The sequence below is a fragment of the Malus domestica genome, chromosome 14 (assembly GCF_042453785.1).
Source record: "Malus domestica chromosome 14, GDT2T_hap1".
Lineage (NCBI taxonomy): Eukaryota > Viridiplantae > Streptophyta > Magnoliopsida > Rosales > Rosaceae > Malus > Malus domestica.
In genome coordinates, this window is record NC_091674.1 from 15283223 (window position 1) to 15355311 (window position 72089).

Consider the following 72089-nt stretch of genomic DNA (forward strand, 5'->3'; position numbering starts at 1 on the left):
ACGCCCGTAGGATCTGCATACAATATTTTCTTCTTAAATTAAAAATTTCCTTACCAGGTATTTTTCTACTAAACCCCACTTTGTATGTAAAGTTCTCTTCTTTTGTCCAAGAAGTAAAAACATTGAACTCATCTTTGTAGGCGTCGTTGTTAACTCGAACTAGCTAACTACATTCCCTGTCCATGTACCTCTTAATTCTTAACTAATTTGAATCTGAGTTATTTGTGACCTTAAATTTTCAGGTTTTGATGTATGTTTCTTTGGTTTGTAGATCCTGGAATGCAGCTTGCTGCAATCCAATCCATTGGAAAAAGCTTAACCTGACTGCTCAAGTTTAACTTCTTTAACGCTCCTCAAAGATTACCTATTTGGTTGCATGATGAATTGAGCAAGACTGAGGAATATTGAAGAGTGCTTTACGTTTCAGTTGTGGAAATTTATCTTCCTTGGTTTTCCATTTCTCTTTATTCATAAACTATGACCACTTGATAATGCTGAGAACCCCGGGCCTCAAACAACTTGTTCTACCAACCTGGAACCTGGGCAGGACTTGAGTCGATGGCCATGTCTTGATTTTCCTTTTCCAATCATGCCTCAGCTTAAAGTTATGCTCCTTTAAGTTTAACGCAGTACGCGCAAGGGGCGTTGTTGCCTACACCCCAAAGCTTAAGGTGCGCATCAAAGCTTTGATCTGTATATTGAGCGAAATGCAATATTTGGAAGTTGTAAATGTGTCCCACTGCACCTTTCTAGAGGATTCTGAGTATTCCGGCTACTCTTATATATGCGAACAACTTGGGGAGTCAATCATTGCGCAAGCCTCACAGCTCAAGGAGTTTCTTGTGTGTCCGGGGCAGCTCTGTGATAAGTGTTAGTGTTTTAAGTGTTTTTAGCTGAAATAAATCAATTCATTTTACTTGTTTTAATTAGAGCCCTTGGATTACATTCCAAATGGATGCTCTAGATTAAGTGAGAGTTAATGATGTAGAGTGACAACTGTAGCTATCTCATAGGATAGATGAAATGAATGGTTGTGATGTATTCTTTCTGTTATGAGAGAGAAAGTGTGATAATGCTTTGTACTAGTGTGCAATCGGTTACATTCCGATGAGCAAAAAAAAAAAAAAGAAGAAATGAAATCAGTTATTTACTCATCTCTGTGAATACTCTCTGCAAACTTTCGGTTTTCCTTTCCTCCAGAAATTTCATAAAACTTACTGAATCACAGCATAAAACCCATAATCTAACATGGCCTCAGAGCCAAGTTGCATCATCTGTAACTGGGCGTGAATTTGTGAAGCTCGCAATGAAGAACTCGAACTGACCGTCGAGCTTCCTCACTGAAGAAAACTCGGAGAAGAAATCGCAGTGATCTTGGATCTAGTCTCATATGGCTGGATCGAGTGGTGCCGATCTTCGTGCGCCGGTATTCAATGGTGACAATTTTGATTTCTGGCAAATTTGGATGAAATCAATATTTCGATCGCACGAGCACTGGGATATCGTCGAAAAGGGTCTCGATACTCCGACAAAGGAGGATGAAGAACTTACTGTAGCTGAGAGCAAGCTATTGAAAGAGAATATAATCAGAGATGCAAAGGCACTTAGAATCATCAAGGGGCCGTTTTTGATCAGATCTTTCCGAGAATCGCCATCCAAGAGACTGCAAATGCTGCTTGGAATGTGCTGAAACAAGAATTTGTGGGAGATAAACATGTACAAGCTGTGAAACTCCAAGGCTTACGCCATGATTTTGAATATACTAGAATGAGTGAAAATGAAGCTTTCTCTGCATATCTAGTTAGATTATTTGATTTGATTAGTCAAATGAGAAGCTATGGTGATGATATAAGTAATCAGAGAATCGTTCAAAAGTTGCTGATAAGTTTACCTAGGTCCTATGATAATATTGCTTCTGTGATTGAAAATACTAAGGATCTAGATACTGTAGATGTTCAAGATGTGGTAGCTATTCTCAAGGGTTATGAGCAAAGAATTGACAGGCGTGATGAATCTCACATTGAGAAAGCATTTGTTAGTCTCAATATTGCTTCAAAACAAAATAAGTACAATGGGAATCAAGGGTTCAAACCACAGAAGAATTGGAAGTCCAAATGGAAGAAAGGAGATAATAGACCTGCAAATCAAACTGGAAAAGTTGCAGGTACTTGTGAAGGAGCTAAGAATCCTTGTATACATTGTGATAAACTGCATTTTGGTGAATGTTGGTTCAAAGATAAACCAAGGTGCCATATTTGTCATAAGTTGGGGCATATTGCAAGAGATTGCCGAGTCAAGAAGGAGAAGGCTAACCAACATGTGAATTTTGTTAATCAAGTCAATGATACTCCTACCATGTTCCATGTCTGCAACAATGTCACTGTGAAGAAAAGTGAAGATATATGGTATGTAGACAGTGGTTGCAGTAACCATATGACTGGAAGGGAGGATTTGCTGATTGACATTAATAGAAATATAAATGCCAAGGTAGAAATGGGTACTGGACAGCGCATTGAAGTCACAAGGAAAGGAAGTTTAGTAGTTGATACCAAAATGGAAAGGAGATCTATCAAGGAAGTGATGTTAATTCCAGGTTTAAAAGAAAATTTGCTCAATGTAGGGCAAATGATGGAACACGGTTACTTTCTTGTGTTTGGAGGTACAACTGCAGAAATATATGATGATGGTTCCATGTCTAATCTGATAGCTAGAGTACCACTGAAGGGCAATAGAAGTTTTCCCTTGAGACTTAAACCTGAGATGCAGGTTGCTCTAAAGGCTAGTGTGTATCAGTCTTCTACAATCTGGCATAGGAGGTTAGGACATTTGAATTTAGGCAGTTTGAAGCAACTCAAAGAACATGATATGGTGTTGGGTTTGCCTGATCTTGAAATGACAAATGAGATATGTGAAGGATGTGCTTTTGGGAAGCATTGCAGAGATGCATTTCCAAATGAAGCATCTTGGAGGGCCTCACTACCTCTTAAACTCATTCACTCTGACATCTATGGACCTATGCAGACTTCTACAAATGCTAGAAATAGGTATATTCTTACCTTTATAGATGACTGCACTCGAATGTGTTGGGTTTACTTCTTAAGGAACAAGTCAGAGGTGTTTAGTATATTCAAGAAATTTAAGCTCACAATTGAATTGCAAAGTGGATATAAAATGAAGAAGTTGAGAAGTGACAGAGGAGGAGAATATGTATTTGTTGAATTTAGGGAATTTTGTGAAGAAATGGGCATGGAAAGACAACTTACAGTGGGATACACACCTTAGCAGAATGGTGTAGCTGAGAGGAAGAATAGAACCATAATTGAAATGGCAAAGTGTATGATGATCGAAAAGGGTGTTCCATTTGAATTCTGGGCAGAAGCTGTTAATACAGCAGTATATATTTTGAACAGATGTCCCACCAAGTCTCTTGATAAGAAGACTCCCTTCGAGGCATATAATGGAAGAAAACCAAGGATCAAACACTTAAAGATTTTTGGTTCTGTGTGTTATGCTTACATCCCAAGACAAATTAGACAAAAGTTAGATGAAACAAGTACTAAATGCATTTTCTTGGGATATGGCACATGTGAGAAAGGGTATAGACTCTATGATCCTATCTCAAAGAAAATAATTGTGTCAAGGGATGTAATAGTTGATGAAAATGCTTGCTGGGATTGGAAGTCTCAATCTGAGAAAACCATCAGTGTATCTATACCTGGAAAGAAAATGTGTGATCAAAATGTGGAAGGGAACTCAAGTGATCAAAATGATGTAAATAATGAATCCTTAGCATAATCATCTGAAACCAATGAGTCAATTGAAAATGGTTCAAGACTGGTGCAAATGCAGAGTAACACAGGTCTTCAAGACTATGATCATACTCCTTTGAAGTTCAAAAGCTTGACAGAAATATATGCAAAATGCAATTTGTGCATTATTGAGCCTGAGAACTTTGAGGAAGCAGCAAAAGATGAGTCATGGCAGAAGGCAATGGAAGCAGAAATAGGCATGATAAAGAAGAATTGCACCTGGGAACTTGTTGATAGACCATTTGATAAGCTAGTTGTGGGTGTCAAGTGGATCTATAAAACAAAATTGAACCTAGATGGGTATATACAGAAGAATAATGGTTAGTGGCTAAATGATACTCTCAAAAGCCTGGGATCGATTTTGTTTGTACCATACTTGACCAATCCCGAAACTATTGAGCACTGGTCAACGTTATACCGTCAAGGACCTAGAAGAGTTTCCTTACAACCAGGAGGCCAATCACAGCACAACACGTGTCGACATCAGAAGCCAATCATAGCGCGACACGTGTCAACATCAGAAGCCAATCACAACATGACACGTGTTAATGTCAGAATGAAACTAGAAACTCTCTTCTATAAATAGAGATCATTATCTCACAATATTTCCTAATGTCATTTATACTAAATCATTCACTAGTACTCACTAAAGGAGAGCTTGAACCTAAGTACTTATGTAAACCCTTCACAATTAATGAAAACTCCTCTACTCTATGGACGTAGCCAATCTGGGTGAACCATGTACATCTTGTGTTTGCTTCCCTGTGCCTATCCGTTTACTTACTTATCCACACTAATGATCGGAGCAATCTAGCGAAGGTCACAAACTTAACACTTTCTATTGTACCAAAGTCCTCGCTAATTTTGTGCATCAACATTTGGCGCCGTATGTGGGAACGACACTTATTCCCACTCTCTTCAACTTTGTCAAGCTAGTTTCCACCATTCGTACACTCTCTTTTGACCAGGCATCCATCTCCAACATGGGGAGCGAAGGAAGCCACAACACACAGAATGACACCCCTCTTGCACCTAGTGCGAAACAACGAAAGAATGAAGGAAAGAGGGTTGCTCTTCAAGCTAAAGTCGATGAGCTAGAAGCTCAAAACAACAAGATAGGAATGAAGAATGAGGTCCTTCAAGAGCAGTATGAGAAGCTCTTTGAGACGCTCCACAAAACTATGCGTACTCAAACACGGGAGCTTGTTGCCCCTGTAGACATCAACCATCATCTGGGTGCCCCCCAACACGGAAGGTCACTTTCCTTCGACATGGGTATCCCTGATGAGGAGTGAGCTAATCATCAAAACATTGATCAACACGAGACTTCTCTTAACCCAGCTGCTTCGACCCGGAGCAGGAGAAGTGGAGAAAGACACCTCCTTGCAGAAGGGTTGGAAGGATCGAAAGCCGTTTATCGTGACTGCCGAGACTTCCTAAAGCAACGTCGAGAGAATCCCCTCCACATATGCTCGAAGATCAATAACCTAAGGGTTTCTAAAAGACTCGGTCCCCTCCCACGACCCAGGCCAGCTGCCAATCTAGGGAAGGGACGACATGTCCTAGAGGAACATGAAGGTATATGAGACTCAGAGATGTTTCGATATACATACCTTGAAAGTCAGTACGGCGAGTCCAGGGAAAAATCACATGCTCTTGATCAAACCTTCCTACTTCCAAGAGGAGATGAAGATTTATGAAAGAAAGCTCCAGTGGTACATGACTTCATTAAGGACCCTCTTGTCCTACAGCTTCTTGAGGAAGTAAACAAGTTGAAGGCCGAACGTCAGGCCGAGATACCTGATTGGAACCAACCCAGGCTTGACCCTCTCACAAGGAGGATCCTTGACACCCCTCTTCAAGCGAAGACAAAACAAAAGCTTGGTTTACAACTCTATACTGGAAGGGAGGACCCAATTGAACACCTTAACCTCTTTGAGTCTACCATGGCATATCGGATGCACACCGACGAAAAGAGATGTTTTCTCTTCCCCTCCACCCTCTCTGGCGGAGCTCTAAACCGGTATTGTCGTCTTCCACCTGAGATAGTAGACTCATTTGAGGAACTGAGGAAAATGTTTATCTCTCAACACATCTTCCATACCGATCGCTTGCATTCTGCAGATGATTTGTACACTATTCGCCAGAAGCCAGACGAGTCACTACGAGAGTATGCTGGTCGTTTCAGCCATGAGTATTCTTGCTGCGCTGAGGCAGATGACAAGACCGCCCTCAAGGCCTTCACGGTAGGCCTACGTGATTGTTTCTTCAAGTACATGATCAATGCCAACACCTGGAAGACTTACTCTGAGGTGAGGGCACAGGCTTACAACCATGCCTCCGCCGAGGCAAGGACATATCAAGGGAAACCCCTCACAACCACCCTTTACCAGCAAGTAGGGAGTGGAAGCCAAATCCAACCAAATGAGAAGACCTCGACCTTCCAAACTGCAGCGGTGCCTCCCCCTGCCTTACTTAATACTTTGCCAAGTTAACAGACATATCAATCTCAAGGCAAAAGGAAAGATTTCAATCCTCACCAGTCTCATTTTAGTAAAAAGAGTAATGGACACTACCGCGGTAACCAAGGGTATCGCCATGATAATCCCCGACCCCAGGCAGTCAACACAGTGGGTCAAGCACGTGTTAGGACGGCCTCTACCCCGAGGTATGAGGCATACACACATTTGAATGCCACATGCGTGGTCATTTACCCCAGCATAGCACACCTGATACCGAAGCCAAAGTCGAGGCACCCGGATTACAAGCCCACGAAGAACACGGGCACGTTTTGCTACTACCACGAGCATAACGGCTATGACGGCGAGAAGTGTATCACCCTTCGTGATCATATTGAAGCTTTGGCACGTGAAGGAAAAATCGATCAATTCTTCCTTTACCCTCTAAGGGGTAACCATAACCAATGCCAGGTGAATGTGATATATTCCATAAGTGGTGGCACACCCATATCTAAATCTTCCAACAGGGCCATGAAAAATAGTGAACGAGCTTTAAGGTCTGGCCACCAAGTGTTTCACGTGGAAGACATCAGGGGAGGTAAGTATCAAAAGCCTAACTGGGATCCAATATGTTTCTACCCTAAGGAAGAAAGATGTATCATCTACCCTCACAATGACCCACTGATTGTGGAAGCTCACATAGCCAACTTTGAAGTACGACGAATCCTGGTAGACACGGCGGCTTCGGTCAATATCATGTTTGCTGAAGCTTTTAGGGCACTTAATGTAGCTAAACACTTACTCGGTTTCCCCTCTGATAAGCTTCTCCGGTAATATCGTGCAACATTTGGGGAGCATACACTTACCTTTCACCATTGGTACAGACCCTTACACAGCTACCATTACCACTAACTTCCTGGTGGTTGATTGCCCAACGGCATACAATGTCATCTTCGGACGCATAGGCATCAATGATCTCAAGGCCATGGTATCCACACATATCTTGTTGATGAAATTTCCAACCCCCTATGGCAATAGTTACATCAAAGCAGATCAACTTAGTGCACGATCATGTTACAACACTTCATTATAACACTTCATTAAGCTTGGAGTATTTACAGATCCCCATCTCTACAAAATGAACAACAATTTCCATCCTCCCCGCCATGGAAACGAATTCCCATTTCTAACTTCACAAAATTTCTAACGATACCCGTCATGAACGAAACTGCACTCGCTCTACCCAAATAGCAAGAAAGAACAGAACTAGCCTACTCTGCTTGTACATGTTAGAATCACATATTTCATCTCTTCTTTGTCCAATGATGTTTGAACTATTACCTGCAAAAAATAATGCAATCAGTAATCGATTGACTTTAACACAAGTCAGTGTCTGCTTCTAAGAAGTGCTTCTAATGTCTTAAACGCAGAGATAATTTGATTTGGTTAAGCAAATTATCTTTTCAAAGAGAAATAAAGGAAAACAGATAGTAATTGAAGCCTTGAAGGTAAACTGCTGTCAATTTCATAACTCACCTCCTGTACTTATTTTCTGATCGAGCAAGCAACTTGTATTGATTCTCAAACATGGATGCCATATAAACCTGCATTAAAAAGATAGGTCCACAGCAGATACTTGAGTTTGGAAAGAAAAGTTTAAACTATTTTGGACTAGTGGAAACAGATTTAGACAAATACTAAGATGCACTAGTTTTTCTAACGAAAACGTGACACTAAGAAGTCCAGGTCAAAAGATGATGCATTTTCCAGCTTATTACTTCAAATATGGCATTTGTTGATGCACAAAATCAGTGAGGACTTTGGTACAACAGAAAGTGTCAAGTTTGTGACCTTCGCTAGATTGCTCCGGTCATTAGTGTGGATAAGTATGTAAATGGAAAGGGACAGGAAAGCAAACACAAGATGTACGTGGTTCACCCAGATTGGCTATGTCCACGGAGTAGAGGAGTTCTCATTAATTGTGAAGGGTTTACACAAGTACATAGGTTCAAGCTCTCCTTTAGTGAGTACTAGTGAATGATTTAGTACAAATGACATTAGGAAATATTATGAGAGAATGATCTCTATTTATAGAAGAGAGTTTCTAGTTTCATTCTGACATTGACACGTGTCTTGTTGTGATTGGCTTCTGATGTTGACACGTGTCGCGCTATGATTGGCTTCTGATGTTGACACGTGTTGCGCTGTGATTGGCCTCCTGGTTGTAGGGAAACTCTTCTGGGTCCTTGACGATATAACGTTGACCGGTGCTCAGTAGTTTCGGGATTGGTCAAGTATGGTACAAACAACATTAAAAAGGGAGAGACTCTCAACAGAATGAGATTCTTTCAACATTAATGTATTGGCTAACACTTCTGGTTGAGCATTTGTGCAATCTGTTAAACAAACACATCAACCATGCAACATCGACATGTTACATTAGCCTTTCAAACGAGGAACTTAAATCTTTGTTATTCTGTAAATCCCTAAATAGGGTCCCACATGCAAATCTGGATTACTACACTGCACATAATAGTATGCAGCTTTCTACCAACCTTAACTTTTTTGTCCACTGATCTGAAATCAAGAAATGTTAGGTGTTCGTACCTGAAATGTGGGAGCTAACCCTGGGCTCAAGAAATAGCGACCTTTTGATACAGACTGGATTCCTTCGGTTTGTTGCAGCTCTTTGATAAGAGATTCGACATCAGCCCACTGTCAAAAATATTGAATCATATGGTGTTGATAAGCAAAAGAAACATCGTGTATGGAGTCTGTTCATGCAGATACCAGATAGTTTACATATGTATCATAATATCATTGAGGTTATATCTTCTATGTCAATCCATCGAAGAGATAAACATATGTCAATCCACTCTACAACAATAAAGACGCTTTTTTCACTGTATGCATTTGTTTTTTATTATTTATTATTTTACTTTTTGTAAAAGCATTTGGTTTCTTATACTCTTAATGTCACAAGTATGCGCTACGCAGTTCACAACTATGATGATGTAATTAGACTAATATATCCCACTGAAGGTCGATCTGTGGGGGGAAGAAAAAAACCTCAGTATCTGCTTGTGCTGCTTCTAATCTCCCATCCAGGCTATCACAATCTCCAACTACGGACTCCAAGGTCTCCATCAATGGATCTGGCTGCAACAAATACGAACGGATCTTTCTTATTAATTGCATATCTCATCAAACAAATTAGACATGTGTATCCAAGAAATCCATAAGATATACATTACCATAATCTCCTTTAATGATAAGAAGATGCGTTCAAGTGCAAAATCCAGTTGGTAAACTTTTGCCTCCACAATCTGAGATCAGAAAGAGAGAAAAAAGGCAGAACAATACATAAAGAAACACCGAAACTCTAAAAAATGCTAACAAACTAAGTACAAATCACAAACTTCAGTGGCATAGACCGAATATTAAACAGTATCTCCTACAATTAGATCATTAACCAAATTACCTGACCAATTTTAAAGTAGGAAGAAGGATCCACTGTGGCATCCCAAGATATTTCTGTCTGATGGATTAATGCAGGCACTCCTTCAACCTACATTAATGTAGAGAGGTTCATTTTTGTGAGGAAAACTAGGTATCCCAGTCTCGGCTCCATTTTCAGGACCCTAAAGTAATGAAAATATAGCACAAAGCATTGTGCCAAAACCAGATAGTAGCAAGGCCAATCCATCAATAGATTGTTTTGAATAACTTATACAACAACAACAAAGCCTTTTCCCACTATGTGGGGTCGGCTATATAAATCCTAGAACGCCATTGCGCTCGGTTTTGTGTCATGTCCTCCGTTAGATCCAAGTACTCTAAGTCTTTTCTTAGGGTCTCTTCCAAAGTTTTCCTAGGTCTTCCTCTACCCCTTCGGCCCTAAACCTCTGTCCCGTGGTCACATCTTCGAACCGGAGCGTCAGTAGGCCTTCTTTGCACATGTCCAAACCACCGTAACCGATTTTCTCTCCTCTTTCCTTCAATTTCGGCTACTCCTACTTTATCTCGGATATCCTCATTCCTAATCTTATCCTTTCTCATGTGCCCACACATCCAACGAAGCATCCTCATCTCCACTACACCTACGTGTTGATGCTTCACCGCCCAACATTCTATGCCATACAGCATTGCCGGCCTTATTGCCGTCCTATAAAATTTTCCCTTAAGCTTCAGTGGCCTATGACGGTCACACAACACGCCGGATGCACTCTTCCACTTCATCCATCCAGCTTGTATTCTATGGGTGAGATCTCCATCAAATTCTCCGTTCTTTTGCAAGATAGATCCTAGGTAGGGAAAACGGTCGCTCTTTGGTATTTCCTGATCTCCGATCCTCACCCCTAACTCATTTTGGCCTCCGTTTGCACTGAACTTGCACTCCATATATTCTGTCTTTGATCGGCTTAGGCGAGGACCTTTAGATTCCAACACTTCTCTCCAAAGGTTAAGCTTCGCGTTTACCCCTTCCTGCGTTTCATCTATCAACACTATATCGTTTGCGAAAAGCATACACCAAAGAATATCGTCTTAAATATTAAGTTTGTGATCTTCGCTAGCTTGCTCCAGTCATTAGTGTAGATAGAGACAGGAAGCAAACACAAGATGTACGTGGTTCACCTAGATTGGCTACGTCTACGGAGTAAAGGAGTTCTCATTAATTGTGAAGGGTTTACACAGTATATAGGTTTAAGCTCTCCTTTAGTGAGTACAAGTGAATGATTTAGTACAAATGACATTAGAAAATATTGTGGAAGAATGATCTCGTAATCACGAAACTTTTAAGTACCGAAGTGTGGTATCGTCTTCACTTGCCTTATCTGTCTCATAGGTAGATGTGGCATCTTCTTTGGAAGTACTCTTCCTCCCTCCAGGGGTGGTATCTTTAACTGGTGGAGATGCACAAGGTAATGTATCAATTTCACTTGACGCTTACTTGTAGTTTCAGGCTTGGTCAAGCGCGATACAAACCATGTAGTAGGAGTCCTCCAAGTCGCCGAGCTAGGGGATCTGCTGAAAGAGGTGACAGACAAGGTAAGCAATCAGAGCTCCAAGCAATCAGTCCCAGATCAGAAGTTTTGATTTCGAGTTCCGGCTGATTGTTATCCTTCTCCTTATCTTGCAGGTAGCATGAAGGATAAAGAGAAGAAAATGAGAAAATGTGATATGAGATACTTTTTCTTTTGAAGAAGTAACTTTCCACAGGCTTATTCTTGAACTGGGCTGGAGGGTTTTCTTGTTTCCACTAGAGTATAAGGCCGACTGAAGAATTTGAGGGTCAAAACAAGTCCATCAAATCTAGAATACGTTCGACCCTGCTGATATGAGATACTTTTGCTGTTGACAAAGTAGTGGATGTATCGGCACGTGTTCTGTTACGCTTGTCTCCACATGCTTCCTTGTATCCTTCTCACTTGCCCTATTTGTTCCTCAGGCAGATGTGGTATCTTCTCGGGAAGCATAAGATGTTGAAGATGAGTACTCGAGAGCAATGGGGTTCCAGGCAGTCAGTTCCGGACTGGAAGCTTGATTCCAAGTGCTGACTGATTGCTCTCTTTCTCCTTGTCTTGCAGGTAAGAACAAGGCCAAAGGAAAAGACAGGAAAAAAACATGATATGGGATACTCTTGCTTTTAACCCTGATGATATGAGATATTCTTGCTCTAGTGTAGCTCGTTTGCAGAGGTGTTCTCGGGGGGGAAAGAAAGCTGAGTATTTCGAGAGGCTTCGTTGGGAGTGCCCTATCAGATATGAGGAAGGGTTGAGCATTTTTGCAGGTCTGCCTGTCCGTTGAGGATAGAGGTCGACATATATAGGGGTCTCCTTAACAAGGAGTAATACTATTCTTTTACCCTGCTTGGTCATAGCACGGTAGTGGGAGCTGCCAGCTTCACGTGTTTTAACTCTGTCAGAGCATTTTGAAAAAGTGGTCTGTGGTATCTGGAAAACTGATGTTACGTGTGAAGATTACAGACAAGCTTTATCCAAGGAGATCTGGCTCTCAAAGTTGAGAAAGCGATGCCTCTTCGGTTTTTGAACAAGCAATCCTGTCGGGGATCTGTCTCTCGAGATTCGGAGAACGGTGCCTCTTCGATTTTTGAGAAAGCAATCCTGCTAGGAGTCTGGCTCTTGAGATTCGGAGAGCGGTGTCTCGTCGCTTTTTGAGAAAGTAATCGTGTTGGGAGTCTGGCTCTCGAGATTCGGAGGACGGTGCCTCTTCGATCTTGAAGCAAGCAATCTTGTTGGGAATGTTTTCTCGAATGTGAGTAAAGGTTAGGCCTGTTTGCTAGTCTACCTTGCCACGGAGCACAGAGGTTGACCCACATGGACTTTCCAATTATCCAGCAATGGTCCTGTTCCTTTACCCTTGTGGGTAATAATATGGTAGCTAGACCTTCAAAATTTATGTGTCTAAACTTTGTTAGTGCTGTTTCTTTGCTATTCTTTTACCCTTCTTGGTCATAGCGATGTAATGGGAGCTGCAAGCTTTACGTGTCTAAACTTTGTCAGAGATTTTTGGCAAAGTTATCTGTGGTACCCGTGAGTTGATGTTGCGTGTGGAAAGTGAATGATTGAACAGTAACATTCACGTGCTTTCTACTTCACTAGAAATCTTCGACAGAATGCCCGTAATTTTCGCAAAGTTAAGTGTGCATGTGACAGGTACTGACAAGGCTGAAAAAGCAAGTGCCTCTTCGATTTTTTAGATCGACCCTCGTGGTCTCCGAGCAGCCCAGCTTTTGAGAAAGCAAGCGCCTTTTCGATTTCTGCGATCGACCTTCGTGGTCTTTGAGCAGCCCAGTTTTTGAGAAAGCAAACGCCTCTTCGATTCCTAAGATCGGCCCTCATGGTCTCTTAGCAGCCCAGCTTTTGAGAAAGCAAACGCATTTTCGATTTCTGAGCAGGCGCCTCTTCGATTTCTGAAGCTCCATCGAGTGCGGATTTTTATAGAGGCTGGTATTAAGTTCCAAAGCACACTTGAATCTCCACCAGTAGAAGCTCCCTTCTTGCATTTCTAAGATCTTGATTTGTCCGACTTCTTTTCTCTTCAACACCTTTGAAAATGTCTGGCCCCTCCGACCGTCGTTTTGACTTGAACCTTGTTGAAGAGGCAGCCACGCCTTCTCTAGACAACATATGGCGCCCATCCTTCGTATCCCCTATTGGTCCTCTTATCATTGGGGATTCCGTGATGAAGAATGATATGACCACTACGGTGGTGGCCAGGAACCTTCTCACTCCCAAAGATAACAGACTACTTTCCAAACGGTCTGATGAGTTAGCTGTTAAGGATTCTCTGGCTCTCAGTGTTCAGTGCGCAGGTTCTGTGTCTAATATGGCCCAACGCCTATTTGCTCGAACCCGCCAAGTTGAATCATTGGCGGCTGAAGTGATGAGTCTCAAACAGGAGATTAGAGGGCTCAAGCATGAGAATAAACAGTTGCACCGGCTCGCTCATGACTATGCTACAAACATGAAGAGGAAGCTTGACCAGATGAAGGAATCTGATGGTCAGATTTTACATGATCATCAGAGGTTTGTGGGTTTGTTCCAAAGGCATTTATTGCCTTCGTCTTCTGGGGCTGTACCGCGTAATGAAGCTCCAAATGATCAACCTCCGATGCCTCCTCCTTCTAGGGTGCTGTCCAGTACTGAGGCTCCGAATGATCCCCCTCCGGTGCCTTCTCTTTCTGGGGCTCTGCCGACTGCTGAGACTTCTCCTAAGCAACCTTTGTGAAGGCTCCCTCTTGTTTGTTTATTTTGACTCGTGTATATGTACATATTTGTAACTTCTTAGAGATATCAATAAATAAGCTTTGTTTCATTTCAACGTATTGTGTTAAATACACCAAAGCTTTCTTCACTAAGTTCTTTGAATTTTTCTTTTGTTGAAGCTTGTATGTTGAAGCTTTGTGAGTGGAGCATGTAGGTTGAGGTAGTGTTCCCTTAATTTCCCGGGTGGGGAAAACTTCTCGATTGGAGACTTGAAAAATCCAAGTCACTGAGTCAGGTCGGCTATATGAATCTTAGAACGCCATTGTGCTCGATCCTGTGTCATGTCCTCCGTTAGATCCAAGTACTCTAAGTCTTTTCTTAGAGTCTCTTCCAAAGTTTTCCTAGGTCTTCCTCTACCCCTTCGGCCCTGAACCTTTGTCCCGTAGTCGCATCTTCTAACCGGAGCGTCAGTAGGCCTTCTTTGCACATGTCCAAACCACCGTAACCGATTTTCTCTCCTCTTTCCTTCAATTTCGGCTACTCCTACTTTACCTCGGATATCCTCATTCCTAATCTTATCCTTTCTCGTGTGCCCACACATCCAACGAAGCATCCTCATCTCCGCTACACCCATTTTGTGTACGTGTTGGTGCTTCACCGCCCAACATTCTGTGCCATACAGCATCGCCGGCCTTATTGCTGTCCTATAAAATTTTCCTTTAAGCTTCAGTGCCATACGATGATCACACAACACGCCGGATGCACTCTTCCACTTCATCCATCCAGCTTGTATTCTATGGTTGAGATCTCCATCTAATTCTCCGTTCTTTTGTAAGATAGATCCTAGGTAGTGAAAACGGTCGCTCTTTGGTATTTCTTGATCTCCGATCCTCACCCCTAACTCATTTTGGCCTCCATTTGCACTGAACTTGCACTCCATATATTCTGTCTTTGATCGGCTTAGGCGAAGACCTTTAGATTCCAACACTTCTCTCCAAAGGTTAAGCTTCGCATTTATACCTTCCTGAGTTTCATCTATCAACACTATATCGTCTGCGAAAAGCATACACCAAGGAATATCATCTTGAATATGTCCTGTTAACTCATCCATTACCAACGCAAAAAGGTAAGGACTTAAGGATGAGCCTTGATGTAATCCTACAGTTATGGGGAAGCTTTCGGTTTGTCCTTCATGAGTTCTTACGACAGTCTTTGCTCCTTCCTACATATCCTTTATAGCTTGGATATATGCTACTCGTACTCATTTCTTCTCTAAAATCCTCCAAAGAATGTCTCTTGGGACCCTATCATACGCTTTTTCCAAATCTATAAAGACCATGTGTAAATCCTTTTTCCCATCTCTATATCTTTCCATCAATCTTCGTAAGAGATAGATTGCCTCCATGGTTGAGCGCCCTGGCATGAACCCGAATTGGTTGTCCGAAACCCGTGTCTCTTGCCTCAATCTATGCTCAATGACTCTCTCCCAAAGCTTCATTGTATGACTCATTAGCTTAATACCCCTATAGTTCATGCAATTTTGTACGTCGCCTTTATTCTTGTAAATAGGCACCAAGGTGCTCTTTCGCCACTCGTTTGACATCTTCTTCGTTTTCAAAATCCTATTGAAAAGGTCAGTGAGCCATGCTATACCTGTCTCTCCTAAGGCTTTCCACACTTCAATCGGTATATCATCTGGGCCCACTGCTTTTCTATGCTTCATCTTCTTCAAAGCTACAACCAGTTCTTCCTTCCTGATTCGACGATAAAATGAGTAGTTTCTATACTCTTCTGAGTTACTCAACTCCCCTAAAGGAGTACTCCTTTCATGTCCTTCATTGAAAAGATTATGAAAATAACCTCTCCATCTGTCTTTGACCGCGTTCTCTGTAGCAAGAACCTTTCAATCCTCATCCTTGATGCACCTCACTTGGTTTAGGTCCATTGTCTTATTTTCCCTTGCTCTAGCTAGTTTATAGATATCCAACTCTCCTTCTTTGGTATCTAGTCGCTTATACATATCGTCATAAGCCGCTAACTTAGCTTCTCTCACAGCTTTCTTCGCCTTTTGCTTCGCTCTTCTATACCTTTCACCATTTTCATCGGTCCTATCCTTCTATAAGGCTTTACAACATTCCTTCTTAGCCTTCACCTTTGTTTGTACCTCCTTATTCCACCACCAAGATTCCTTTTGGTGTGGAGCAAAGCCCTTGGACTCTCCTAATACCTCTTTTGCTACTTTTCGGATACAGCTAGCTATGGAATCCCACATTTGGCTAGCTTCCCCCTCTCTATCCCACACACACTGGGTGATTACTTGCTCTTTGAAAATGACTTGTTTTTCTCCTTTTAGATTCCACCATCTAGTCTTTGGGCACTTCCAAGTCTTGTTCTTTTTTCTCACTCTTTTGATATGTACATCCATCACCAACAAGCGATGTTGATTAGCCAAGCTCTCCCCCGGTATAACTTTGCAATCCTTACAAGTTATACGATCCCCTTTCCTCATTAGAAGAAAATCTATTTGTGTTTTTGACGACCCACTCTTGTAGGTGATCACATGTTCTTCTCTCTTCTTAAAGAAGGTGTTAGCTAAGAAGAGATCATATGCCATTGCAAAATCCAAGATAGCTTCCCCATCCTTATTTCTCTCCCCAAAACCATGGCCACCATGAAAACCTCCATAGTTGCCTGTCTCCCTGCCCACGTGTCGATTTAAATCTCCTCCTATAAATAACTTCTTCGTCTGGGCAATTCCTTGCACCAAGTCTCCAAGGTCTTCCCAAAATTTCTCCTTCGAACTCGTATCCAACCCTACTTGAGGTGCGTACGCACTAATCACATTGATGAGTTCTTGTCCTATTACAATCTTGATTGCCATGATTCTATCTCCTACCCTCTTGACATCTACAACATCTTGTGTCAAGGTCTTGTCCACAATGATGCCAACACCGTTTCTCGTTCTATTTGTGCCCGAATACCAAAGCTTAAACCCTGAGTTTTCTAGATCCTTTGCCTTAAGACCAACCCACTTAGTTTCTTGTAGGCACATAATATTTATCCTTCTCCTCACCATAACTTCCACTACTTCCATAGACTTTCCCGTTAAGGTTCCTATATTCCACGTTCCTAAACGCATTCTACTCTCTTGAACTCTACCCTTCTGTCCTAGCTTCTTCACCATCCCCCGTCTAATAAGATCAAAGTACTTCTTTTGTGTGTCCTGTGTAAAGTTGATAGGAGCATATGCTCCCAAACAACTTTGAGTGGAGTCGTTCGAAAAGAAGTTTCTATGGCCCCCTTGCTCATTTAACACTGCATCCGGGTGCCGATGGAGATACAGCGAACCCTTGCTCACTTATCACTGTGCTCGGGCCACACAGCGCGCCACTTACGGGTGACGTCCTAGCTTTAGCGCGATTTCGTTCTGGATTCATTGTCATAAGGATTCGACGTAACTGTGGAGTGCCGGCTGTCGACTACCTGACGCCCTCCCCTTCCTCCTTTATCCGGGCTTGGGACCGGTAATGTAAGATAAACTTACATAGGCGGAGTTGTTTTGAATAACTTATAAATACAAAAAATTATCATCCGTGATATCAAAACACTAGAGTAAAGTTTTTTTTTCACTTCCAAGACAATGAGTGGCAAACCTTTCAGTTACCTCAACAAAAACACCAAAATAAGTGATTTTCTTGATGCAGCATTTCACAACATCTCCAACTTGAAGTTTTGCCTGCCATAAGAATCAATATAAGAGATTGAGACAACATATTGCATACTCGGAATTGCACAATAAGCTTTTGAAGAACATGGACTTCAGAGACTTAATATTTTAGGTATAAGATTGCTTCTCAGTTATTTGAGAACCACCCATGTAAAAGAGATTTTTCAGATCAACTTATACATATATTAGGATGAAATAATAAATCCCAATTTTAGGAGTAAAGGATAGGAATTCACATAGGAGAATTATAACATATAGCATACACCAGAAATCATTTTAATTAAACTCCATAGACCAACTCAAAATGATACTACAAAACACTGATTTCTTACAATCAGCTTTGGCAAGATTTTTATATTTATTAATATATTTCTAGTTTGCAGCTGTGACACTTATCCACCACCCTGAACAACCAAATATTGTAGTCTTCCAACTCTGGAAATAGAGGTTACCAAATACTGTAGCTTAAAAAGAATAATCAAAATGAAAGGAATAACAAACAGCACCATTCAAGATACATCACAAATGAAGGTGGCCTCTCACCATAAGACTTCTTTTTCTCTCAACCGACTCTTCCTTCTCTTTTGGCCTCACTGAAAATACAAGCTTCCCAAACTTTCTGTTGGTCAACACCAATTGTACTCTGATTTTCTACAAAATTCAGTTTCTAAAAATTAATTAAAAGGAATAAAAGATGAGAATAAAGTTTCCAAATGCAGCAGTCAATCTTCTCATTCAGGTTCTTCAAACCTGGCCAACAAATGATGATAAGAATTTGATTTTCTCTTGGTCATAAATTCTAAGAAGATCTTCCAATCTCATATCTGGTGAAACTATTGTCTCGTTTTTCGCGTCTGCATCAGGATCTTCTAGGCTTGGATTAGGAAGAGTATTCGTATCAATAATTCCTAGATTTCGTCTGTACAATGACGGGTCTAAGCCCTTCTGTCTCAACCATGACTCAAAAGCTAAGAACTTCCACTTGGAAGAAAGATTACGGTATGGCAGAAATCCAATTAACGAGCGGAAAGATACCTGTCATAAAGGTCAAATCAAACTCAGAAAGCTCAGATGGAAAGTATATATAGTTAACCACAAACACTAAAGAACAAATGAAAGCCTATGAAATGACTGTCCAAAGTGTACTTACAAAAAACCTCTGGTGCTAGCACTTATCAGTTCTACATCTCCCTTATCTCCTTTTTTTAACCAGATTTTCAGCCATAACCCAATCAGCATCTTCATAACCCTATAGATTTGTAGAGAATGAATTTTTTGTAACAGAACAACAACAACAACAACAAAGCTTTTTCCCACTAAGTGGGGTCGGCTATGTGAATCCTAGAATGCCATTGCGCTCGGTTTTGTGTCATGTCCTCCGTTAGATCCAAGTACTCTAAGTCTTTTCTTAGGGTCTCTTCCAAAGTTTTCCTAGGTCTTCCTCTACCCCTTGAGCCCTGAACCTCTGTCATGAGTCACATCTTCGAACTGGAGCGTCAGTAGGCCTTCTTTGCACATGTCCAACCCACTCATTCCTAATCTTATCATTTCTTGTGAGCCCACACCTCCAACGAAACATCCTCATCTCCACTACACCCATTTTGTGTACGTGTTGATGCTTCACCGCCCAACATTCTGTGCCATACAGCATGGCCGACCTTATTGCCGTCCTATAAAATTTTCCCTTGAGCTTCAGTGGCATATGACGGTCACACAACACGCCAGGTGCACTCTTCCACTTCATCCATCCCGCTTGTATTCCATATATTCTGTCTTTGATCGGCTTAGGCGAAGACCTTTAGATTCCAACACTTCTCTCCAAAGGTTAAGCTTCGCATTTACCCCTTCCTGAGTTTCATCTATCAACCCTATATCGTCTGCGAAAAGCATACACCAAAGAATAACATCTTGAATATGTCCTGTTAACTCATCCATTACCAATGCAAAAAGGTAAGGACTTAAGGATTGTTGATGCACAAAATCAGTGAGGACTTGGGTACAACATAAAGTATTAAGTTTGTGACCTTCGCTAGATTGCTCCGGTTATTAGTATGGATAAGTATGTAGAAAGATAGAGACAGGAGAGCAAACATAAGATGTACGTGGTTCACCCAGATTGGCTACGTCCACGGAGTAGAGGAGTTCTCATTAATTGTGGAGGGTTTACACAAGTACATAGGTTCAAGCTCTCCTTTAGTGGGTACAAGTGAATGATTTAGTACAAATGGCATTAGGAAATATTTTGGGAGAATGATCTCCTTTTATAGAAGAGAGTTTCTAGCCTTGTTCTGACATTGACACGTGTCGTGTTGTGATTGGCTTCCGATGTTGACACGTGTCGCGCTATGATTGGCTTCTGATGTCGACACGTGTCACTCTGTGATTGGCCTCCTAGTTGGAGGGAAAGCTTCTCGGTTGGGGACTTGCAAGATCCAAGCCACTAAGTAATCACGAAACTTCTAAGTACCGAAGTGTGGTATCGTCTTCACTTGCCTTATTTGTCTCATAGGTAGATGTGGCATCTTCTCTGGAAGTACTCTTCCTCTATCCAGGGGTGGTATCTTTAACTGGTGGAGATGCACAAGGTAATGTATCAATTTCACTTGAAGCTTACTTATAGTTTCAGGCTTGGTCAAGTGTGATACAAACCATGTAGTAGGAGTCCCCCAAGTCGCCGAGCTAGGGGATCTGCTGAGAGAGGTGACAGACAAGGTAAGCAATCAGAGCTCCAAGCAATCAGTCCCAGATCAGAAGTTTGATTTCGAGTTCCGGCTGATTGTTCTCATTCTCCTTATCTTGCAGGCAACATAAAGGATAAAGAGAAGAAAAGGAGAAGAGCTGATATGAGGTACTTTTGCTTTTGAAAAAGTAATTTTCCATAGGCTTATTCTTGAACTAGGCTGGAGAGTTTTCTGGTTACCTCCAAAGTATAAGGCCGACTGAAGAATTTGAGGGTCAAAACAAGTCCATCAAATATAGAGTACGTTCGACCCTGCTGATATGAGATACTTTTGCTGTTGACAAAGTAATGGAAGTATCGGCACGTGTTCTATTACGCTTGTCTCCATATGCTTCCTTGTATCCTTCTCACTTGCCCTATCTGTACCTCAGACAAATGTGGTATCTTCTCTGGAAGCATAAGATGTTGAAGATGAGTACTCGAGAGTTATGCCAGGTAAGTAATCAGGTAAGGGGTTCCAGGCAGTCAGTTCCTGACTGGAAGCTTGATTCCAAGTGTTGACTGATTACTCTCTTTCTCCTTATCTTGCAGGTAAGAACAAGGCCAAAGGAAAAGACAGGAAAAAAACATTATATGGGATACGCTTGCTTTTAACCCTGATGATATGAGATATTCTTGCTCTGGTGTAGCTTGTTTGCAGAGTATTTCGAGAGGCTTCGTTGGGAGTGCCCTCTTAGATATGAGGAAGGGTTGAGCATTTTTGCAGGTCTACCTGTCCGTTGAGGATGAAGGTCGACATATATAGGAGTCTCCCTAACAACAAGTAGTAATGCTATACCTTTACCCTTCTTAGTCATAGCACTGTAGTGGGAGCTGCCAGCTTCACGTGTTTTAACTCTGTCAGAGTACTTTGAAAAAGTGGTCTGTGGTATCTGGAAAGCTGATGTTGCGTGTGAAGATTACAGACAAGCTTTATCCAAGAAGATCTGACTCTTGAAGTTGAGAAAGCGATGCCTCTTCGGTTTTCGAACAAGCGATCTTGTCAGGGATCTGGCTCTCGAGATTCGGAGAACGGTGCCTTTTCAATTTTTGAGAAAGCAATCCTGCTGGGAGTCTGGCTCTTGAAATTTGGAGAGCGGTGTCTCTTCGATGTTTGAGAAAGTAGTCCTGTTGGAAGGCTGGCTCTCACGATTTGGAGGGCGGTGCCTCTTCGATTTTGGAGCAAGCAATCTTGTTAGGAGTGTTTTCTCGAATGTGAGTAAAGGTTGGGCATTTTTGCAAGTCTACCTTGCCACGGAGCACAGAGGTTGACACACAGGGACTTTCCAATTATCCTGCAGTGGTGCTGTTCCTTTACCCTTGCAGGTAATAATATGGTAGCTAAACCTTCAAAATTTATGTGTCTAAACTTTGTTAGTGCTGTTTCTTTGCTATTCTTTTACCCTTCTTGGTCATAGTGATGTAGTGGGAGCTGCAAGCTTCACGTGTCTAAACTTTGTCAGAGATCTTTGGCAAAGTTATCTGTGGTACCTATGAGCTGATGTTGCGTGTGGAAAGTGGATGATTGAACAGTAAGATTCACGTGCTTTCTACTTCACTAGAAATCTTCTACAGATTGCCCGTAATTTCCGCAAAGCTGAGTGTGCATGTGACAGGTGCTGACAAGGCTGAGAAAGCAGGTGCCTCTTCAATTTTTGAGATCGGCCCTCGTGGTCTCTGAGCAGCCAAGCTTTTGAGAAAGCAAACGCCTCTTCGATTTTTGAGATCGGCCCTCGTGGTCTTTGAGCAACCCAGCTTTTGAGAAAGCAAACGCTTCTTCGATCTTTAGGATCGGCCCTCGTGGTCTCTAAGCAGCCCAACTTTTGAGAAAGCAAACGCCTCTTCGATTTCTGAGCAGATGCCTTTTCGATTTCTGAAACTCCGTCGAGTGCAGATTTTTATAGAGGCTGGCATTAAGTTCCAAAGCACACTTGAATCTCCACCAGTAGAAGCTCCCTTCTTGCACTTCTAAGATCTTGATTTGTCCGACCTCTTCTCTCTTCAACACCTTTGAAAATGTCTAGCCCTTCCGACCGTCGTTTTAACTTGAACCTTGATGAAGAGGCAGCCACGCCTTCTTATCCCCTACTGGTCCTCTTACCGTTAGGGATTCCGTGATGAAGAATGATATAACAGCTGCGGTGGTGGCCAGGAACATTCTCACTCCCAAAGATAACAGACTTCTTTCCAAACGGTCTGATGAGTTGGCTTTAAGGATTCTCTGGCTCTCAGTGTTCAGTATGCAGGTTCTGTGTCGAATATGGCCCAACGCCTATTTGCTCGAACCTGCCAAGTTGAATCATTGGCGGCTGAAGTGATGAGTCTTAAGCAGGAGATTAGAGGACTCAAGCAAGAGAATAAACTGTTGCACAAGCTCGCACATGATTATGCTACAAACATGAAGAGGAAGCTTGACCAGATGAAGGAATCTGATGGTCAGATTTCTTGATCATCAGAGGTTTGTGGGTTTGTTCCAAAGGCATTTATTGCCTTCGTCTTCTGGGGCTGTACCAAGTAATGAAGCTCTAAATGATCAGCCTTCGATGTCTCTTTCTTCTTGGGTTCTGTCCAGTACTGAGGCTCCGAGTGATCACCCTCTGGTGCCTTCTCTTTCTGGGCCTCTACCGACTGCTGAGACTTCTCCTAAGCAACCTTTGTGAAGGCCCTCTCTTGTTTGTTTATTTTGACTCATGTATATGTACATATTTGTAACTTATCGGAGATATCAATAAATAAACTTTGTTTCATTTCAACGTATTGTGTTAAATACACCAAAGCCTTCTTCACTAAGTTCTTTGAATTTTTCTTTTGTTGAAGTTTGTATGTTGAAGCTTTGTGAGTGAAGCATGTAGGTTGAGGTAGTGTTCCTTTAATTTCTTAAGTGAGGAAAACTTCTCGGTTGGAGACTTGAAAATTCAAGTCACTGAGTGGGGTCGGCTATATGAATCTTAGAACGCCATTGTGCTCGATCCTTTGTCATGTCCTCCATTAGATCCATGTACTCTAAGTCTTTTCTTAGAGTTTCTTCCAAAGTTTTCCTAGGTCTTCCTCTACCCCTTCCGTCCTGAACCTCTATCCCGTAATCGCATCTTCTAACCGGAGCGTCAGTAGGCCTTCTTTGCACATGTCTAAACCACCATAACCAATTTTATCTCAGCTTTCCTACAATTTCGGCTACTCCTGCTTTACCTCGGATATCCTAATTCCTAATCTTATCCTTTCTCATATGCCCACACATCCAACGAAGCATCCTCATATCCGCTACACCCATTTTGTGTACGTGTTGATGCTTCACCACTCAACATTCTGTGCCACACAGCATCGCCGGCCTTATTGCCATCCTATAAAATTTTCCCTTGAGCTTCAATGGCATACGGCAGTCACACAACACGTCGGATGCACTCTTCCACTTCATCCATTTAGCTTATATTCTATGGTTGAGATCTCCATCTAATTCTCCATTCTTTTGCAAGATAGATCCTAGGTAGCGAAAGCAGTCGCTCTTTGGTATTTCCTGATCTCCGATCCTCACCCCTAACTCATTTTGGTCTCCATTTTCACTTTACTTGCACTCCATATATTCTGTCTTTGATCGGTTTAGGCGATGACCTATAGATTCCAACACTTCTCTCCAAAGGTTAAGCTTCACATTTACCCCTTCCTGAGTTTCATCTATCAACACTATATCGTCTGCGAAAAGCATACACCAAGGAATATCATCTTGAATATGTCCTGTTAACTCATCCATTACCAACGCAAAAAGGTAAGGACTTAAGGATGAGCCTTGATGTAATCCTACAGTTATGGAGAAGCTTTCGGTTTGTCCTTCATGAGTTCTTACGGCAGTCTTTGCTCCTTCATACATATCCTTTATACCTTAGATATATGCTACTCATACTCCTTTATTCTCCAAAATCCTCCAGAGAATGTCTCTTGGGACCCTATCATACGCTTTTTCCAAATCTATGAAGACCATGTGTAAATCCTTTTTCCCCTCTCTATATCTTTCCATCAATCTTCGTAAGAGATAGATTGCCTCCATGGTTGAGCGCCCTGGCATGAACCCGAATTGGTTGTCCGAAACCCGTGTCTCTTGCCTCAATCTATGCTCAATGACTTTCTCCCAAAGCTTCATTGTATGACTCATTAGCTTGATACCCCTATAGTTCATGCAATTTTGTATGTCGCCCTTATTTTTGTAGATAGGCACCAAAGTGCTCTTTCACCACTCATTTGGCATCTTCTTCATTTTCAAAATCCTATTGAAAAGGTCAGTGAGCCATGCTATACCTGTCTCTCCCAAGACTTTCCACACTTTGATCGGTATATCATCTGGGCCCACTGCTTTTCTATGCTTCATCTTCTTCAAAGCTACAACCAGTTCTTCCTTCCTGATTCGACGATAAAAGGAGTAGTTTTTTACACTCTTCTGAGTTACTCAACTCCCCTAAAGAAGTACTCATTTCATGTCCTTCATTGAAAAGATTATGAAAATAACCTCTCCATCTGTCTTTGACCGCGTTCTCTGTAGCAAGAACCTTTCCATCCTCATCCTTGATGCACCTCAGTTGGTTTAGGTCCCTTGTCTTCTTTTCCCTTACTCTAGCTAGTTTATAGATATCCAACTCTCCTTCTTTGGTATCTAGTCGCTTATACATATCGTCATAAGCCACTAACTTAGCTTCTCTCACAGCTTTCTTCGCCTCTTGCTTCACTCTTCTATACCTTTCACCATTTTCATCGGTCCTATCCTTGTATAAGGCTTTACAACATTCCTTCTTAGCCTTCACCTTTGTTTGCATCTCCTCATTCCACCACCAAGATTCCTTTTGGTGTGGAGCAAAGCTCTTGGACTCTCCTAATACCTTTTTTGCTACTTTTCGGATACAACTAGCCATGGAATCCCACCTTTGGCTAGCTTCCCCTTCTCTATCCCACACACACTGGGTGATTACTTTCTCTTTGAAAATGGCTTGTTTTTCTCCTTTTAAAATTTCAAGCACAAGATTAATTTGACAATCCTAGCTGAAGAAATTCTGTAACGCAACATAAAGTAGTACCTATAAGGGAATCATCCTTTTGACCAGGACCACCTTTGGATTCTTCAAGATTGTTACATATTGTGTTAGATGCTGTAAATTCGGACAAATCCTTGGAGCTATCATTATCTTCAACAGCATCAGCCATACTAGATTCGCCATTCTCAGAGTGCTCACTATCGTCTTCACTTTATGAAAACCCATTTCTTCTTTAACAGATTTGTTTAATCTATAAGAAAACAACCTGCTAATCAAGCAAAATATAAACTTAGGGTGGAGATATAGATATATGAAAACCCATTTCAGTTACCTTTTTGGTTTTCCTTGTATTGCAGTGTCTATCGACAAGTCAACGTCAGAAACAGGTAAGTTTGTACCAGATAGTTCACTCGAAGCAGATACCTCATCACCGGACTCCATATTGCTCTGCTCATATGGGTGCAATCCTTAAAATTTCAAGCACAAGATTAATTTGACAATCCTAGCTGAAGAAATTCTGTAAAGCAACATAAAGTAGTACTTATAAGGGAATCATCCTTTTGACCAGGACCACCTTTGGATTCTTCAAGATTGTTACGTATTGTGTTAAATGCCGTAAATTCGGACAAATCCTTGGAGCTATCATTATCTTCAACAGCATCAGCCATACTAGATTCGCCATTCTCAAAGTGCTCACTATCGTCTTCACTCTTTGTTTTGACGCAATTTGCTTTGGGTTTTTCTAATAGCGTAAAACCATGAACTTTATCATTTTCTTCTTCCCTCCACTTCTCTATTTCTGCATTACCAATGATATTCTTATTTGCATCACTAGATTGCTCTTGTTTATTTTCGCTACTTTCATCAACACTCACCGGTTGGGGCTTTCTCAACAACATCATATCACTAAATTTCTCCTTTGGTTGCTCAACCCTCATCTTCAACGACAAATTTGGTTTAATTCTCAACCTCGAAAGAACATCTTCAATGTCATCCTCATTAAACAAACTCGGTTTCTCAAAATAACATTAGGAACACTACCTTTAGTAGGTTCCACAGGCTTGGAAACTGGGCGTCTCAGGTTCTTAATTTGCGACACTCTTGGCTTATCATCCACTTCAAATTTAACTCCTTTCTTTGGCACCGGTCGAACCAAGTTCAAACCATTCAATGACCTAGATGACTGAACTTCCTTGGGCCCATCAAAAGTTAACTCCTTTTCTTCGATGGTCCGAACTTCCTTGGCCCCATCAAAAGGTACCTCCTTTATCTCAACAATTTTACCCTTGTTCTTGTAAAAACTTTTCTCAATATCCATATAACTAGCTTCTGGGTTTGCTTTTCTACCCAATATCTACAATACAAAACAACAACATTCTCAAATAAAACTATATTCCAATAGAACCACTATGCATTCATAACACACACACACACACACACACACACACACACACACACACACATATACATACATATAAACAGAGAACTAGCTTCTGGATTTGCCTTTTCTACTCAAAATCTATAATTTAAAAATAATAACATCTTAAAGAAACTAAAAAGTTTATCTACCAATTCTGACAAGTTCATATGCAACTTTTATCAAACAACTGGTGTGAAATAACAAGCACAACACACACATACCTTGGCAATCGTAAGTTTGGGGTCCTCCCCAATCAAGCGGCCGAACTTGAGCTCCATTTGGTTCAAAGGGTCAAGCTTCGGTTCTTCCCTAGAACTAAAAACAACGCATTTCTTGTTCCTCGAAGGGAAAATTTGGGTTGTGGAAGAAAGTGAAGGAAGAAGACAAGTGTGAGTGAGAAAGAAAGGGGTGGTGTTGGTGGCGAGGGAAAGAGAGAAACTGTCCATTTATAGAGAGAGATAGAGAGAGTGCCAAGGTAAGGTTTTGGAGATTTTTGGGAAGGACAAGGATCCTCTCCGGAGGAACCGGATCCATCCTGACCGAGGTTGAACCTCTGAGCAAATCACACGGGCTATTGAGAACTTTTAGACAGTTAAGATCAAATTTCAACTGCCAATGTGATTTGCCCATGAGGGAGGGGATTTGGTTCCTCTTAGATTCTTTTTGTAGGGGGCTCGGAGATCAATTAATCGTGTTCATTCATCCTACATCGTGTGGCCAGTTTTTGTTAGGTACTATTTATATTCAATTTTAAATTAAAAATTTAAAATGATTTTTAACCGCACGATGTACGATGAGCGGACACGATTGATTGATCCTCCGGATCCTTTTTATGAGGATCCGGAGAGGACCCTATTCCTTTGGGGAACGAACAAGTTTTATTATTTGCCGGAGAGCGCGAAGCGTGTAATTTTACAATTTTTCATGGGAAGTCAAATGACATTGCCGCAAGTGGTTCTCTACCACAGTGGTAGAGAGGAGTGTCATTCTTGCACTATGATGTGGATTTGAACTCTGTTGGCCTCCTAATCTAACACTTGATCTAACACATCTATCATTTGACAAAATAAAAGTCACATTTGTAGATACAAATTCCCACCATCTCTTCCTTTGACAAAAATGCACCTGCAAACCAATAAAACCTAAGATTAAGGCAAAAGGCCTTACACACCCATGATGAATGGGGGCTTCGACCGAAGAATCTCCGATGTTAAAGTTAGAATTCTGAAAATAATGTATTTAAGAGTTTGTGGATAGCAAATGGCTTATCATTTTAGTAGTATAAGTGAGGTATATATAGGAGGTTGGTCGGCCCCTTTGGGTGAAGAGTGGTCGGCCATGTTTGGTGATAATGTGTGAATAATTGCAAGATATTAGGTGAAATAATATTTTGCAATTAACATGGAAATTATTCCTAATTTAAATAGGAAGTTTTAGGAGTTATATTTTGAATAAAAACAACAAAGGAATTATCTTTTGAATAAAATCAATAAGGGATTGATGAGGAGTGATGGTGGAATATGAAATAAATTTCATATTAGAGAAATTTTTCATTATGACTAGAACAAGGGTGGTACACCATGTGTTTTTATATAAATAGTGAAAATTTTTATTTTTTAAGTTATTAACTTTTAACACATATTCCACCATTTATATAATAACAAATTGTGTACTACCCCGGAGCCAGCCGATAAAGGACTAGTCACATTGAAAAATCTCTATCCATATTGATCACCTTTGACTCTTCCTTGATTGAACCGTTATTATCTGTTGCATTCGCGTAGAAATCCCAATGTGCGGCGAGAGTAATTTCATTTTTTTAACCCAAAAGTTCATGTGTTGCTTTCATAATTTTTTAAATAATTTTTAGCTCCACAACATTGCTGTTAAAAAATTTGTGAGATATTTAGAGACATTGCCATTAAAGAAAAAGGTAATGCTTCGCTGAATTTCAGTGTAATATCAATTGTAAAAGAAGGTTATCTACCACAGACTTAAGGTTAGTTTGGTATTGTTGTGCTTTTTTAAAAAAAAAAAAAACCGCTTCCGTTGTGCTGTAAAAATAATCAGGTGCAAAATAAAGTAGTTAAGTGTTTGGTAAACTTTTATTGTAAAAGTGCTTTTAACAAAAAAAACAATGTTCAAGTGTTTGGTAAATTTTATGTAAAACTGCTATGATTTTGTTAAATGACTAAAAAGTATAATATTAAATGTGATATAATAATTTATTTTATATTTTATTTATAATTTCATCTTCAATCTTCATCATTTTCGGGTCATAGCTCAAGATCCAAATCCCTCCCTTGCAACCCTCTGTTCTCTCCCCTTCCCAATCACCAAAATCTCCGGCGGATTTCACAGCTCAAGATCCAAATCCCTCCCCTCTAACCTTCTGTTCTCTCCTCTTCCCAATCACCAAAATCGCCGATCCTCGAGAGAGAGATTCGAATCCGTAGCTAATGGATGTAGACGAAGGGGGAAGCAAACGAGTCTTTCACAGACTATGGGCAGCAATTCGACCTGTCAAAGAACCATAAGGTATGCTACCATTGGAGGGCGGGTAAGTGCAATCACCATCCTTGCCTTTTTCTCTACAGAGAGTTCTCGGCGTCGTCGTCACAACAAGGTCTTAATGGGACAGCCTCAACTAAATGCCATCATGCCTTCGTCGCTAACACTAACGGTCCATCGTCCTCGAATCGGGGTCCAAATAACTTCAATGGAAGGGCTTCTTCGAAGTGGGGTGCTGAAGAAGAAATTGTTGTTCGAATTCGGGTACTTCGGGCTCAAGACGATGAATTCGACCTGGGTTTCCACGAGCTGTCTCTGTGTGTCAGTGAATAGAGCTTTCTAAATTCGCCAGAGCTTTCTGAATTCAATCGTGTTAGTGAAATAGAGCTCTCTGAATTCAACCTTGGTGCTATCTGAATTCGACCTTGGTAATCAACAATCATTCCTTCATCCCATATATCTTCAGCTTGCATCAAGTGCTAGACTCGACTCGCTGAGGGACCTCGTCCTTTCGAACAATCGGATTCGATGATTTGATATGATGATGGAAATAAGAAGGAGAAAGAGGGCATAATTGGGTTTAAGAAAGTTTCATTAAACTTTATTGTTCATCCGCCCACTTTGTAAAAAAGTTGGTTTTGAGAAGCAGTAAAATGCTGCTTCCATGTTTCTGCTTATTTTGGTTGGAACTTTGAAAAGAAGCACTTATTTTTACATTTACCAAACACATTTTACACCCCAAATTTTTTTCATAGCTGTTTTTTTTTTTTTTTAATAATTTTAGCTGTGCCAAATTGGTACTTAATGAGCCCCTTAAAAGAAAAAGGTAATGCTTCGGTGAATTTCAGTGTAATATCAATTGTAAAAGAAGGTTATCTACCACAGACTTAATGAACCCCTTAAAAATACAAATTTACCTGGACATAGTAATTACATGGTAAATAACAATTTTTGATCACATATAAATCTCGGGACGTGGTCAATTAGTGATCCACAACGGCTTTAGTGCGTGATTTTTTTTTCAATCAACCACATGCTGTGAACGTGGTTACGTAGAATTTGACCGTGGACATCGCTCGGGGGTAGAAATTGAGACCTTTTAATACATCTAAATACACCACTAGCCCTTGCAATTTTCCAGTGGTAGATGAATTGCTAGTCAATATTATTTTTTAACATGTTGTAAACTTTCCTAGTTTAAGTGTGATTGTGTAAATCCTATATTAGATTTGATTCTAGTTATCCTTTCCTATTACAACTTGTATTCCTTGGGGATGAGGAATTTCTTCTCCCATTTTACTACTATAAATAAAGGCACTATGTAGGAGGGATAACACACATTCCCCTACAATTCTATAAACACATCTCTCTCAATCTCCCTTCTTCTTGCCGTCAGCCCCCTTCCCATTGTTAGATAAAATAGGCTACAACACGTTATTAGCATGCTCCTATCACTACGCTTAGGAATTTGACGAGGATATTTTCTACATCAAACCAATTCATCCATATCATCATGCAATCAGGTTCTTTCAAAATAACGGTTTTTATCTCGACATTTTTGCAGCCCTGATAGCATGAACATTCACCATAATGCATGACCTAACTTTACGTTTTTAGAGTTTTAGATTCTACATAAATTGTGTATGAATTATATTCATAATTGTTGAATTATGTGAATTTGATATTTGCCATGAATTGCATCAAATATATGTACATGCATTAAAATTATTGAATTGCATATGCATCAATTTGAATTATATATGAATTGAATTGAGAAAAAAAAATTGGAATTGGGAAACAATGGGGTTTTTTAAACCTCTGACCTGGCACCGTGCAAGTCGCCAGCACCAGGCCACCAGCCTGTGAAGGCCTGGCAAACCAAGCCTAATATTAAAACCCAGGCCGCAAGCCTGAACCGAAAACGGTGCGTTTGAAACACCTTGTCCTGACCCACGACATGAAGCCCAGGTCCTCCTCATTGATTTTTCGATGAAACACAGCCGATAGTTGTGTAAATTGGACAAAACCTATTGTTTTCACCAACGATTTCTTCAAATTCCAGAAGAATTTCATGGGTTTTTCATTCGAATCAGCTGAATTCCTTCGGTTCCCCCTCCCTTAACGTTGAGATTTCATCTCCGCCGACAAATAATAGGTTCTCCAATGAACCATAGCTTGCACCGACCATGGAAACGTCACCTGAAGCGACGTCATCAACTGAATCTGGCGGATCCCCACACCTGGCGCCACTAGGGTATTTTGGAAATCACACTCGAGCCCTAGCGGGCTTCAATTTGCTTTTTGTCCATTCGTATAGCACCCAGGATGTTGGGCCTTGCTTGTGCCATTGGTTTTTTTATCCACATCACCAGGTCGTTGGGCTTTGGTGATTATCTGGCCCACAAACGCAGTCGAGCCCACTGGGCTCCTACCGTCTCCCATGCGCCGCATCACAGGTGAGTCGTGCCCTTTACGAGCCTTCCTTTTATTTTTTTGGGCTTGCGCATCTAGCCTAATTACCTTGTGATGCAAGGGCCTGCATGCTTGCTTGACTCAAGACCAACCCAACCCATTCTTGGGCCTGGGATGCACGACACCCATTTTATTAAGCCACCCATGGTCTTAGGCCTTCTTTTGGGCCACGAGTTTATTTGCCTAATTACTTTAGGCCCAATGGTTTTATATTTTTCACCCACACTTTAAAATTTGGCCTAAAGTCCAAATAATTAATTCAACTATAATTGTAGACCTGAAGTTCTATTTGCATATATTCTTGTGGCATATTTTTGTGTATATATTTGTGTTTGCCTATAGAAACATATGAACCTGAAGTTCATAATTACTTCGCAACCTGAAGTTTCTTAAAAACATGCCTTGTTTGAAAACCTGAAGTTTTCATTTAAAAACATCACCCACGAAAACCCGAAGTTTTTTCATACAAAAATAAACTAATACATGTCTATTAGAACCTGTATGTTCTACTCCTATGTGAATGGATTGTTTTTCTCCATTACACGAACCACATCTTGTCCATCTATTTTGTGATAGGAACATGTAAATTTGAATAAACTCGACTTCACCGCTTTAGAGGTCTCTGGAAGGAACTACCTCAAGTGGGTCCAAGATGTGAAACTCTACCTTAGTGCAAAGATTTTTTCCCGCCATTGAAGAAGAAATGGACAACCCTATTGACGAAGTTGAAAAAGCCTTTACTATGATCTTCATTCGAAGACATATCCATGACGCCTTGCAAATTGAATACCTTGATGAAGAGGATCCACGTGCACTATGGGTCACTTTGGCTGATCGTTTTGATCACCAAAAGGACATATTCTTGCCTAAAGCAAGACATGACTGGCAACATTTGCACTTCCAAGACTTTAAGTTTGTGAATGAATATAATTATGAAATTTGTCGAATCTGATCACTTCTCAAGTTTTGTAACGAAACTTTGACCGAAGAGGATCTCCTGGAAAAGACCTATTCGACCTTCTCTGCTTCTAATATTGTCCTGTAGCAATAATATAAAGCTCAGAAGTTCACTAAGTTCTCAGATTTGATCTCTGTTTTACTTCTCGCTGAAAAACAGAACCAGTTGTTGATGAAGAATCATTAAGCTCGACCTACTAGGGCGATTGCTGTGCTTGAAGCACATTATAGCACAAATCAACCGCCAGAAGCCACCCTGCGAAGGTCAACAGAGTCAAAGCCCATCCAAGGGAGGAAACCAATCCCAAAAGCACTCAAACCTCACTTCCAAGGCCCCGAACTTCAAGAATAAAGGCAAAGCACCTGAAACCATGGATGGGGACATGTGCTATCGTTATGGTTCAAAGGACCATTGGTCCCATGTTTGCCGAGCTCCCCAGAAGGTTATAGCTGAATATCATTCTCGTCGTAAGAAGTTTGAATCAAACTTCTTGTTGGTGGGCGAATCAGAGACTACAAGGATTGAGGTTTCTGACTTTCAAGAGGATACCACCCTTATGGAAGATTAGAATCTTAGACATAAACAATTTTAGTTAGTTAAAATTGCACAATGGGGTTGAATTCCACATAGTGGCCGAACCCCCCTCCCCTCCGCTTTTGTTTTCGGTAAATGTGCCAATTTTGATGCCCTTACGTACAAAAGTGGTGCCTCAACGAAGGATGGGAATTTATGTCGGATACAATTCTCCTTCGATTATTCGTTACTTAGAAACTTTCACAAACGATCTGTTTACTGCTCGTTTTGCAGATTGTCACTTTTATGAGACAGTCTGCCCTTCGTTAAGGTTAGATAAGAACGTTAATGTTCCTGAAGAATGACGTGAATTATCGTGGACGACTCCCACTTTGTCTCATTTAGATCCTTGCACCACTCAATTTGAAACTAAAGTGCAACGCTTATTAGATCTCCAGAGCATGCCAGATGCTTTCACTGATTTAGCGTGAATGACAAGATCACATATTCCAGCTGCGAATACGCTTGCAAAGATGGATGTACCAAATGTACGATGAACTTCACTCCTAGAGGCCCGGGGCACCAATCTTGGTGATCCACGTATATTAACGGTTAGCCAATCATCTGCCCTTACACAAAAGCATGGCAAACCCCTTGGTTCAAAGGATTCACACCCTTGGAAGAGGAAATCCACGACACAAGGTCCTGAAGAGCCCACCGTGAATCTGATTATCGCTTACTCATTCTATCCAACTCATGAGGAAATTCTAGTTATGGAAGCGTCCTTGAAGAGACGAATCCTCCTCCCGAGAATCGTGAGATTTTGGTCTATTATGCTAGCTTAGATGATGTATGGCATAAAAATGAGATGATTGTCGATGATGCATTAGCATATACAATAGCTACTGAGATCATGTTGAGCGATGACATTGAACCGGGTTTCATTGATGAATGTCAATGTAGAACTGATTGGTCAAACTGGAAACAAGCAATCTAAGTCAAACTTGATTCACTTATGAAATGTAAAGTGTTTGGACCTGTAGCTCCTACTATTCCACATATGAAGCCCGTTGGCTACAAGTGGGTTTTCATTCGGAAACGCAATGAGAAGAACGAAATTGTATGTTGCAAAGCTCGTTTTGTTGCACAAGGCTTCTCACAACGCCCTGGGATTGACTTTAACGAAACTTATTCACTTGTTATGGATGTGATCACTTTCGCTACCTTATCAGTTTGGTAGTTTCTGAAAAACTAAGTATGTAGCTGATGGACATAGTAACTGCGTATCTCTATAGGGATCTTGATACATAAATTTATATGAAAGTTCTCGAAGGACTTACATTGGCTGGTTCAAATATTTCTAAACCCCAGAACACGCTCTCAATTTGGCTGAGGCATTCACTTTACGGTTTGAAACAATCCGGAATAATGTGGTATAACCGTTTGATTGAGTATTTGACTAGTCAGGGATATGTGAACAATGAATTATGTCCTTGTGTGTTCATTAAGAAGTCATATTCTGGATTTGCGATTGTTGCAGTATATGTCGATGACATAAATCTCATCAGAACTCCTGAAGAGCTCGCATGAACTGCCGCGCACCTGAAGTCGAAATTTGAGATGAAAGATCTAAATAAGAGTCGATACTGTCTTGGTTTCAAGATAAATCATTGTTCAGATGGAATCCTAGTACATCAATCGAACTACACCCAGAAGGTGTTGCGCCGCTTTAATGAGGATAAAGTGAAGCCTTTGAGTACCCCTATGGTCATTCGATCGCTAGATGCAAAACGAGATTCATTCCGTCCAAAGGAGGACGATGAAGATATTTTGGAGCCTAAAGTTCCTTATTTAAGTGCAATATGCGCTTTATTGTACTTAGCTCAATGCACTAGACTCGACATCTCCTTTGCTGTTAATCTTTTGGCAGGATACAGTAATGCACCAACACGCAGACACTGAAATGGCGTGAAATACATCTTCCGTTACCTTAAAGGTACTACGGATTTTGGCTTGTTCTATCCTTACAGATCCTCAAGCGATGCGCACCCTCTGCTTCTTGAGTCGATTATTGCCTTGTTGGTTATGCCGATGCAGGATGCTTATTTTATCCGCACAAGGCGCACTCTCAAACGAGTTATATCTTTACCTTTGGAGGCACCATAATCTCTTGGAGGTCAACTAAACATACCTTAGTTGCCACATCGTCAACCATGTTGAAATTCTCGCCTTGAATGAAGCAACTCGTGAATGCTTTTAGTTAAGAGTAGTAGTAGGCCATATTTGAAGCTCCTGTGATCTTTATCCCTCCTTGATGTCCTGATGATGATCTTTGAAGATAACGCAGCATGCATCGAATAGTTCAAGAAAGGTTATATCAAAGCAGACAACACCAAGCACATTGCACCAAAGTTCTTTTTTTCACATCAACAACAAGAGCATCAGAACATTGAAGTCACACTAATTCGTTCACAAGACGATCTGGCCGACCTTTTCACCAAATCATTGCCGAAGATGACGTTTTAGAAGCTTGTTCATGGAATTGGTATGCGTAAACTTTCTGAGTTGTAACATTGCTATTTCTCTTTGGAATTGTGTCAAACTCAAGGGGAGTATCCTGAAGAATACCTGCTTAATCTTCATGTACTCTTTTTCCCTACGATTAGGAGCATTTTTCCCACTAGGTTTTTGCTACCTAACTAGGTTTTAACAAGGCACCCACCTTGGGCTGGTCATGTCCCTGATGACGTCTCGTAGACGTTTCTTTTGACTTTGTATTTCTCACACATTTTTCCTTAGACTATGGATTTTGTCCCTTCTTGGGTTTTTGCCATAGCCTTAGGGTTTTCTAGTGAGACTTACTTACTTATGCAAGTTCTTACCTTATTGAGAATAAGCGTTGTTCCTTAGAATCAATGCCGACGAGTCGACTTCCTCAACCTCTGCATGATGCTAAATCTACCTTGGGTATTTACATAGTCAAGGGGGAGTGTTACAAACTTTCCTAGTTTAAGTGTGATTGTGTAAATCTAGATTAGATTTGATTCTAGTTATCCTTTCCTATTAGAACTTGTATTCCTTGGGGATGAAGGAATTTCTTCTCTCCTTTGACTATTATAAATAAAGACACTATGTAAGAGGGATAGCACACACATTCCCCTACAATTCTACAAACATATCTCTCTCAATCTCTCTTCTCCTTGCCGCCGGCCCCCTTCCTATTGTCAGATAAAATAGGCTACAACATAACATATATTTTTGCTAATATCGATATACGTATTAGTAATTAATATCCCATAAGTTTAAGAGAGATGATTTTTGTACACCATTTGTTTCCATTTTGCACACTCTATTTGCTTCTGTTTATTGATTTTCTTTACTGTATTTTATCTAATGGTCATGGGGTGTGCATGTGGAGAAAAATAATGTGTTCACATCAGTTCCAAAACAATTGAACATGTCCTTGATTTTCTATCAGAGACATTTGGAATACTTCATGTATATGCAGTAAAATGTAGCTATACTGGTTCAATCAAAACGCATATACCCTAACAATCAGAAAACACATGTGCTCACCATATCTAGTTCAAGTTTTGATCACTCACTCATACTTGAAGATGAATACCCACAAAGAATCACATGATGGAACAATTTTTTGTCGCATTTGCCAGAGAAAATTAATTTTGACTCACTTCAATATATTGAAATTCACTGTTCAACAAGCTTTTCAATTTCACAAGACTTCAATTCAAATGCTTTACAAAGAAAATGTTTCCCTCCATCTGGCATTTGGTGGAAGTGACACAATTATAGAAGCCCTTTGGACCTGCTTCTAAAAATCCCAACACCACACACAAACTTAATGCAACATGGTTGATGCAAATTATCATAATTGCTCTTGTGGGGCTGAATCTTGTGTCTCTTGGGCTGCTTCTGCTTTTGATTCTGGTTTTGCTTCTTCTGTTACTTCTGCCTGTTTTGCTTGCGATTCATTAGGTTTCAGTTCTGACATTGGAGCTCCTTTTTTCTTTAGTGAAGCAGTCTTGGTGAGGTGGTTGTAGCTACCCTTCTCCTTGAACAATTGGGCAAAGTGGTGTTTGCAGTAAAGAATGCCATCCAAAGCAGCACAGTTTGATGGTGAGAGGAAGCAACCACCATGGTTACACCTAAAGCATGACTTGTGGTAGAACGCTCCCTCCATGGTAACCTGTCGCAAATTATGGCAAAAATGTTATTTACACTCCCAGATTGTTTTTCTGCACTTTTTGTGTGAATTTCTAAAATAATAAAATATTAATTTTGAAGTGTAGAATGAAAGATTTTGAATTGGAATTTTAGGGGGACTCAAACCTTCTCTAGTGGATACACAGTTTTGGTGCATACAGCACATTTGTCTACGGTCCCAGAGAACATAGAGGACAGTTTGCTAGGGGTCCTAGTCTGTACATACAAAGAGAAAAGAATGTATAAGTTTTACCACAACATGTCTATATAAAAATAAAAGCATTAGACACATAATAATGTATTGAAGGGATACGATGTTACCAATTCAGTTTGTGACTTTCCAGCTGCATCAGACAAGGTTGAACAGAAGAAATTTAGCTAATCAATACTACAGAAGGAAAAGGAAAAGGATTTTTATATATACCAAGAAAATTGCAATGGGAAAAGGAATCTTACATGTCTGAAATTTCTTAGAAAAGCTGCCAGTCTCCTTGAAGAGTTGCTCGAAATGAGGCTTGCAATATAGGACTTCATCCATGGATGAGTAGCTACTCATCTGTAAAAACAAACAAACAACTACATCATTCTCCATCCACATCTTGTCGATTTCTTTATTAAGATCCTTCAAAAGCCGGTAGCCACTGACTGAGTTTATTTAGAAGGGCCAATTTTTATTCGAAGGCAAAATCTTACTTGGTAGCTATTGGTGTAAGGATTTTTTTTATTTCTAATATTGAAAGATGTCTCAAGTTCGAATTTTCTCATCCCACATTGATAAGAAAAAACCTAGTCCTTAATTAAGTTCTTAAATTTTTCTAAGAGGCAAATTCACATTTAACAGGAAGACGATTGTAACTGTTAATTTTTTAATTTTTTTAATTTTTTTATACAAGCAATACTTAAGTAGAGGAAAATCGAACTAAGACCTCAGATACAAGGATGAAGAAAGATGAAAACAGTACATAAATTGTCATGCATATAGGACCTACCGAAAGTTGTCCATTGCAGTGACTACATTTGAAGCAGGTCTTATGGTAGGCAATACCATCAGCAGATAACTGGTCAATGAAATGAACAGTCTTATCACAAGCCTTGCATTTCTGTTGGGTCCCGCTGAACGACATTTTTCCTGTTTTCGCAAATATACCAATCAACACAAAAAAGATGGTTTAATCGCTAGGACAGAAGGATATTGCAACGAGATGTAATGAGCGTTCAGCAAGAAACCGTGAAAGTTCAATCTCTAAATTGCTTGGAATTTTGACAGAGATTGAACTAACTCGGATATTTTTCCACGACCTCACAGCTTTTCTTGTAGTTGGCAAAAGTAGAGATTACAGGTCCATAATCAAATGGGTTAGTGAGTGGAGAAGGTGAATTGCATGGTATATGGAGGACACGTGAAGAAAGTTCAATTACTTTTTGGAGGATAAACAGAAAATTACTCTCCTAATTATGGGATTAAATTCAATATGCCAGATTGCTTGACTGAGTCTTTTACAAATAGGGGCCAGATAAGTTTTAGTTTGTTCAATCTGGATAATTACCATATTTAGATCATAGATTATGAGCCAATTGATAAATAGAGAATTAAAAGTGCAAGTACATAAACTATGAGAACAGAAGTTTAACTCAAATGGCTATGTTGGTGTCAAAACTCGGACAGAGTTTAGACTGGGTTCAACACGTATTTGCCTTGAGTGTGGCTTTCAGTCTCAATGCCATTGGATAACTCGACAGGAAGAGAGAACAGGTGAGCCATTGTTTGAGGCTTCCAACCAACAATATTTACGTTTGAGTGTGTGTGGAAGTTGCGCATAAATCAGGCTTCTTAACAAAATGAGTGTGGACTGAGTGAGAAGTTGGTTCGGTTAAGTGCTTTTATGTGCCTCGAGTGAATGAGGACTTATAATTCAATGTAACTTTGTATGTTTTTGCCTAAACGTAAATGAAAGAGAAATGGAAACTAAAACAAGAAATAGAATGCAAATGATTTTCATGATTAAGCCGAGATTACAAACATTTATAAAAGTAAAATCTAAGCCGATAGGCCAAGCTACAAGACTTGAAATGTAAATTGACTAGAAATATATATAAAAAAAAAAAAAAAACTGTAAAACTCTAGAAAGAATCAGGCGGTGGAGGGGGCAATAAAGCTAGAGAAGTTCACCGAGATCATTGGTATCAGACTAGACTTTAGAAAAAACATGTGCCTCAGAGAGGAAATCAAGGTGGTTGGAATTGCATGTCAATTGAATTGATGAGTATATTTTATATTATATATTTTACCCTAATCTTAGTATATTTTGGTTAATATTTTGGAAGAATTTTGATACTTTGAATTGTATTTTCAATATAGGACTTCCGACTTCCTCTGGAGAAAAACAGGACCAAATGGACGAATTTTGGAGTAATTCTAGTTGGAAGACGTTCGTGAGTCACTTAGCTTGATCGTATCAAACTTCGGGATTTTTCCACCAAGTGGTTATTTTCTGGCGATAAAATAAATGAGCGATGCGCAGTGCTGGAAAATGACGTTTTTGTGCTTAAATTGCGTTTTTGGACTCCAAGATGACCTCGGATGGGTTCGTGACCTTCTGGAGAAGTGTTCAGAATATTCCAAACATTAAATCCAGCTATATTGGGCCAGTTTTGGAGCAGCTTATGGGTCCAAAACGTGGCTGTTCAGATTTTAGGCGAATTTTACCATTTAATTTAGGGTTATGTTTTTTATTTTATTTTATTATTAATTTTAGTTTCCTAGGGGGAATAAAGGACCTGTTTTTAGGGTTTTGTGTGGAGGCTTAGCAGATATATTGCTTGGCCCAGTTTTTCTCTACGCTTTATTTTATGCAATTTTGGAGACAGCGAGAAGGGCTAGGGTTTTGGAGATTTTCTACTTGAAGGTGTTTTCAATCCTTTTCTTAATAATATTTTCTATGATTTCAATTATGAATATGCGTAACTAATTTCTTTTGCTAGGGCGAAGCCTTGAGCCTTAGCATGAATATGTGATTTTTATTTAATTGCTTATGATTGATTGCATGCACACTTTAAATTATTAATCACCGGGATTAAAACTATCTAATTGTCTTAATGCCTGATCACCATTAGGATCTTTAGAAAAGTAATTTGATGCAATTTTGGTCGAAGGGTTCCCTGAAATTGACGCTGGCTTCTTGTGATTAATAATTGTAATTTCACTTAGGATGAATACCACGTCTGAAGGATTGCATGGTTTTTCAAAGGATTTTCATAAAGCATAATGAGTCTTTCATGTTCAGATTTGATCCGAACGACCGAACGGGTTGCATACGTTCTATGTTGGAGGTTCCAAGTAGAATATGAAAAGGAAAATCTAACCTTCAAAGTGGCATGTGTAGATCATAAGTAATTGGTAAAAGTTTATAGGATTGCTATGTGATGGTGAAACCCTACTGTTTTCTTAATTTGATTCTCCCAAAACTGTTTCTTTTCTCTCTAGTTTTAATATTGTAGATTGTCTTATCTTTAATAGTTAAATTCGTTTTTAATTTAAGTAGGTTATAAAATCAATCATCTCAACTTCTACGTTACAATAATTAAATGGAATCTGATTAGTTTCGAATTATTTAATAATCCCTGTGGAGACAACCTTACGAGATCCGTTTATACTACAATAACCTTGTGACTCTTGCAAGTAAAATAGAAGATTTAAGCCCGTTCACATGAGTAGTAAAAATCCTATCAAGAAAATGGCGCCGTTGCCGGGGATTATTTAAAATAATTCCATCTAATCAGATTGTCAATTAGTTATTGCTGTTAATACATATAAAAAAAATTAATTTTCATTTTTATATTAGTTTTACAGATTACAATAGTACAGCAGTGCAGATTTCAGAAATCTGTGCATGGTCAGCACCCGTTCAACAGTGCAGAAATTGATTCCACTTGATCCAGAACTTGAGCAGAATTGAAGGAGGAAACGCAGGGAGCAAATTTTGCAGAAGGTTCCTCCTCTGCAGGGAACTTTTCTACAGTCTTTAAATTTTGGAGACCTGCACAGTAAAGAAAAAATGGCATTTGTAATTCCAGAGGTTGGTCTGCTCCTGGGTGATTCATTGACAACCCATACCACAAATATACCAAGTTGTATTACTTATACGGCAGTGGAGGAAGGGTATATATTTGAAATAAAGCAGCACATGTTGAATATTCTACCTACATTTCATGGGTTATCATCTAATGATCCAAACATGCATATTGCAGAATTTTTAATGGGGTGCAAAAAATATTTTGGTGAGAGGATTTTCAGTCGAATCTATTAAGCTCCGTTTATTTCCTTACACTCTGAAAGATCAAGCAAGGAGATGGTTTCTCACACTCCCATCTAGAAGCATTACGACTTGGGCCCAACGTAGTGAAAATTTTTTAAACAAGTATTATCCAGCTTCAAAGACTCTTGATATGAGAACTCAGATTTTATCATTTGCCCAAAAACCAAATGAAGAGTTTCATGAGGCGTGGGAACGGTTCAAAGAGTTGATTAGAAAATGTCCACATTCAGGTATTAACACTACTGATCAAATGCATATATTTTTCAGAGGGTTGAATATGACTACAAAAACTCTTGTCAACGCTTCATGCGGAGGTTCGTACAAAGATAAAAATGCACAAGAGGCTTGTTTGTTAATTGAAAAAATGGCAGCAGATACACAACAGTGGGCAGTTGAGCAGCCACAATCTAGGTCTGTTTTTGAGATGTCTAATGGTTCACCATATGTGTCGGCACAAATTGAAAAAATGGAGAAAAAGCTTGAAAGATTTGATGCAAAATTTGACATGTTATTACAAAGAATTTTAGGTTCACAGGTTGCTGTACAGCAGCCTTTACAAGCTGCCTGCAACATTTGCAGCTTGACAAATCATGATTTTTTGAGCTGTCCATATAAAGATGCTTATCCGGAATTTATAGCGAAGCAGGTTAATTCATTTAATAATTTTCAACGTCCCAGATATGACCTGTATTCAAATGTCTACAACCCAGGTTGGAGAGATCATCCTAATTTAAAGTGGGACAAAGATCAGCACTCTAGGCCTCAATTTCAACAGCAGGTGCAGCAACTTGCTGCACCTAAGGCTGCTTGGGAGGTTGCAATTGAAAAATTAGCAAATACTACCACTCACGAAATCCAAAATTTGCATGCATCAATGAAAAATATGGAAAAACAAATTGGGCGAATTGCTTTGCAGGTTTCAGAAAGAGCTCCGGGTACATTTCCTAGTCAAACAATACCTAATCCAAGAGGATGAGAAGAATGCAATGCTATACAGACTTTACGGTTTGGCAAAAGTTACAACAGACATGAAAATTCTGTTGGAAATTCGCAGGCAGCAGAACAACCCCAAACTAAATCTGCAGTTTTTGCAGATTCTGAAATTTCTGCAGATTCTGGGCAGTCCCAAGACAGATCCGAAAATACTGCAGAAGCTACCACATAAACTGCAGAACGTGTTTACGAGCCTCCTATGCCTTATCCAGAAAGGTTGAGACCTAAAGCTAAAGATCAACAGTTAACAGATTTTATGAAGACTTTGTCAAAAGTTCAGATTAATCTACCCATTAATTGATGCAATCAAGAACATTCCATCTTATGCCAAATGTTTGAAGGATGTTTGCACAAAGAAAAAGAAGCTCGTTGATTTTGAAAAGTGATTCTTACAGAACAGTGCAGTGCAATCCTAGTGCTTAAATTACCTCCAAAGAAAAAAGATCCAGGGAGTTTTACTTTCTCTTGCACCATTGGAAATTGTGATTTTAGTAGTTCTTTAATTGATTTAGGTGCAAGTGTAAACTTAATGCCTTATTCTGTTTTTAAACGTTTAGGTGAAGGTGAGCTGAAGCCAACCTCCAGTATTATTCAATTGCCTGACCGTTCAATTACCTACCCTAGAGGAGTCATTGAAGATGTTATTGTGAAGGTTGACAATTTATATTTACCGGCTGATTTTATGGTGTTGGACATGGATGAGGATTCGACAACACCCATCATTTTGGGCAGCCCATTTCTGGCAACAGCCCGGACTCTTATTGACGTTGAAGCCTGAACATTAACATTCTGGGTTGAAGATCAAACTGCTGTTTTCAAGTTGTTTGAAGCAAGCATACATTCAGGTGACAAGCAAGAATGCATGCGTGTTGATGCATTGGATGGTTTACCAAGTGCCGAGTTTATGAGCAGATCATCAACTGACCATTTGTCCATAAAGCCTTCGAATTTGACTCGTGATTGCGTAAGTCCTAAACCACACCAGCAAAGGGTGCTACATGATGACCAGCCAATTAACACTATGAAAAAACATGAAAATTTACCACGCAGCCCAGATGTTAAGAAAATACAGCCTGGTAAAAAGGTGTGGCTGTTGAATACCAGTTTCAAGTTAGTTCCAGCGAGACAAGAATCTCGGTGGAAAGGCCCTTATATGGTTAAGCAGGTTTTTCAAAACGGTAACGTGGACATTGAACCAGAGGGCAAAGGTTGTTTGCTCAAGGTCAAGAAATATCAACTAAAACCATGCATAGGGAAATTTGGTGAAAGCGAGTCTTTGACTCTGAAGGCACCAGTGATCTAGCCACCGGAGTTCTGCAACGTCTAGCTACAGACTTAAAATAAAGCGCTTGTTGGGAGGCAACCCAATTTTTCTAAACTCTTTCCTTATTTTATTTTTTTCGTTTGATTTTTTTTATTATAAGTTAAATTTCTAGATGCATATATATACCTAAGTTTTCAAAAAAAAAAAAAAAAAAAAAACCATGAAAAATCAAAGAATATGTCGCTTTCTTTATTTATGCATGTTGATTTTAGCTCCATTTTTAATATTCACATTTATTGGTTAATTGCAGGTTGAAAACATGGAAAATAAAGAGCATCCTATACTAGAATCATGCACCCAGCAGCAAGTCTATATTAACATCAACCACATCTACACTAAGCTGGAAATTTAAAACAGTCAACATAAAGTCATTCACAGATGCAAGTTTGGGGGTGATTGTTGCAGATCCAACACATAAACATAATTTTGAGAACTTAATTTTCTGCAGCTCAGTTTTGGGATGCATAGAGGAGAAGCACAGTTAAAATCACAGCTCCATACACCACAGAATTGAATACAACTATTATTACCAGATCTACAACAACTTCACTTGCAGGGATTCAGATTTTACCTCCCAGATGCACCAATCTGGGTCATGCGGCCTGTGCTGTTTTCGTCCGTTGAGCTTGTGTGTTTACTTTTGTTTCCTTGGCTCTATCATGGATCCGTATACCCCTACATAAAGAGCAAAAAATATGAGTACATATAGGATAAATATGGCATTATAATGAACTATCGTTGAACATGTAAATGTTGAGTTTAGCTACTGCAGAAGAGCGAGATCTTTACCTTTATGATTTGCAGAGGCCGAGACATTTGCCATTTATTTTGCCTTCTGGACCATTAGACCGGCAGCTTAAGCTTGTTTTCTCTCGGTTGTACGCTGGATTTGGGTGTCATTTTTTAGTCCCAGTAGTAGTTTTATTATTCAAATATCAGATCATCGTCAATCACTCAAAAGGGTTACGGGTTTTACCTCAAAATTTGCAGATCCGTGAGTTTGGGAATTTTTTTTTGAGTTAGTCTCTTCAGTCTCTTTGTAAATCTCAGGTACCTACTACAGAAGAACATCACTGTAAGCTTCTATATAGACTCATCACGACAATATAGCTTTGAGAGATTTTTCGCAAGCTAAGAGACATGCATATTGAACCAAGTGGGAGATGATTACCGTTGCATGTGTGCAATGGTCTCGATCTGCATGCTTAGAACTCGAATTTGTGATGGCTTGAGGCTTGGGAGACACATGATTTGGTTGAGAAGAGATGGCGACTCAGGGTGTTGTTCTTGTGTTATTGTCTCATATTTGAAATTATTGGGGGTCCTCAAACAGATAACACCACATGCATGTGTTATATTTTGTACATTTTCCTCAAATAAATAAATCTGAACAGGAAATCAAAAGATTTGAGAATGATTTACCTTTCGCATTGCAGTTTTTCAGATTTCCCACCAAGGCTAGGTATTCACGGAGGTATGGTTGTTGCTGGGTTATGGAAGTCTACGGATGCAGTGTTTAGGGGGTAAGAAGAAGCTGCAATGAATGAGGAGGTTAGAAATGTGAGAGAGCTGGGGTCTAAGCGAAACGAGAGGAGCGGCTCGGGTTCTCACAAATGAGAGAAAACTGAGAAGACAACGGAGAGCTTAAAAAGACTTTTCAGATTTTCAAGAGAGATAAGGCAAACTCTTTCCATTTTGGAGATCTAATTTTCATTTTAAAGAGATATGGGGTCTGAGAGCAAAAGAGAGAGTGGGTTGAGGAAAATGGGAGACTTATTTCTGACATGGATGTACGTTTGGGTTTTTAGTGAGAGAGGGTTGGAGTTTCTTGAAACGAAAAAAATAATAAAAATTAGAAGGGAGAGAAATGGGTGCATCTGAGCCTTTCTTTTAGAATCCTAAGGAATTCATCATATGGATGCGTGACATGTGGCCTGTCATGTCTGTTGGGATAGGGACATTTTCAAAATGGGAGACAGGGAGCCGTTTGGTGGCTCATGAATTGAGGCTAGTGAAACGGAATCCTATGGTGCTCGGGTTTTTTAATTGACAAATGCAGCTGCTGCCCCAGCTTATATTGTAATTGTTGCTAGGAATTGACACACGTGGGGCTTGTAAGTGTTGGCTAGCGCGTCTTCGCAAGTTCCCAACTACCAGGTCCTGCGTCTGAATCCCCAAAGTGTGCATTAGTGTTTTACTTCTCCACATTTTTGTCAGCGCACCTCAGCAAGTTCGTAGTTCCACCCTTCAACTCTCTGGTGTGTCAGTTTTTAATACTTTTCCTTCTCTTTTATTTTCTATTTTCTGTTTTACTTTACTTTATTTTATTGTTTTTCTATTTCTTTTTCCTATTTTCTTTTTCTTTGATTTTCGTTTTACATTTTTCTAGGATTTAATTGTTTTGTTTCTGTTCTTGTTTCTTTTGTTTGTTTTCCACACCTTGAGGACAAAGTGTGAAATAAGTTTGGGGTGGGAAATTAAATTTTAGTTTTTTTTTTATTATTGTGTCAGTTTTCATTCTTCTTAATTTAATATCCATAGATTATTTTAAACGTTAGAACAAATGGACAGGGTGAAGGTTAATCCCACAGTAGAGTCTTTTCTATTTATCGTTACTTAGACACTAATTCATGAATTATACTTTGAACTTTGCACATCACATCAACATGGTTTGTGGGGAGTGAGATTGAAACACTTACTTTTAGTCTAAGTTTATTTTTAATTGTTGTTTTTAAGTAAAGTCAGTTATTATTGTGAATAAAGTAATAATTGTCTCACCCGAGGTTTTGCCTAGTAACCGGGCCAGTCCTGCCTAATCAGCAGTGATTCTCACGTCAAATGGTAGAGTTTTGGCATGGGGCAGGGTGGTTAGTTGGTTTCGTAGCCTTTTCAGCTCGGGTTAATAAGTCCTTAAGGGTGTTCTACACCTAGTGCCATAAAACCCTAGTGGTTTGGGAGTCATTGACCTAAAGCTCGCTACATGGGTTGGATCGAAAGCTTAAGTGGACCAACATTGCACGACCACTACTGTTACTGGAAAAAAAAAATAAAGAGAAAAAATTGAAAAGAAAAAGAAAAGGAAAGATAGTTATATTTAAAGTTAGTATGTGTGAAATGAAGAAGGACGAGAGGTAAGAGTTTTAGTCGAGTCTCATTAACTATGTTGGTTCACTTTACACCAAAGGAAGTTTGTGAATTCTTTTCTAATTGATTCTAAATGGCTTAGACTCTGTGGTGGGATTGGTTGGAACTTTTGAAAAAATGTTCTAGTTTTAAAAATTTGCTATGGATTGCAACTTTGAAGGTGAAAATTTTTGCTAGCTAATTTTAGCTAGTTGTCTAGTTTGTTAAGTTTTTATTTTTGTTTGAGTCTTGTTTTGCTTGAGGAAAAGCAAAAAGCTAAGTTTGGGGGTATTTTGATGAGTATATTTTATATTATATATTTTACCCTAATCTTAGTATATTTTGGTTAATATTTTGGAACAATTTTGATACTTTGAATTGTATTTTCAATATAGAACTTTCGACTTCCTCTGGAGCAAAACAGGACCAAATGGATGAATTTTGGAGTAATTCTAGTTGGAAGACATTCGTGAGTCAATCAGCTTGATCGTATCAAACTTTGGGATTTTTCCACCAAGCGGTTATTTTCTGGCGATAAAATAAATGAGCGATGCGCAGTGCTGGAAAATGACGTTTTTTGGCTTAAATTTCATTTTTGGAGCCCAAGATGACCTCAGATGGGTTCGTGGCCTTTTGGAGAAGTGTTCAGAATATTCCAAACATTAAATCCAGCTATATTGGGCCAGTTTTGGAGCAGCTTATGGGTCCAAAACGTGGCTGTTCAGATTTTAGGCGAATTTTACCATTTAATTTAGGGTTATGTTTTCTATTTTATTTTATTATTAATTTTAGTTTCCTAGGGGGAATAAAGGACCTGTTTTTAGGGTTTTGTGTGGAGGCTTAGCAGATATATTGCTTGGCCCAGTTTTTCTCTACGCTTTATTTTATGCAATTTTGGAGATAGAGAGAAGGGCTAGGGTTTTGGAGATTTTCTACTTGAAGGTGTTTTCAATCCTTTTCTTAATAATATTTTCTATAATTTCAATTATGAATATGCGTAACTAATTTCTTTTGCTAGGGCGAAGCCTTGAGCCTTAGCATGAATATGTGATTTTTATTTAATTGCTTATGATTGATTGCATGCATATTTTGAATTATTAATCACCGGGATTAAAACTATTTAATTGTCTTAATGCCTGATCACCATTAGGATCTTTAAAAAAGTAATTTGATGCAATTTTGGTCGAAAGGTTCCCTGAAATTGACGTTGGCTTCTTGTGATTAATAATTGTAATTTCACTTAGGATGAATACCACGTCTTAAGGATTGCATGGTTTTTCAAAGGATTTTCATAAAGCATAATGAGTCTTTCATGTTCAGATTTGATCCCAACGTCCGGACGGGTTGCATGTTAGATATACGTTCTATGTTGGAGGTTCCGAGTAGCATATGAATTAGGAAAATCTAACCTTCAAAGTGGCATGTGTAGATCATAAGTAATTGGTAAAAGTTCATAGGATTGCTAGGTGATGGTGGAACCCTAGTGTTTTCTTAATTTGATTCTCCCAAAACTGTTTTCTTTTCTCTCTAGTTTTAATGTTGCAGATTGTCTTATCTTTAATAGTTAAATTCGTTTTTAATTTAATTAGGTTATAAAATCAATCATCTCAACTTCTACATTACAATAATTAAATGGAATCTAATTAGTGTCGAATTATTTAATAATCCCTGTGGAGACAACCTTGCGAGATCTGTTTATACTACAATAACCTTGTGATTCTTGCAAGTAAAATAGGAGATTTAAGCCCGTTCACATGAGTAGTAAAAATCCTATCATGAATCATACCATGGGGTGGCAAAGCTGTAAAAGTTTTAGATTTTAGGGATTGTAGGCAATGTTTGCTTCAAAAGAAGGCTTTGAGGTTGTAGTTGAAGAGCTAGAGGTTTTGTTGAGGAGCAATTGGGTTTGTGCTAAAAAGCAGTTAGGTTGATTAAAGGTTCACGCATGGTTTTGTATAATCGTAGGCAGTGTTTGCTTCAAAGGAAGGCTTTGAGATTCTAGCTGAAGAGCTAAAGGTTTTGCAGAATAGAAGTTGGGTTGATTGAAGATTTACTCAAGGTTTTGTATAATCATAGATGTTAAATTTGATGAAGGTACTGCTCTTGAAGGCTTTTGGCCCTATTTGTAGGCAGTAAAGAATGAGCAACCTTGATCTTATCGTTGAGTTGGAACATAGGTATTCGATCCTTTGGCGCTAACAGTGACTGTAATTCCTAGTTGGTGGCATTCAGTTGTGTCTTATAGTGTTTCACACGATCGCTGCGGTGACATAAGCATGTCGGATGGCGCCTTCATCGTTATTTATGGGGGCTAGATATTCCCGAATCTAGTCATTCGCGTGCAAGGGTAGAGGCATAAAATATTTTATGGGTAGCCTAGCTACAAAAATTATCCTAAAATCAATTTTTTTTTTTTTGGTACATAGGTATTGTATGCAAAAAATTAAGTTTAACTTATGTATTTGTGTGCTTAAAATTTGCTTGGCATGAACTCAATAAACTTCATAATTGCAAACTACAAAAATTACAATGAATCTTCAAATTTCACATATATTTAGATTTAAACACAAGAAGAACATAGAAAAAAACTTGATATCTCAATTATAACCACACAACTAGCACATAACAAAACACTAAAAGTAGAAGTAAAGGCAATCTTAAAAAAAAATTGGTTGAAACCAGTATAAACCCCACTAAATCAAAGCAGAATAATCTTAAACAAAATGACATCACAATTTCCATGGTAATTTTTATATGTTTAGTTGTGCTAAATATTCACTGGGCCAGTTTCATTAAAAATAATTCTTCTTGCACATTCTTTTGTCTATTATATAGACTATACACCAAAGTATATATATATTGCCACAAACTCTCCTTAGGCTACAACCCACCGTAACCTTTGGTGTGGCTACGCCAGACACGCTTTGAGAAGGAACCTGTCCGAGCCCTTGGATGGGCTGGAGTGTTTCAAAGAGGTTGTCTGAGCCCCAGAATATGATCCTTGATTGGGATTCGAAATTGGTGTGCCAGAGTCATGCAATTTTGTTCAAGCAAAACTTGATTGGCTCCATAATAAGTCTTATTTTTATTTATGGCCCAAAACAGCTAGTAGCCTGAAATAAAGGGTAAGAACATAAATAGTAGAAGTATGATTGACCAAAGAACTATTTTTCAAATTTATGTGATGGAGTAGTAAATCTTGTGATGTTATTTCTTTAAGCAAATCATAATTAATTTAAATCCCACCTCCCCAATATCGTTTGTATATATACAACTAAAATAAGTTACAAATTACTACATGAATTAAGAGAGATTATATGGACAAAATATATATTTTGACAAAAACTCTAACCTTCAAAATATATTTTGACAACAATATATATATATATATATATATATATATATATATATATATATATATTATGAATAACGAGTTGTAAAATGTCCCACGTAGCATCAATCTCTCATCTATATAAGCAAGCATATACCCATTAAATGTCATGTTAACTTAATATTAAACGGGCAGAGGAGCTATGCATGATATAACAATTTTTAACTTTATTGCAGCTTTTGCCCATTTTTAAGGAAATGCTGACTCTAAAAATTACAAAGCCTACATGTCGCGCAGACCGAGTAACTATAAGCTAACTACATTCTTCTTGTGAATACGAGCATGCCAACTTGCAACCGAGCATGGTCGAATTAGCAAAATAGGTGTGGTGGTGGTAGTGTCGGATGCGCTGTTGACTTCTGCACTCAAGCGATTGTAGTCGGGGAAGGAACACGTCTTGGCTTTGGGTTCTAGAGCCTGAAGAAAAGGTTGCCTAGATCACTGCAAGGTTCAGAATTTCTTGCACTAGGTTCGACTGCCTCTTATTCGTGAGAATAGGTACACCGAATCGGTATTAGGCTGTAGGGACACATGTACTCAAAGGAGATGAGCGTTTTAACGGTGAATATGGTTTAGCCGTCTGAATGCCGAACTGCAAAATGCACCTAAGAGTAACCAATCATTGAACACTCCACTTATCTGGGAAGCTAATGAAGTAACCTCTTTCGGTGAATAAGCTAAAAAGTTCTTCATCAGCGAGACTTGGATAGATAACCAACCAAGTAGAAGTAGTGTTGTTAGTACAAAATGGAGGTGCTCTTTGATTTCTTGATTTTACTGCTCTAGTGTTGTTAATCTAAATTGAAGATGTCTCTGGTTGCCAACACAGTGTTGTTAGCCCAAACTAAAAACGTGTTGATGAAAGGGTTTGCATGATTGTGTTTTTCTCAAAAAATGTGAGAAATGCTTTGTGTAGAGAGAAAATTTTCGTGTAGAGCATTATGAGTTATTTGTTGAGTTGAAGGGAGTTTTCTACATTGTCTCCAGCTTTTTATAAAGCGAGTCTACTCAGTGAACAAAATGAATATGAGATATCCCTTGTGGTAAATGTTCCTCATTTGGCATCCTGATCATTATTTGGTGGGGATGAAATTCCATCTTTATCTCCTTTTTGGCATCTTGGATATCCTTGACCAGCTACTCCGTGCATGACTAAATTGCATGGAAGGTAACCTTCTGATCTCCATGCATGGTTTAGATCTCAAGCCAATTAACACATAGGCTTGAAGTTTGAATTGGAACTCAGTCTCTTTGCACGCACTGTCACATAACACAATCCTCACCCATTCAACCTTTGCAGTATTATCCCAGTAAAAACTGATCACTTGAACTTATCCGATAGTATCCAACTGCACACCACAATCCCCCTTATTAGATAATATTTCTAGACCTTACTTAAATATATTTTGAAAATAATTGCTATGATTAAAATCAAAGGTAATTTAACCAAAAGTCAATAAAAACTTTACTATTAAGCCATATGTCAATAACATATTTTTGTTTTGGACTTAATCAATGATATATTTTTATTAAGGAAAAATTAGGTTCTGATCCCTATTTTTCCTACTTCATTGATTAAAACCTTATTCTTTTTCAATTTTTGATCAAGGTCTTAGATTTTAATAAACGTCATTAATTATTTTAATAACAGAATATTTTTATTTCTAAATATATTCATTTAGTGTTAGAAATGTTATATTTGGTATATTTATATTTATGGCTAAATTTTTTTTATCATATATTATTATTTTTAGTTTGTACCCATTTTTAATTTGCAAGCTTTTTTTTTTTTTTTAATTTGTACCAATTTTCTTTTTAATTTTAATATGTACCCATATATTAATTCATTTTTGTGCCCATATTTTTTAAACTTTTATTTGTATTTGTACACATATTTTTTAATTTATTTGTACTCATTTTTTAATTTTGCTAAATGTACCCATGCTAATTATATGTATTTATTTTATGTTTTATAATATATCAATAATTATTTTTTTAAATATGTTAATAATTATGCTGTACATTATTTTTTTGCTATAATTTTGGGAAGAACAATATTACTCTAAAATTGATTTTTAAATATTTATTATATTTTAAAAATATTATTTAAATTTCATAATTTGGGGGACATTAAATGCATAAATGCATGAATTAATCTCTTAAATGAGGCTAAGGGCCTCAATCAAAATATTTAAACAAATAATGTTTCAATCTAACAATTAGGCTGATTAAGGATTGGAACCAAAATGACCATTTTATTAATTAGACATAGGTCAATAATGAATGCAACATAGGCTTTCTATGAATGTCATATGGGCTTAAGCTATTATAAATACGAATTTAGATCATCAATTTTGTGGCGATACAAATCCAAAATCCCTTATCCTTTATCTTTTCCCTTCAACTCACTAGTAGGAAAAACTACTTGCCCGACAAAGTAAATTCCGTTGCGCAATGATTCCTTGCGCAACGATGAACATACCTTCGTTGCTCAAGGGTAGTGAACGTTGCATGACGGAGAACTTGGTCGCACAAACCGGTTGCATGACGAAAAAAACATGTTCGTCGTGCAAAGCCAATAAGTAAAACGTGGGTTTTTTTTGGCAAGAAAACTAATGCACAATGAAGATTTTCCCGTTGAATCTTTGTGCAACAAAGTCTTTTTTGCACAAAGCTTGTTCATTTTCTAGGGTAGAACATTCAACGCTTGGGAAGAGGAACACTTGCGCAACAAAGGCTTCGTCGCTTAAGTTATAGTTAGTTTTCAATGCATGTGAATCAACGAAATCTGCATTGTATTTAGTGCGGTCTTTGTGTGACGAAATGCGCTTTTGCTCTCCTTTTTCTTCACAATTTTGTTCGTGCTGAGATGGAGGATAAAAAAAAGGATCATACCGTGGCCGAGGTCGACCTGAATGATTTGAGGCAACATTTTTGGTTCGCGTATGCGATTGCTGTAGCCATGGGGAACAATTGTCCTACTGCTGAGTGGCATTCTTGGAAAGATGTGCTGGAGAATGAGAAGAAGGTGGTGAAGGATGAGTTATTAGTAAGTATATTGTTGATGGATCAATAATTAATTTTGTGAAATTTTGTTATATGTTAGAATTAATTATTTGCATATATGTGTAATAGTGTAAATATACTCTTGATGATGATACGAACGAACATTTGATGAAGTTGATAGAGGATGCGTTGTAGGGAGGTTACAATAGGTGGCGTTATGAAGTCTAGCAAGAATGGAGGACCATCGAAATAGTAGTTTTAAATTTATGTTTTGTATGACAATATTTAAATTTAAGGTACTTTTTATAAGTTATGTATTTGGACTTAATTATATTTTAATTCATGTTTGGTTATTTAAATAATTGAATCGAATATAATATCAATTTATTTAAGGTATTAATTGAATGGAATATAATACCAATTTATTTAAGGTATTAATTGAATGGAATATAATATAAATTTATTTAAGGTATTAATTATTTAATGTATTAATTGAATGGAATATAATATCAATTTATTTAAGGTAGTAATTATTTTTAGAATACATATTATAACTGAAAATTGGTTGGTAATTTTAAGGTTTACGTAAACATAGATATCTATGTTGACGTAAACTTCATAATTACAATAACTTCGTTGCTAAAACCTTTGGGCGACAAAGCTGTCACTGTGCAAACTCTTGTGTGACAAAGGTTTCATCGCCCAATTGGCATTCAGTTTTAGGTCAATGTATTTGGTGCATCTGAATAAGAGAAATAAATACCGTATTTACTGCAGGTGTTTGCACGACAAAGTCTTCGTCGTGCAAAGGCCCTAACCTTCCTATAAATATGCGCTTCTGCTCTCCTTATTCTTCACACTTCGTTTTGGAAACGCTTTGCAATTCTGACGATTATAATCAATTTGTTCTTTGAGTGTTGGTACGATGGCCAACAATGGTGCACGTTCATCAAAGGCAACAGATATAGAAGATTCTGAAAAAGGTTTGCGTTGAAATTTTGGCATTTTGTATAAATTTTTTATTTAGCTTTAGTATTATGAAAATATTTTTTGTTGATAGACAAGAAGAAAAGAGCTGCGGTACGGGTCTTATGGTGGGAGCCTTTATCGAATCACTGCAGACGAAATAATAGGGGTTTTGAAGTCAAATAAGTGCGCTAGCTTTTCATCTAACGTAGGAACAATGGTGTGTACCAAATGTGATGCGGATTAGGAGTCTTGGAGAGCCATCCCCGAGGAGCTGAAGATGCACATGATTGATGAGTTAGCTGTATGTGTTAATTTCATTAGTTAAATAATAATTATGTTTGTTAAATATAATATAATAGTTAAATTTTAATTTATTAATTTTTGCATGACAACCCAATTGGGACATTGATAAAAGTGACCCAAATCTGATGAACGAGCTGCAGCACTACAGCAAGAACCAGAACTACCGACGGATGAGTAGAATAAGATTTCTTATTTTAATTTTATTGCTTATTTAATAATTAGATATGAATTTAAAGTTTTTTTTAGTATGAAATTTTTTGATTAAATATGTACTTAATGTTTATTATGAATGAAATTAATGCATTTTAATAAGTAAGTATATTAATTAAATATGCACAAATGGTATTATTTATTAAATATGTATGTGGTTTGAAAAAAAATTGAAGAGTGAATGGAAAAATGTTGTCAATATCCCAAAAACAAAAAAAACGCGACGAACTTAATGAACCATAGTTCGTCGCGCAATGGGATTGGCCATACAATGATGGCATTGTGGATCTTTTTCGTATTCCAGTTTTGTGGACAGAGTTAGATGTGGTGAAGCCCAAGCCAATGTCAAAAAAAAAAGGGCGATGAAATATAGTTCGTCGCACAATGGGTTTAAAAAACTTGGGAAAATGTAGTCGGATGGCGCGCAAAAAAGTTGAAGGCCACGTCTATGGATGCAAATTTCCGTCTTCTTCTTCTTGGACAAAATTGCACCTACAAAACAAATAACACCTTAGGTCAAGGCCAAGAGCCTCACACGCCCACAATGAATTGGGGGGGGGGGGGCTTTGGCTGAAGAACCTCTGATGCCAAAGTTACAATTTTGAAGGAAAAGTGTTTGGAGAATTTAGAGAATTTTGCAAGAAAGTTGAAATTGAGTTTTGGAGAAAATGAAAGTATTTATACAAGGGTGTGGCTGGCCCCTTTGGGAGGATGGGGACCGGCCACTTGGATGGTTTTTTTGGGTGAGATTCATGATTTGTTAGCTAATTAATAAATTAATTAGCTAATTAATATAATTAGAAAGGAATGATTTGGGGGTTACCTTGTGAAGAAGATTTGATAAGGATGGATGAAATAGGTTTTGAATAAATACCTATTTTAGGTACTTTTGACTTGATTAAGGGATGATTGTCCAATGCTTGCACGTAGAAATCCCGGTATGCCTCGAGGGTAATCTTGTCTTTTTTCACACAAAAATCCACGTGTCGCCTCCATGTTTTTCTTGATTACTTTTGACTCCACAAATGCCCCTACACATATTGGGCTGCTTGCAGGAAAGGATAGCAGGTGTAGAGATCTTCTTGCTTTGGGAAACATAAGTTTGTTTCCTATTTTGCTGTAGATTCCCTCTTTAATTGGAAATTAGATCCTTCTAGGAAAGGGAAATAAATCACTTCTAAAGTCTATTTAAGTCTACCTTAAGTAGATGATTAAATCAACTTTAGAGAGTAATTTATTCTACCCTACAAGAGAGAGAAAGCTAGAGGATATTTGTTCCCTCTCTTAGCAATCATCTACACTTTCCCGTGCAAAGGACCATCTTTCGTTGCATTCTTCGTCTTCTCTGTGTAACACCGAGGTAAGAAAAATTTAATTTTCCTTGTTTTCTTCTTGGATAGTGCTGTCGCGGGGTAGCCGTCAAGGTGGTGGGGCAAGTCGGCTAGCAGGGGCCAAGAGTCGGCTTAGCATGGGCCGATGAGGTGTTGTGGCAGGGACCACTGCTTGGGCTGCTTGACTTGGTTAGAGCCAAAGGAAGCTTGTGCAGCTGGGGTCACGGATTAAGGTGCTGGGGCGTAGTGATAGGCGAGCCACATGGCTCATGTCCTTTGGGGTCTTGGACCTGACCCAGGCCAGGCTGGCGATTAAGAGAAATGAGGAGGTCACAGACCTTATGAGCTACTAGAATGCTGGGCATGCATGCCTCATGCCTGCTGGTCCGAGAGAAAAAAATAAGAGAAAAACCAGTATGGGTTGAGCTCCCATGCTAAGTACCATGAATGGTGTTGGTTGCTTAGTCCTCTTTGCCAAAAGAAAGGTAGGCTGCTCCCGAGAGAGGAGGTAAAGAGGATTAAGGTGGATGCAGTGGCTCGTCTGATCACTGTTGTGGAGCCTACTATGAATGAAAGTGGAAAGAAGAGATCTTCCCCACCTGCTCAAGAGAAGCCGGTTGAGAAAAAACTAAAGACTTCCTTCGCTGCTCGTGAGGGTCCACCTGCTGCCGAGAGGCCTGTGATTGACATAACTTCTTCCAATGAGAAGAAAAATGAAGCTGCTAAATCTGAGTCTATGGCGCCTGCCACGACGAGAATGGCTAGTACGATTGCTGATAGGATATCTCAGCATAGAGGTCTTGTTATGCCCCTAGTGCTGAAGCTTGTACCAAGACGTTCGTTGTGAGCAAAGTCTGATTCACCTTTGGAGAGGCTTGCTATTATGAAGAGCGATAAGGTGAACTTTACTGCCAAAATGGCACCAAGGCCCACTTCCTCTGCTGCTGAGATTGATTCGCCTACTAGGAAGGAGGAAACTGCTTGCGTGGGCAGCTGTGAGAAATCCACTATGCCTGCTTTTGGAGAGGTTGTTGAGATCTGTATGCTTTTGAAACCATATCTACTTGAATACATGAACGCTTGTGCCAAGTTTGTCGATGGTGTTAGAGGAGTAGTTTGCCCAAGTTCCTTTGTGAAGCACAAGACCTAGTATAGAAAAATTGCCCTACTTGCCATGATGCAAAAGACGACTATTTTGGCAGCCGAGTCTATGCTCATTAACCAAAAGGATACCAAGGCTGCCAAGAAGGTGGCAAAGGCTGTGGCAGCCAAAGCTTATTCTTCTGCCGAAAAGATCAAGAGGTTGGAATATGAGCTCGTCACTTTAAAAGGGTCTAATATCTCTGCCCCCACTTCTCTGCAGCTTGAGGCCACTTGGCAAGAGATTGTTGACTTGAAGACCAAGCTTGATGCGATCTAAGTTAGGTATGAAAATGCAAAGAATAAGATTAGATGTTACATACCTCATATTCAAGATCTTGAGTGTGTCGTTTTTGAGCTTCGTTCCACTGCTTATGCAAAGGATAAAAAGTTGATTGTTGCTTATAACCAAGTGATCCATTTCAAGAAGGTCATTGATAGGCTTGAACCCCAAGTGTTGGAACTCCAAGGTAAGCTGAAGATCAATGAAAGTTTGAATAAATAAGTGGATGAGCTGCAACGCGTTCGTGTTGGTATGCTCAAGGAGAACGAACAGCTGAAGGGTAAGAAGGCTGGGCTCGACGCTTCGTTTGTTCAGAGCCATGCCTATTTCTACAAGCTGGGTTATGTAGATCATCTTTTTGGTAGGCCGTTTGACTTTGAGTTTGCTGGGAAAGACTTCGAAACCTTATCTATTTCTCCAGAAGACTTACTTGCCTTTACTTTTGAGGCTTCCATTGGTGAAGTAGTCGAAGAATTTGGAGCAGCCGGGGATGAAGCGTTGGATGGTGCCACTACTGAGGGTGCCACGGCTGCTGAAGGTATGGCGATAGAGTAATTGTGGAGCGTTCGAGCTGCTGAGGAGTAGCCTTCTATGTAGTCATTAGGATTTTCTTTGTTTTCCTTGTTACTTTTGCTTTGCTTAAACTCATTCAGTCTTTTCTAGTCGTTTATCAATTTTGCTAGAAAATTTAATAAACTTGATTCTTTCGCTTTTCTCCATCTTTGCTTTTTTTGTTCATGCCCTAACATTTAGACTTTATAGACTAATGGCAGGCATGATACTTTTCTATAAGCAGACATGACGCGTAGCCTATGCGCAACCGTAGGTGTTGGTGTAGAACTTTGCAAACTTGTTAGCCATAGGGTCGACAGCCGGATGCCTTACTTACAAAAGAAGACAAGTTCGCGTGACCATTAGGCTTTTAACCTTGGCTTTCTCTAATTCCGTAGGTTGAATAGCAAGTATCACAACACTTTAGAACTTGGTATAGGTCATTCTGCGCTTGACAGAGGTGAGGCTTATCGACTATGTAGCATGTCGGTAGTGGATAAAGCTTCATATATGCAAGTTAACTTGTTTAACCTTTCATAAGAATGTGCGATTATATAAATCTAGTGAGTCTTTACTACTCGAAAGGCAAGTCGTAAGCAGTCTTCTGGAAACCGTAGGCTACCTTAATGCACTCGATAATAGCTTTAGGGTTTCAAGGTAGCTGTCCTTAGGGTGTACTGCATAATATGCCCCCTCCATCTCTAGGGCCCGATTCCCCGCAGATTAGGCCAAGAGACCTAAAATCCTTTAGTTAGCTAAGCCTTGAAAAAAGCCATTGTGGCTACTTCTAGGAATCCCGGCTCAAGCCATCGTGCATCTAGTTATAATAGGGCAGCCCGACTCATCCATGTCTGGATATTCAGAGTGTAAGTGTATCTTCCTGCCTTGGAGAGCAGACCCATGTGGGTGTTTAGGAATTAGTTTACCCTCTCACACTGGATAGCAATTAATTTATCTTCTCACACTAGAGAGCATGGTTGGTACCTCTGGGGGCGCAATTCTTGCGATGAGTCCCTAAGAAAGGTGCAGTCTTCTTTTGAAGTGCATGAATGATCATTGTTGTAAGCACACAGCTGAGCCAACCTGTAGATTACTTTTGAATTCCTCATTGAAAAATGAGTGAAACAAATGAGAACTTAGCTATAAGGTAGGAACTGCATAACAACTAGATAGTCATTGACTTGCAAGGTGGTGCCTGTCGAGCTGCTTGAGTCTTCGGGCTTTGATGTGGCGAAATGTCATACATGGTACTTCTTTAGATTGTAGGTGTTCCACTGCTTTTCGATCTCTTTGTCGTTCATGGTGGCATGGGTGTAGCTATTCCTGTTGCCTACTCTGTTGATCTTGTACGGACCTTTCCATATAGGATCCATCTTTTTGGAGCCTTCTCTGCGGGCAATGATGAAGGCTTTTCTTAAGACTAGATCTTCAGGCTGGAATTGTCGGATCTTGGCTATTTTGTTGTAGTTGGAGATGAGATGCTGCTGATAGGCTGCGATGTTGGTGATGGTCTGTTTGCGCTTTTCCTCTACTAGATTTAAGTTTGCGGCCATCTCCTTACTGTTCTGCTCAATGCTTGGCAGTAGAATGCTGATAGTTGGCACTATAACATTGAGATGAATGATTGCTTCTGAGCCAAATGCTAAAGAGAAAGGAGTTTCACTGATTGTTCATATTTTGGTGGTACGATATGCCCATAGACATCCGGGGAGTTTGTCTGGCCATTTTCCCTTCTTATTGGTGAGGGATTTCTTAAGGCAATCGAGGATCATCTTATTGGATGCTTCGACCTACCTATTTCTTTGAGGATACCTCAGCATAGACATGTGCTTCTTGATGCCATACTTTTGGGAGAACTTCGCCAAATCTTACCCACGAATTGTGAGTCATTCTCGGTGGCGATGGATTGAGGGATGCCAAATCGTCAAATGATGTTCCTTTATATGAAGTGCTCTATGTCTGCCTAAGTCATGGTTGTCATGGGTTCTGCTTCTACCCATTTGATGAAGTAATCGGTTGCCATGATCATCATGCCTCTGCCCCTAGTAGTGGGTGACATTGGCCTTACCAAGTCGACTGCCCATTGCATGAACGGCCAATGACTCATCTATGGGTGTAGCTCGCTGGAAGATGGTGCTAATACCGATTTGTAGCGTTGCCAGTGATCGTACTTTTGTACTAAGTTTTTAGCTTGGTGCATGGTACGTCGGTAATAGCCTGTGTTAAGAGCCTTATGTGCTAAGGATCGGCCTCCGAAGTGATTTCCACAAACTTCTTCGTGGATTGAGCTTAGAACCTTTAGGTCATCGTGAATCGCTAGGCAGTAGAGATGTGGTCTAGTGTAAGATCTTCGAACGAGAATGTCGATCCACTACCAGGTAGTCTATAATAGAACTTTGCCAGTTTGAAGTTGTACTAACCTGTGACACTTCCACTGCTGGCTTCGCCTCTATGTTTGGCTTGTCTAGATACTTCACTGGGATAAAGCGTTTAAGTTGGTGGTTAAGGGTGGAGCCTAGGTCAGCTAGTACGTCTGTATGGGCGTTTTCTACCTGCGGAACTTGAATGAAGTTGTAAGTTTGAAATGCCTCAAGTTGTTTGTGTACTTTTTCTAAGTATTGCGCCCTCCTTGGATGTTTTGTTGTGTACTCCCTAATAGTCTGGCTGGTGATTAGCTGGGAATCGGAATGAATTGCAAGCTTTCTCACTGCTAAGTCTTTTTTCCATTTGGAGGCCTAATAGTAGGGCTTCGTACCTTGCTTTGTTGTTAGATGCTTTGAAGCCTAGAGTAATTGCCTGCTCGAGCATCGAACCGTCTGGGGTGACAAGGACCATGCCTACTTTCGAGCCTTTGTAGTTGGATGCGTCGTCGATGTGCAAATGCCAGAAGTCTCAATTGGGTGAAGCAGGCATGGCTAGGGCATGCTCGACTACCTCCAGAGTGTTATTAGGTCGCTCTGTTACGTCGCCTAGGCTAGGCATGGAGGCGAGGTAGGGAGCCGTGGAGCTGGGGCCATGTTACACATGTCAAAAGATGCTCAACTGCTGGTATCGGGTCGTTCTATAATTGAATTATGGAGTACGGGTCAATTAGGGCCGTGTGATGCTTAGCAGGAGGTGGTGCTTAACTTACCGATACATGTTGCTCATATGTAGAATCTTCTGGGGCGACGAGGATAAAACTTGCTTCCTAGTGTCCTTCTTGTGTTCGTTGTGTTGAGCCTTGTAAATCACCGTGGTCCTAATCCTTAAACGTTGGAATTTCCATTCGTCAAGGTTTCCAAATCTCTTGCCATTGTACTTTTCTTTTATGTTTTATCGAAGAATTTTTAAAAATAAGAATTCCAAGAATAAGAACGTACGAAAAATCTACAAGTGAACAAGAAAACGAAAAACCTTGAATGCGAGAGTCTTTTACGAGCGTTTGATCAAGACTTTCAATGAAAGCACCAATTTGTGGATGCAAATTTCGGTCTTCTTCATCTTGGACAAAATTGCACCTACAACACAAATAACACCTTAGGTCAAGGACAAGAGCCTCACGCGCCCACGATGGATTGGGGGGGGGAGGGGTTGGCCGAAGAACCTCCGATGCCAAAGTTAGAATTTTGAAGGAAAAGTGTTCGGAGAGTTTAGAGAATTTTGCAAGAGAGTTGGAATTGAGTTTTGGAGAAAATGAGGGTGTTTATACAGGGGTGTGGCCGGCCCCTTTGGGAGGATGGGGACCGGCCACTTGGATGATTTTTTGGGTGAGATTCATGATTTATTAGCTAATTAATAAATTAATTGAGTAATAAATCCATTAATTAGCTAATTCATATAATTAGAAAGGAATGATTTGGGGGTTACCTTGTGAAGAAGATTTGATGAGGATGGATGAAATAGGTTTTGAATAAATACCTATTTTTGGCACTTTTGACTTGATTGAGGGATGATTGTCCACTGCTTGCACATAAAAATCCTGGTGTGCCTCGAGGGTAATCTTATCTTTTTACCCAAAAATCCATGTGCCGCCTCCATATTTTTCTTGATTATTTTTGGCCCCACAACGTTAATGTCCACAAAAAAAATAAAAAAAAAGCACGACGAATTGTAGTTTGTTGCGCAATGGGTTTAACAAACCAGGGAAAGTGTAGTTGAATGACGCCTAAAAATTTGAAGCCCAAGGTTTTGCGTGACGATGGTTTCATTGCACAAAGTTCTTCACTTTACTAAATTTAACCAGATTGCGGGAAGGCAAAAGTTGCAAAACAATTGCAGCAACTGCTTCCTATGGTGCAATTTCCAACAGTGAGGTATAATTTTTCTTAACTAAGTTATTTAATTTCCATTCATGTAAATTGTGTTGTATGTAGTTTATAGGTGTTGTGAGTTTATATATTTGTATGCAATCATTTTTGTATGGATGTAACAAAAATGGTTTGCAATGTTCATATGAGCTTAGTTTCTCATTTGAGAATTAGTTGGATTTCGCGAATGGATGTGAAAGCATGACCGCGGTTCAATTAATTCTTGAATTGTTCCAAAATTTTGGACAGTTTGAGATTGCACATTTATATGTTGTAGTTTGCAGTTCACACATTAGAGTTTGAACGTGGGAAAGGTGGTAGCATCTTTTTGTGTTCTTCAGGTGCTTTGTAATTTTTTGTATCTACGCCGTGCACTTGAAGAACTGCAGGGAGATGCTGCCGAATTTTTTACACGCTCGAACTCTAATGTGTTAGAACAGTAAATTACAGCACATAACTCTGCATTCTTGAATGAGATAGGAACCATACCGGAGGCATAAGGTGGCATGTCATAATTGAAGTTGTTGTAACCCTTGTAATTTTTTTTGTTTGCAGGTGAAATGGACTAACAAATGTGTTGATGAATATTTGGATGGAATAAATCAGTTTATCGATTTTGCAATTGCAAATAACCGCGGTTCAACTCAAATTCGGTGTCCTTGTAGAAAATGTAACAATTTAATGATTGAATATTTTGAAACTATTCGATACCATTTGGTTTGAAATGGGATGATGGAAACCTATACTGCATGGAATCATCATGGAGAACAAATACAATATGCTTTATCCTCCCACATTACTCGAGCAGTGGATACAGTTGACTCTATTCTGGAGTCAAATGATCAAATTATGGACATAATCAATGTTTCTTTTCCAACTACTAGTTCGAATAGAAATGTGGAAATAGAAGATGGCATCCCTTCCACCATGAACAGTGAAGCATTCGAAAAATACGAAAAACTGTTAAAAAGTGCCAAGCAAGAATTATACACCGGTTGCGAAGGATTTTCGATGCTCATGGCCATTGTTGAGTTGATGCATGGAAAAACAAAGTTTTGTATGTCGAACCAGTGTTTTGATTACTTTTTCTAGGTTTTCAAGATGATGCTTCCAAAGGACAATTGCCTTCCTTAAGATCATAAAAGTGCAAAGAAGGTGGTCTTGGATTGATATATGAAAAAATTCACGCTTGTAAAAATAATTGCATTTTGTTCTACAAAGAGAATAAAGCGTTGGATAAATGCCTTGTATGTAATGAGTCACGGTTTAAAATGACATTTCAGAATAGAAGAATGAAGATTCCACAAAAAGTTATGCATTATCCCCCATTAAAGCCCAAGTTACAGCGATTGTATATGTTGATGCACACTGCAAGCGACATGAGGTGGCAAAAGGGCAGACGAGTGGATGACGATGTTATGAGACTACCTGCAGATGGAGAGGCCTGGAAAGAGTTTGATCGGTTGTACCCTGAATTTTCACATGAGCCCTGGAACATTAGATTGGGACTTGCGACAGACAGGTTTAATCCGTTCGGGGTTCTAAACCAAAACCATAGCACTTGGCCAACCATTGCAATTCCATATAATTTGCCGCCTTGGAAGTGCATAAAAAGAACTTATGATGATGACATTGTTAATAACCGAAGATCTAGGCACGTATATTGATGTGTATTTACAACCGTTGGTCGATGAATTAAAAGAATGATGGGAAAATGATGTTCCCACGTATGATAAATCTATTGGGAAGATGTTAACTTTGAGACCAGTCGTGATATGGACTATAAACAATTTTCTTACATACACTATGATGTTTGGGTGGAGCACTAAAAGCTATTACGCATGCCCAGTTTGCAAAGAGGACAAGACGTCTAGTTGGCATGCGAGAAAAGTTTGTTACCTAGGGCATCCTAGGTGGTTGCTATGGGACCACGAGTGGCATCAGAATGAGGCATCATTCTTCAAATGCACAAAGTTTCGACCAAGACCCAGAGAATAGTCCGGCGATGAAATTTTGGCTCAGGTGAATCGGTTGGATTTTGCTCCGTTAGACAAATCCATCAGTAGGACAAGGCCAGACACACATCTAAACTGGACACACAAGGCAAGGTTGTTCGAGCTCCCATACTTGTCCAAATTAAAATTAAGACACAACATCAATGTAATGCATGTTGAGAAAAATGTGCTTGGTACACTGGTTGGAACTATACTGGACATCGAGGGAAAAACAAAGGACGTAATAAAAGCTTGTATCGATCTGGAAAAAATAGGCATTAGGCCAGGTTTATGGATGACGAGGGATGAAGATATAGCCAGAAAAAAGATCGTATCATTTTCTGTGAAACCGGAAAAGAGGAAAAAGTTTTTGCAGTTTCTATCTTCTGTAAAGTTTCCAGATGAGTATGCTTTAAACATCGACCATTACGCAAATGTGGATGGAGGCAAATTTTCCGATCTCAAGAGTCATGATAGTCATGTCATACTTCAACGTCTTCTCCCAGTGGGAATTCGACACCTTTGCCCGAAGACATGGTGAAGCAGATTATGTTGTTGGCGAGATATTTTTCTCAATTAACTACAAAAATTTTGCAGAAGTCCGATGTTAAATAGTTATGCGACAATATTATTGAAGTGCTATGCAAGTTTGAACAAATATTTCCTCCAGGTTTCTTTACAAGCATGATCCACGTGATGATTAACTTGCCGGATGAGGCATTTCTAGCTGGCCCATCAACTATCGATGGATGTATCCGATAGAAAGGTATATAATCATCATAAATACTTTAGTTCGTGATGTAAGTACAATTTGACTAATTTTACACATTATTTGTTTATTGATGCAGGCTACTGGGTGAATTAAAAAAGAGTGTACAGAATAGGGCAAAGCCCGAAGGATCAATCGTGGAGGCATGGGTCGAATTTAAGTAGCTTACATTTTTTGCAATGTACCTACAAGACGTTGAGACTACGTTTAATCGACATCAACGCAATGATGATGACGGTGGTGTGAGAAGTGAAAAGATTTCTGTTTTTGCCCAAATTGCACAACCATTTGGCGAACCGATCAAAGGGGAGGTGCTTGACAAAATGGACATGGAGATAGCACATTGGTTTGTACTTAACAATTGTGATGAGATAATTATGTACCTAGATGAGCATGAAGAGTTGATGAAGCGAGAACATCCTTCACATTTATATGCCAAAAAGCATCGTGAATTGTTTCCTTGATGGTTTTGTGAAAATGTAAGTTGTTCGTGTTTTGGGTTACATAATTGTAAATGTTAAACTAACACGACAACTTTTTCTCATTTATTTAGGTGAAGAAATTGAAGGAAATTAATTCACCCGCTTAAACTGAAGAATTGTACAACTTGGCGATTGGGCCCCTAAGCGCAGAATTGTACTTCGGTTGCCATGTAAATGGCATCAAGTTTTTAGCAGCTGATCGCGATGACAAGCTATGGACACAAAATAGTAGGGTACATGTCCTGGGTGCAGGCGACATTGCAGATATTGATTTCTATTGAAAACTGACAAGTGTTGTGCAATTGCTTTACAAAGATTGATGTCAAGTTATCCTCTTTAAGTGTTGCTGGTTTGATACAAACCCACGTCGGGTTGGAGGTGTTAAGCAAGATGATGGTTTGCTATCGGTCAACACTAACAGATGTTGGTATAACAACAACCTCTACATTTTGGCAACGATGACTAAACAAATTTTCTATATAAATGACCCTAAGGGTGGGAGGGGATGGAAAGTAGTTTAGAAGATTGAGCACAGAGGGGTGTATGATATTCTGGACCGAGATCCTGCTACCGATGATGATTATGGTGACGTTGTTGACCAACAATTGGAGACTTCAATGACATTTGGTGTAGATACACTACGAGATATAACTATTGTACAAAAACTGTATCAGGTAGCTGGAGGTCCTGAAATCGAAATACCGATTGCCTCCATTATGATTGACCTTGGGGATCTACCGCGATACAATGCACCCGAGCATGCGAACGACGATGTTGATATGCCTACAGACAAGGAGGAATGAGAGTTTGAATCTGACAATAGTGATGATCTTTATTCTAGTTTAGACAAGGATTAATAAAAAATTGTGATGTATATTAATTAAATGTATTGAATGGTATTTAAAAATGTTGTATACAAACAAAAGTTTCCTTTAAAATTTGCAAGAAAATTAAATTTAAAAAAATATATATATTTATTTAAACAAAAAAATAAATTAAATTTACAGTTATGCGCAACGACGTTTTATAAATGTTTGTCGCGCAAATATTAAAAAATTCATTTTTTTAAACTGGTTCATCGCAAACATGTAAAAATTTGATTTTTTTTCCCAAAATTGGGCACGTTTGTATTTCGACGCCTTCAATTCATTTCACTCACTCAATCTCTCTATCAATTGTATTTCGAACTCTCAGACTCAAGCTCCTCTCTCTCTCTTGATTCTGTCAACCTCCTCACTCTATCTCTCTCTATCGCAGACTCAATCTCAATGTCTCATTCTCTCACACTCCCTTGGTTTCTCTGTCACTCTCTGTCTCGCTTTCTCCGCACTCCTATGCCACACCCTCTCCTCGCTGCCGCACATAACTTTACTAGGTAAGCACCCAGTCTCCCTTAATTCATCTTTCTTAATTGGATTGTTTATAGGTGCAATTTTATGAATTTTGATCTTCAATTGTTTTGGTTACAACATTTAGGGATTTAAGGTTGGAATTGGGAAACATTGGTTAGGGATTTAGGGTTGGAATTGGGAATCTTGGGTTAGGTATTTAGGGGTGGAATTGGGTTCAAATTGGGAATTGTAGTTGCTCATGATGTAGGGCTTTTGAATTAGGGTTCGAATTACAGATTTACAACTTAGGGAATTTTTATTTTTAATTAGGGTTTTAGTTTTGAGAAATTAGTAGGAAAGGGTTTTAACTTCGAGTTTTGTAGTTGTTTTCTCAGTTACATGTTTATTTTCCAAATGTTACAATTATTGGTTTTTTTCTTTTCTGTTTCACTAATTCAGCTCCTTCTTCTATCCATCAATTCCCAAATTCAATTCAGCTTGCCCAATTTAGGGCTTTTGAGTTTAGGTAATTTCAAAGCTGTCTCACTTTACATTTGAACTGTTACGAATTTCTGATTTTATTTTTATGAATTTCTAATTGTATTTTGGGAACCGATTTACAATGGCTTATGTCAATGTCACTGTTTGTAATTAGAAGTTATAAATTTTCACATTCAACCAACAAAATCTTTGAGGTGGGTTTTGATTTTTGGTTTGCTAGAGTGCATTTGGTTATGGTTTGGGATTTGTTTGAGCGGTTGGAATGCAGATGGTGTGGGAATTTGGGTACTATCAAAACGAAGTGATAGGACTCCAGTTCACAGAGGAAGAAGTAAAAGGGAAGATAGCTAAGTTAGGTAAAAAAGTTAAAGCATATTCATTTAATAACATAGAGGAGATACAAAAGGGGCTTATAAACTCATTAGCCAAAACAGACAAATAAGGATAATAATTATCTAATAACTACTTCCAATTACAAATAAGGATAATAATTATCTAGCAACAGGTAAAGAAGGTGTGACTCGATACGGTTCTAACATGGCACCCCCCTTAAACCAACCTGTCTTCAGGCGGCAAACTCAGGAAAACGAGTTAAGATAGAGTCGGCATCCTCCCACGTTGCATCATGCTCTGAAATTCCTTCCCATTTAATTAGCCAACTGGTGATGGCGCGATTGTCCTGCTTGAACATTCCACGCTGAAAGATCTTTTCCGTGTTCCATATGAAAGCACCATCCGAGGAAACTGGTGGTAGAGTTGGTGATGCAACTGTATGAGCACCCACCTTGGGTTTCAGCAAAGACACACGGAAGGTCAGATGAATTCGAGATTGAGGAGGTATATCCAAAGTATAGGCCACTTGGTCAACTCGAGCCAGCACCTTGAACGATCCATAGTAGCGAGGAGCCAGTTTAAGGCAATATGTTTTAGACACAGAAGTCTGGCGATAGGGTTGAAGTTTGAGAAAAACCCAATCTTCGACTGAAAATGTTCTCTCCGAATGATTTTTATTTGCGTGCTGGCAAATCCGGTGTTCGGCTAGTTGCAGGTTCTTCCACAACTTCTTGAGCAGTGCATCCTGATCCCCAAAGGTGACATCTATTAGATGAACCAATGAAGAACCTGGAAGATAGGAGGCCACTGTTGGCGGAGGGTAGCCATAAACTGCCTAAAACAGAGTGATTTGTATTACAGCCTAATAGGTAGTGCTCGAGGAAGCCACTGTATCCTATCCTTGGGTTTGTTACCAACAAAACTGCATAGATAGTGCTCGAGGGTGCGATTAAGTACTTTGGTTTGACCATCAGATTGTGGATGGTATGCCGAGCTCTTGCAGAGAGCGGTGTGTTGCTGCTTAAAGAAAGCAATCTAAAAAGATCTAATAAAAATGGGATCATGATCTCTAACAATGGAAGCTGGCATGCCATGAAGATGAAGGACCTCCTGAATAAAGATCTTAGTTATCTTGGATGCAGAGTATGGGTGTTTGACCAGAATGAAATGACCATACTTGGATAGCCAATCTACTACCACCAAAATCACATTACGTCCATGGACAGACGGAAGTCCTTCAATGAAATCCATTGCAATGTCCTTCCATACTTGGGTGGGAATACACATAGGTTGCAACGGCCTTGATGGTTTGATCGTCTCATAGGTTGTACACTGGCAATTGTCACAAGTAACCACATACTGTTTAACATTTGTTTTAATGCCTGGCCAATTGAAATTGAGTGTCAACCTCTTGTATGTGCGTAAAAAACCCGAATATCCCTTAGGAAGGCGAGCTCGCCAAGGGGAAGAGGCAACAACAAAAAACCCCTTATTGTAATATAAGAGATCTCCATGGAGTTTAAATAAAGCATGACTTTTCGGGTCCTGCTGCAACTCAGCCATAAGAGAAAAAGCTTGAGGATCATCGGTATAATCCACTTGTATCGCAGTGATACAATCAAACAGAGGCTGAGACTAACCCATTAACTCAAGAACCTCAGCACGACGGGAAAGAGCATCTGCGGCGTTCGAAGCCCCAAGCCTATATTCCAACGACTAATTATAGCCAAGTAACTTCAACAACCACCTTTGTTGAGTTAGAGTGGTGATGCGCTGATCAAGAAAATATTTCAAAGTCTGGTGGTCCGTCAAGATTCGGAATTGATGGCCAATCAAATAAGAACTCCATTTTTGGACAGCAAAAACCCCCCACCAACATCTCTTTATCATACACCGAAAGAGCCTGGTGTTTAGGAGCCAATGGTTTGCTCAGGAACTTAATTGGGTGGCCTTCCTATGATAATACAATGCCAATACCGCTATCGGATGCATCGCACTCAATTGTAAAGGGTTTGGTGAAATCCAAAAAAGTGAGTACCGGTGTGGATGACAATGCCCGTTTAAGGGACGAGAAAGCCTGATCGGCATCGAGAGACCACTAGAAATTGTCCGTGCATAATAAGTTTGTAAGTAGGCGAGCTATGATGCCAAAATGATGAAAAAAATTACGATAGTAGCCCGCGAGACCCAAAAACCCACGAAGGGCCCAAACAGTGGTTAGTGTCGGCCAATCTGAGATAACAGAAATCTTAGAGGAATCCGTTGCCACTTCCGTTGTAGATATCAGATGTCCCAAATATGCAATCGAAGCTTGGCCAAAAAGACACTTTGAAGGCTTCAATTTCAATTGGTGAGTACGTATGAGCTCAAACACCGTAGCTAAGTAGGAGACATGTTGTTCAACAGATGCACTGAAAACCAATATGTCATAAAAAAAACTATCACCTTCTTACCCTGCAAGGGCTTCAAAATGGAATTTATTAAGGACTGGAATGTTGTCGGCGCATTGGTAAGGCCGAATGGCATAACCGTGAACTCGTAATGCCTTTTAGGCGTTCGAAAAGTGGTTTTAGGAATATCAGGCTCGTGCATTCATATCTGGTGATACCCCGAATACAAGTCGACATTCGAAAAGATAACAACACCCTGTAACTCAGCCAGCCATTGGTCAATAATAGAAACCAAAAAACGATCTTTGATGGTTACGTAATTCAAAACCTGATAATCCATATAAAATTGCCACATATTGTCCTCTTTGGCAACTAAGAGGGTCGGCAAAGAAAAAGGGCTGAGACTTAGTTGGATAATCCTAGCAACTAACATCTAATCGACCTGTCTTTCTAGTTCGGCTTTCTGAGCATGGCCATAACGATAAGGCCACACATTCACTGGACCTGTGCTAGGAAGTAGATAAATCTGGTGATCAATGATCCTGTGGGGGGGTAGGGTTGTGGGTGCGTCAAAAAGATTAGAATATAGGAGGAGAAAGTCATGTAGAACCTCAGGTAATGGAGATTGAGTACATAACCCAGTAGGTAAATGGGAGAGTTGAGTCATAATACGCACAGTATCCCCAAGGGAATACGCCCCAGAAGACAAGGGGGTTATGGAACTTGCCAAAGGGGTGGAAGGACCCACCAGACAATAATTAATGCCTTGCACCGTGAACTCCATGATTTTGAGAAGGAAGTTCCAGCCAATGAGACCCAATGTTTCCAACCAATCAACGCCAAAAACCATGTCGCACCTGATGACCACAAAGAGGTGAAAGTTCGCATGGAAGTCATACCCCTGAAGCCGAATCGGCACCTTGCGAGCCATAACCTACGTATGAAAGTGACGGCCTGTTACCACCATCACCATTTCACTGCAGGAAGAATCGATGTAAAGGCCCAAATAGAGAGCCACATGAGGATTAAGAAAACTCTGGTCACCCTAGAGTCTATGAAAACTTGAACCGGAGTATGGTGGATGACAAATTCCAAGCGCATAGCACGCATTCGAGAACGCTTCGTGGCCAAGATGACGTTGAGAGTAAGTGGTTGCGCAGGTTGTTCCACTATGGCAGGGTCAGGTTGGATAGAGGACTCCAATTCCGGTTGTAGATCAGAGAATTCCTCATCCACTAACAACATGAGAATATGGGATTGGCGACAACGATGACCCAACTTATACTGCTCATCATAGTTAAAATAGAGCCCATATTCCCGACGAGCTCTCATTTCAGCTTGAGTGAGGCGTAAGACTAGCTTAGAGGAATGGGTAGTAGTTGCTGGTGGTAAGGTTCGGGAAAGAGTAGAGGACATGAAGGGTGCGACTGTTGAAGGAGGAAGAGGTTCAGAGGTGGTGAAGGAGGAACGGGAAAAGCCAGAAGCTAGGGCGAAAATAT

General features: G+C 39.5%; 2 protein-coding genes, 2 long non-coding RNA genes and 1 other non-coding gene across 6 annotated transcripts in view; 1 reads left to right on the plus strand and 4 right to left on the minus strand.

Moving 5' to 3' along the window:
- Nucleotides 1-1164, plus strand: part of LOC139191446 (uncharacterized) — an 8354-nt gene extending 7190 nt beyond the window's left edge. The window contains exon 3 of the long non-coding RNA XR_011575502.1: nucleotides 272-1164. This is a non-coding gene — a long non-coding RNA (uncharacterized lncRNA). The remainder of the gene's footprint in view (nucleotides 1-271) is intronic.
- A 6283-nt stretch (nucleotides 1165-7447) lies between these two features.
- LOC103454799 (uncharacterized) lies at nucleotides 7448-27160 on the minus strand. Its single transcript, XM_070811752.1, has 14 exons — nucleotides 27104-27160; nucleotides 26490-26816; nucleotides 26004-26400; nucleotides 25794-25929; nucleotides 25661-25712; nucleotides 18476-18760; nucleotides 18269-18376; nucleotides 17663-17734; nucleotides 9750-9836; nucleotides 9523-9594; nucleotides 9338-9427; nucleotides 8876-8983; nucleotides 7805-7872; nucleotides 7448-7609 (listed from the first exon to the last, which is right to left on the minus strand). Exons 1-14 carry the CDS (start codon nucleotides 27158-27160, stop codon nucleotides 7606-7608), a joined length of 1863 nt encoding a protein of 620 aa, XP_070667853.1. The 3' UTR covers nucleotides 7448-7605.
- Nucleotides 27161-37013: 9853 nt separating this feature from the next.
- LOC103454739 (LIM domain-containing protein WLIM2b-like) lies at nucleotides 37014-39455 on the minus strand. Its single transcript, XM_008394337.4, has 5 exons — nucleotides 38550-39455; nucleotides 38017-38116; nucleotides 37882-37904; nucleotides 37687-37776; nucleotides 37014-37543 (listed from the first exon to the last, which is right to left on the minus strand). Exons 1-5 carry the CDS (start codon nucleotides 38682-38684, stop codon nucleotides 37223-37225), a joined length of 669 nt encoding a protein of 222 aa, XP_008392559.1. The 5' UTR covers nucleotides 38685-39455; the 3' UTR covers nucleotides 37014-37222.
- Nucleotides 39456-41375: 1920 nt separating this feature from the next.
- Nucleotides 41376-45651, minus strand: LOC103454740 (uncharacterized). Of its 2 annotated transcripts, XR_011575724.1 has the most exons (5): nucleotides 45365-45651; nucleotides 45170-45250; nucleotides 44983-45076; nucleotides 44765-44868; nucleotides 41376-41597 (listed from the first exon to the last, which is right to left on the minus strand). It is a non-coding gene; the product is annotated as an uncharacterized lncRNA (long non-coding RNA). The 2 variants fall into 2 exon arrangements; XR_532051.4 differs by lacking the exon at nucleotides 41376-41597 and having other exon boundaries at nucleotides 43356-44868; nucleotides 45365-45647.
- On the minus strand, nucleotides 42004-42111 carry LOC114821257 (small nucleolar RNA R71). The gene has a single exon (XR_003768703.1). It is a non-coding gene; the product is annotated as a small nucleolar RNA R71 (small nucleolar RNA).
- Nucleotides 45652-72089: the final 26438 nt, after the last annotated feature.

What these genes read in the sequence shown, in the direction of transcription:
- LOC103454799 (XM_070811752.1), bottom strand. Translation starts at nt 27,160, where the DNA reads ATGGAGCTCAAGTTCGGCCGCTTGATTGGGGAGGACCCCAAACTTACG. An exon ending in CTAAAGGTAGTGTTCCTAAT is followed by an intron (nt 26,401 to 26,489) that starts GTTATTTTGAGA and finishes TTGTCGTTGAAG; the next exon opens with ATGAGGGTTGAGCAACCAAA. An exon ending in CCTACTTTAAAATTGGTCAG is followed by an intron (nt 9,595 to 9,749) that starts GTAATTTGGTTA and finishes TTCTGATCTCAG; the next exon opens with ATTGTGGAGGCAAAAGTTTA.
- LOC103454739 (XM_008394337.4), bottom strand. Translation starts at nt 38,684, where the DNA reads ATGTCGTTCAGCGGGACCCAACAGAAATGCAAGGCTTGTGATAAGACT. An exon ending in TTCTAAGAAATTTCAGACAT is followed by an intron (nt 37,905 to 38,016) that starts GTAAGATTCCTT and finishes TGTCTGATGCAG; the next exon opens with CTGGAAAGTCACAAACTGAA. An exon ending in CTGTGTATCCACTAGAGAAG is followed by an intron (nt 37,544 to 37,686) that starts GTTTGAGTCCCC and finishes AATTTGCGACAG; the next exon opens with GTTACCATGGAGGGAGCGTT.